General features: G+C 50.8%; 1 protein-coding gene and 2 long non-coding RNA genes across 7 annotated transcripts; 2 read left to right on the top strand and 1 right to left on the bottom strand.

The window, feature by feature from the left end:
* Positions 1-928: 928 nt before the first annotated feature.
* Positions 929-51206, bottom strand: NTNG2 (netrin G2). Of its 4 annotated transcripts, none has more exons than XM_069873369.1 (14): positions 51098-51206; positions 47517-48600; positions 26960-27603; positions 15515-15687; positions 13781-13807; positions 11746-11886; positions 9135-9203; positions 6862-6936; positions 5654-5728; positions 4853-4918; positions 4260-4334; positions 2490-2657; positions 1973-2107; positions 929-1387 (listed from the first exon to the last, which is right to left on the bottom strand). In XM_069873369.1, the coding sequence occupies exons 2-14, from the start codon at positions 47727-47729 to the stop codon at positions 1164-1166; spliced, it is 2085 nt and encodes a 694-aa protein (XP_069729470.1). In that variant the 5' UTR covers positions 47730-48600; positions 51098-51206; the 3' UTR covers positions 929-1163. The 4 variants fall into 4 exon arrangements, with proteins under 4 accessions (XP_069729470.1, XP_069729471.1, XP_069729472.1 ...); XM_069873370.1 differs by having other exon boundaries at positions 4853-4915; XM_069873371.1 differs by lacking the exons at positions 6862-6936; positions 9135-9203; positions 11746-11886.
* On the top strand, positions 9165-13744 carry LOC138729288 (uncharacterized). The gene is made up of 3 exons (XR_011338865.1): positions 9165-9680; positions 11602-11766; positions 12328-13744. It is a non-coding gene; the product is annotated as an uncharacterized lncRNA (long non-coding RNA).
* LOC138729203 (uncharacterized) lies at positions 19508-24249 on the top strand. 2 transcript variants are annotated; one of them, XR_011338849.1, is made up of 4 exons: positions 19508-19637; positions 21698-21766; positions 22004-22189; positions 22552-24249. It is a non-coding gene; the product is annotated as an uncharacterized lncRNA (long non-coding RNA). The 2 variants fall into 2 exon arrangements; XR_011338848.1 differs by having other exon boundaries at positions 21698-22189.
* Positions 51207-53431: the final 2225 nt, after the last annotated feature.

Here is a 53431-nt window from a genome sequence, read left to right as displayed (position 1 = left end):
AAGCTCATTTTAAAACGGCCTTTCCACACAAGACCAGTGCTTAATACATCACTCAGGCTTTGCTCATTGTCTACAGTTAGTAGTCTAACCTAGGTTCAGCAAAGTAATTAGGAGAAATAATTAACAGCTCTCCGTGATGAGGCAAACCTCTCTCTCCCTCCCCTCTCCCTCACCATGCGGTGCACCTTGGTAGCGACTCAGAAAACACAAGAGGACATTAAGAATCAAAAAATAAGTCTTTACCTGTAATTAACTGTGCACACAAAAAAGGAAAACGTGGTGATCAAGCAGCAATTGATAGTTGCTTTACTGGAGGAGGATACACCAGAATCGAATGCTCATGGAGAAATGTCCCTTTCAGTTGTGGTTCTTATAACATTTAATTCAAACAAAAATAAGTCTCTACTTAAAAAAAAAAAAAAGAAGGTAATTGAACCGTACGCTATATGGAAATGTGTGGATAAGACACTGCACTCCTCACGTACCAAATGCCTAATGGCCCCTGTGTCCTCTGTAATTGCAAGAAAACAAATCCCAGCGATGAAAATACAAAATCAATGCAGCAACTAGAGTTGGAGGCAACGGTATGTGGGTGGCCGACCAGGCTGATGGTGGGATGTGGGACTATGCAGCGAGGATGGATCAGAGTCCCCCCATTCCCCCCCTCCCCTCCCCCTGCCTGTTGAGTTACGGGGCTCCGGAGTTGTCAAGAGAGGCTCTTCCGAAACAGGACACTAAAAAAAGGAAAAATAAGAACACCCAGCCTATACCAAAGTAAATAAAGTAATAATAAAAAAAATATCCCTTGGATTGCGGCACTATTTCACCAGGGCCCCCGCTGGCCCCGGCCCCAGGTCGCCCCGTGCGGAAGGAGAGTCGCTGGCTGGAGGTGCCACTCGGGGGCTGCGGGACCCCAGCCTCAACATCTCCCGCTGCAGCCCCCACGCTGCTGCTCGATGGGCTGCCACGATGGGTTCGTGGGCAGGAGTCAGCCCCTGGTTTTCTGCATTACCTCTCTCTGCTTGGAAAGTGGACCAGAAGACGGTTGCGCAAGTCCTAGCGTGAAGGAAGGCGGAGGAGACAGCGGGGAGAGCCACCCGTTACCTTAGTCACCCCAGGTCCCTCAGGTGAAGTGCCAGGGCTGGGCTCCCTGCTCTGCGGCTTCAGAGATCCACCCAGCCTCGCAGCTGGTGGGCGAGCGCTGCCAGGACGATGGCACCGAGGCTGCTGCGGATGCTGGGGGCACCGTCACAGTCCTTCTTGTCGGCTTCGCACCTGGATTGCTGGCACAGGACCCCCTTGAAGCCCACGGGGCAAATGCAGCGCTGGTTCTGGTAGCACGTGCCGCCGTTCTGGCAAAGCAGGAGCTCGTCGTCGCAGACGTTGGCTACAGGGTGATAGGGAGGAAGGACGTGGGTGTTAATCTGGGCTATCATAGAATCACCAGATTGGAAAAGACCCATCGGATCATCGAGTCCAACCATTCCCATCAATCACTAACCCACGTCCCTCAGCACCTCGTCCACCCGTCCCTTAAACCCCTCCAGGGAAGGTGACTCAACCCCCTCCCTGGGCAGCCTCTGCCAGTGCCCAATGACCCTTTCCATGAAAAATTTTAATGTTAAACCCTATGACTGCAGCAGTAATTAGAAGGTTTTGGTTTTCTTCTCTAGAAGAAAACAAGAAGGATGTTGAGGCTCTGGAGCGAGTCCAGAGAAGAGCAACGAAGCTGATGAAGGGGCTGGAGAACAGGCCTTATGAGGAACGGCTGAGAGAGCTGGGGGTGTTTAGCCTGGAGAAGAGGAGGCTGAGGGGAGACCTCATTGCTCTCTGCAACTGCCTGAAAGGAGGTTGTGGAGAGGAGGGAGCTGGGCTCTTCTCCCAGGTGACAGGACGAGAGGGAATGGCCTCAAGCTCCACCAGGGGAGGTTTAGGCTGGATATTATGGGGACGTGACGGTGCGGGTACTTACGGAAGCAGCCCTGTCTCCAGTAGTAGTTGGGCAAGCAGTCATCGCACTTGGGCCCCGTGGCACCTTCTTTGCATTCACAGTAGCCGGTCTCGTTGCAGCGGTCGTGCAGGGAGCCGATCTGGTTGCAGTTACATTCTGGCCAAAGACAGGGCTGTTAGTTAGTGTTTTTCCTGCCTGGAGGCTTTGTACCTGCTGATGCCATGAGGGAGGTGTTGGTCCCTTGGAAAAGGCTGGCTGCATGCTATGGACAGGCTCCAACAGTGCAAAGACCAGCAAAGAGCTGAGCAGCTCCTGGTAGAGCAAGACATCCGAATTGAGTTGGAAAAATATTATTTGGACTTTGTTTTCAGGGAAGAGAAGCCTCGCTGGTCTGCAGAGCCCATAACAGCTTGGGAAACATGCAGGTGGCCACACAACCCTCCAGAGAGGGGCTAAACTGAAGCTCATCCCACAGAGCGATGTCCTGCATGAGCCTTCCTACATCCTAGTGCCGCACCTGGAGGCCTGGAGTGCTCACCTATGCATACATTCTCGTCGTCCAGCTCCGCTGAGCTGTTGCGATAGAAGCCCAGGCGGCAGTGCTGGCAGTGTTGGCCCCTCGTGTTGTGTTTGCAGCTCACGCAGGTCACCACGTTCAAGAAGTCGATGTAGCTGCAGCGGTTGGAGTGTCCGTAGCACTCGCAGTCTGGGGAGAGGAGAAGAGAGCTGGGGAACCGAGCCAGGAGCATCTTCCCTCATGCTGGCTGGAGGAAAGGAGCCACGGGGCTTTGGAGGAAGATTGTGCTCTGGTGAAACGCTGGGGCTGCTGCCTACATAGGGCTAGGAGTCATTGCTTAGAGAGCAGAGCGGGGTCAGGAGGCTCTGTCCCCTTGGGTGAGGACAAGCAGAAGCCAGCCCTAGGCTGACCCAGGACGTGATCTCTTGAGGGAAATGCCTAATCATGGAGCAGGAGGTGGGCTGGGGAGGGGAGTTGGGTGTTAATTAAAGAGCTGCCTCGTTAATGAGCAGAACTCAGCTTGGTGCCTGGGTTTGGCTCTGGAGGGGCTGTAGGACCTGCAGGGGAGCTGTGCTGGGGAGCAGAGCCCCAGGAAAGGCTCTGCCAAAGGCTGAGCTCTGCTGGCTGTGCCAAGGAGGGGACTGGCCCATGGGATGGGGCTGGCAGAGGGTGCAGCGGTGCTCGCTGCCTCCTGGACAAGGCTGAAGTGGAGCTGAAGCTGCTCTGTGCCCAGGTAAAAAACTGCTGCTTCTCTGGGGTTTTCTCCACGTGTCCTTTCTCAGTATCTGCTTTGCTGTCGCACCTCCCAAACCAAAGCTGGTCGAGAAGTACAGCTACTTTTGGATTAAATGCTTAAAATGCACTTGTGTAAAGAAGCGTGGCTGATGTGGGGTCCTTCAAAAGATGGTGTGTGGGTGCATGAGGGTTTGAACCAGGGCTGCCTGGCACAGCACAGGGAGATCTGCAGAGGCTGCTGCTTGGGTGGGAGATGCCACCATCACTTGTCTGCGCACTGTTCCTGGCCCCAGGGCTGATCCCTCTCAGCTGTGGGCATGTGTTGGAAAACAACCAGCTAGGTTTGATTTATAGCCAGAGAAGCTCGATTACTTGCTTCTTGTGTTTGCTTTTTGTTATCACGATGGGATGGTGATGACCTCGCCGTGTTCAATTCGGGCTGCTGGATCTTTCTGGGAGTTTAAAAGCATAATGCAAGTGGAGAAGGAGGGACCCTGTGTCTTGTGGCTCAGCTGTCCTGGTCAGGAGGGGTCCCAGCACAGGCAGGGGTTAATGTGAGCAGAAACAATGTCAGCCTGAGCTTCCCCAGCCTTTGGGGAGGAGGAGGGAGGCTTGGAGCTGGGTTTTGTTCCAAGCTCTAGCATAAAACATTCAAGGATGGCAGAGAGAGGGGAGGGAAGGGTATGGTTTGGCATGCATGTATGATGGGAGGAGGAGACTTGTCTTAATGAAATGATGACCAGGGAAGATGGAGCAAGGCAGAGGTTTCCCCATGGTCCACAGCTGCCTGAGGAGGAGCTGAGAGTCTTTTGTAATCTTGATCCCCTGTGAAACAACTTCTGCCTGTTTGATCAATACCCAAAGAATTTCAGCTCAAATACTTCTACCTGCTGTGATTCCCAAGCGTCGTTTCACCCTAGGGATGCTCTCCTACGTAAAACTCGCCATGACTCGGATCAGTAAGCCCTCCCCCACCTTCTCCATGTCAGAGTCTGCTGGACCACATCACCTGGACAAAGACCAGGAGCCCTGGAGCACCATGCTCCCTCCTCTTACCTTTATATGTTTCAATAGGAGCCACTGGACCAGAGTCTGGTTTGAGCCGGATGAGTTTTGTGCTCTTTGAGGATGCTTAAGAAAAATCAGAGACATGCTTTTTTTTTTTTTCTTTCCCCCACCACTTAGCACCACTCTACGTCTTACCCTACCACGAGCAGCTCTGCTGTGAGAACAATACCAAGCCAAGCCAAGAAGACCTCTCTGGCAGTGCCAGCATCTATTTCTGCACCAGACAGCTGGTAGATGCTAAATTTCTCCTCTTCTTCTCCCGTCCTCAAAGGCTGATGCATATAATACTCAACGCACAGCACTATTGCAACACATATTGCTGGGAGGAGCTGCTCAAACATACCTCCTTTATGCATGTTTAGCGGCATGAACTGGGTTATTCAAGATAAGGATCTACAAGCCTGAACGGCTTAAAAAACCTGTCTACTGGCCATGGCCTCAGTTTGATGGAGGTCACATCAACTGGCACCCTAAAAGCTGCTAGAGGTACAGCTAAGAGGACAAATGCTATGGAGGTGGTAGCTGGCAGGGCTTGCCAAGCACACGCTGCTCTAGCCCAGCTCATCTCCACCAGCACGTACCTGGCTTCTTCCCGTGCCTCTTGCCTGCAGAGTGTGCTGTGCGCCCTGCTTTGCTCTTCGGAGCTGCTACACGAGATGATAAAAACATATCTGAGTGCTGTGACGGGGAGAGGGCTCCCATGGTCAGCCCATTATCTCCCATGGTTGAGATAATTCATCAGGGGAAGGGGCTGCGACTGTGCTGCCAGCCAGACCCCTGTCCCCACGCGGAATGACTGGGGCGCTGGGGGTAAAGGCCACCGCTCCCGAATCAAGCTGATGGGGTTTGGTCCTTCGGGTGTTTTGTGCTTTATTACCCCAGGATGGGGCAAGATTGAGCAGTGTTGGGATCCCACAGGGTGCTTAGGAATGGGTCTCACTGGTTTTTGGGGCGTGCAAGCCCTCGCACGGTGCTGCGGTGCTTGGGGAGGCACTGGGTGGGCATTGCTGGCTCCATTCCCCTAGGGGTGATCGCACCCCTACAGCGTCAGCAATGGAAGGGGGTGCCCATGCTGCTGTGGTACCATGACCTCCTCAAGACAGAGGAGCCTCCTGTTGGGTCAGAGCAGCTGATCAGCCCAATCAATCTTGCTAATTTATCTTGGCCAAGGGCAGGTGTGTGCCCATTGTCCTGAGGCAAAAAACCTCTTCCCAAAGGAGCTGAGGTACCCATGGGCTCTTCTGGGACCCAGGGACACCCTTGCAGCCAGCCCAGACCCAAACACATCTCCAAAAAAATAAGCTGAGGACTAGTGAGTTGTCCTGACCTCTCAGGGAGAGAAACCTGTCCTGACCTGTCCTTGGGAACAGGCAGCGCCTTACCTCGAATGTTCTCAGGAGGGTCTGGTGGCTTCGGCTTGGGTCCAAGTGCTGCTGTGTTTGGCGGGCGCTGAACAGCTTACAGTGGCATCAGTTAGAGAGAACATCAGATTTAACAGAGATCCTCTTGTTTGCTTAAAGAGGTGGCAAAGGGACGCTGGAAGCTCTAGGCAGGTATCTGGGAGGGGTTGGTGGAGCTACATCTGGTTGAGGATGCGTTGAAGCAGGAATAGAGAGACAAAGTCTCCTGGAAATTAGAGCCTTTAAGTGTGAAAAGAGAAAGAAAAATTGCCCCTGAGGGCAGGAGGGTGTGGGAGCTGCTGGAGGAGTGAGTGTTGGCACGTGGTCATTATGTTGCTCAGGTGGGGAGAGAAGCTGAATCTGCAGATCACTGTCAAGACTCAGGAGCCCCTCTTGTTCAGTACAGAGTGTTGGCATCACCTGGCACTGATGCCTTTGTGTAGGGTTATCCCTTGTTACTATATCAGACATAGCTTTGTTTCTCTCTGTGGCCAGAGACAAGCCCAAACCTCCAACAATTCCAAAGAGCATCAATTTTGGCACTTTCTGCCCTCCTAGCTGAGTATTTCCAAACACTGGGTTGTGTCCTGCACTGGAAGGGATGCTAATGTCTACAGCTGGTGTGAGCTACAGGCATCTCAGATGGGAAACAGAAGCTGAGCACCAACAGGCAACTACCAAAGCATCTGTGCTGGTGGAAACTCTGAGGAGGAGAAACTTCAGCCTCAACAGCCTGTGTGAAGCCTCCCAGGGTGCCCACCAGGAGCAGCAGTCACGCAGGAGACCTGAAGCAAGGAAATGCATAAGAAAGCATCTATGCTATAAATGACACAGGCCTATCTATTTACAAAGTTATTCTGCTCTACAAACAGACTCTGGTCTCGGGAGACGACGGGATTTCCATGATCCTCTCCGCTCACCCCAGCAACAAGTTGTGAACAATCTCTTCTACCACTTACCATCCTCATCTTTCATGTATACGACTAAACCCCGAGGCTCAATCCAGCCCCACCGGATTCCCAGCTGCGTGTTGGGCACAGCCCAACCCTGAGCTTTTTCCCCATGCGGGAGAACGAGGAGGAGGAGAGAGAAGCATGGAAAACAGAGATGCAGAACTAGAAACTGAAGCATTTGCTGAGCATCCAGAGCTGGTACTCTGGCAGGACCCAGCTCAGACACGCGTCTCCTACCTTCTGCTCCTGGACCAGCCTGAGCTGGGGGGGAGCCCACTTGCAGTGGGGCAGCAGCGGACAAGCCGGTGTAGTCTTGCAGCAATTAAAGGGGAAAATTGTGTTACTGGGTGTGCTGGGGGGAGCTGGCAACCTACAAGGAGCACTGCAACCAACCCATCCCTGTGTTTTCACGCCTGCTCAGTGCAAACTCTGCCACTGGCAATGGGGAGCTGGCACGTCCTTGGGCATCGGAGGGACCAGGCAGCCCTCGGGATGCAAAGAGCAGGAGATGTGCTGAGCTGCTCGGTCTCAGCAACACCGAATGCACCGTGTTTTGCTCCTGTGTTTGCATAAGGACACAAGAGACTGACCTGCACCTGTCTCTGCTTCAAAATAAGGGAACTAAGAAACAGCACAGATGTCTTAGGATGCAGGCACAGAATCCTCGTTTCTCATCCAAACTTCTAAGCCCTCCTCATCCCTCAGAAGTGTCAGTTAAAGGGGACCTACAGGAAAGCTGGGGAGGGGCTCTATATCAGGGAGTGCAGGGATAGGAAGAGGTGGAACAGTTTTAAGCTGAAAGAGGGGAGATTGAGATGAGATTTTAGGAAGAAATGTTCTCCTGCATGGGTCCTGGCCCAGGTTGCCCAGAGCAGTGGTGGCTGCCCCATCCCTGGAGGGGTTCAAGGCCAGGTTGGATGGGGCTTGGAGCCTCTGATCCAGTGGGAGATGTTGGATCCAGTTCCAGGGCTTGGAACTGGATGGGCTCTAAGGTCCTTTCCATTCTATGATTCTACCACTCTGTGATTCTATGAATTTTCAAGCCACTGCAGGGAAATTAAACCAGCAAGAAATTCATAGATCACTTGTTTGATTTCCCTGCAAGCCCTCACCCCCACTGGCTCCATGCCCCTCCCTGTCTCCTCAGTAGTGGTAACAAGCTTCAGGTTTGCTAGAAAACAAACCAAGGAATAAAATTTTAAAAGCCACATTATTAATTTCAAGCTCCAGTTGGGTAACATAAGGAGGAGGAGGGGAAAAAAAATATCTTTCGATCCTTGCCAAGTTTCAAAGGACAAACCCGAGCAGGAGAGAAATGTGATTTCCCAGCCTCATCAAGGGGATTATAAACAATACAGAATAGAAAAGAAGAAAAAAAGATTATTTTTTTTTAATGACAAGCTCTAGGAGAAGGTGATAGACATTGTCCTTTTCAGCTGGAAAGTGGAAACCAATTGATATTAATATGATGTAAAAGAGAATATGAAAAAAGCCCTGTGCAAATTGGCAAGGGTTTAATTAGAGACACAATAAAAAACAGCCCTGAAGGCATTTTGCTTTTTAGTCATTCACATACACCTCCACTCAATCACATTTACAGGGCCAGGAAAATTATTAATGCTTATTATCCCAAGAACCTTTCCCTTGTAGCTCTGGGACATTAATGGACAGTTCTACATTTTGGGAGGAGGGAGAGACGCGTTTCACCCTCAGACCCAGTTCATACGACTGGGAAACACTGGGCAGCTCTTGCTTTTGGGGCTTGCATCAGCCCTTGCTGGTCTTGGTGGGTTTCTAGGGGAAGAGAATAAATCGAACCCAGAAATCATGCTTCATAGGAAGAACCACTGGGGGAAGAACCTTGAAAAAGTCCTTCTCAAAACATAAACGTGGGGTCCTGATTCTGCAGGACCTCTCTTTCTGCTGGAGCTCTTTGCTACCAACCAGGACTCATCTTGCTTTTGTTTTTCCCAGAGGTGATCTGGCACTGCAGAAACTGCTACAAACCAAGGAGGGTTTTTCTTTTTTTTTTTTCTCCCTTGTTTTGAATGTGGGGGAAAATGTAACAAATGTCAAGGAAAAATTTGACAGGCTTCAAGGAAGGTTTTGAAATAACAGAACTGCAGAAGGCAAATGATAATAGTAGTACTTAATTCATCATCCTGAGGGTAACTCTGCGATTTCCCTTCCTTCGACCCATTTTGGCAGCCTTGCCTGCCTCCAGACCACAGACTGAGCCCATCGAGTCAGTCTTCTCACCCTTCTCACCACAGGCAACCGGGCACAAAAAGCATCCTACGAACACGACCACAGCTCCACCTTGACCACGGAAAACACCACGAGCAGCCAAAGGAAGCAGATGTCTAGCAGATCCACACAACCCAGAGACAACGGAAATCTAATCTACTTCTCTAGCCTACGTGCTACGTTGCTTTCTGCCTTGTCGCTACCCACTAGTGTGCACAGGCACAAAGGAGAAGGGGAAAACACATTGGTCTGGCTTTAAATACCTGTTTTTTTCTGTGTTTCTCTCATGGGCACAGAGGCAGCAAACTCAGAGGCTGGTGTGATGACGCTTGCTTATGGTGGGAAGCAGAAATTCAAAGGGCAGAAGACAGTGTGTAAATCAGAGGGTGAAACAGCACAGGGGTGGGGCAGGACCCTAACAGGACTTTTTTTTAAACATCTGACTGGCTGAGCTGGCTTTAAGGCAAGAAAAAAATCTGTTTAATGCTTCTAAAATTCAGAAGGGAGGTAATGACGGAGGATCTCACTTTGGGACTCTGACCCAGCTTGCGGTTATCGAGTCTCCTGCAAAAAGGCAGCTTGGAGGGTCACCTCTTTAGCAAGGTGTTTCCCCTGGGGTCCAGGCGAGTCAGGTTCACAGCCCCCTGGGAATGCCATGGTATTTAAAGGATTACTTTACATTTTGCAGGACTGGAGAAGAAGGAACATCTCTGATCAAAAGCAGGTGAGAACTTGGCTGCACGTTGCTTCCCTACTGCTGGTCGAACCACACAATGGACCTCTGGCATCAAACCCAGCGTGCCACCCAGGTAAGAAAGTAGGTTCCTGTGGTTCTTCATGGCCCTAACTACCTTCATGTTTGGAGCAGCCCTTCCAGGGACCGTCTCCATCCCCAGAGACACGATGAGGGGTCTAGGAGGCAAGGGGTTGGAGCAAGTTTTGGAGAAAGAACAAACCCTGAGGCGCACGATGTCTCCTAGGTCCCTCATGAGACTCTACCCCCACCACCTCCCAGCCGTACACAGGTGACCTCCTGCCCTCCCGAGGGGTGCGACACAAGCAAGGCAGAGCACTGCAGATCATACACAAGAGAGATGCTGAACACACCACCCACACGTACACAGCACGCGCAAATGATAGACCTAAAACGTCACTACAGGCGAGCATGGATAAAAATCAAGTGACCCCATGAGTGTGGTGTAGATGCTGATGTGATGCCTGGTCACTGCTGGGGCAAGGGTGATGTCGGGAGCTCTGGGCAGGGGTGGTGGATGAACCTGGGCGAGGAGCACTTCTTAACAGAGCAGAGACTGGCACTCTTTTCCTTAGGGTCATTCCAACTCCATGGAAGCTGGAGCTAAACCTTCGGCTTCCTGATTAACTACTCAAGCAGGGTACTTCCATGACTATATCTAGATTTGCATAAACATGCAATCAAGTTTCCTCATCCCTTTGACTGGCTTCTGGCAGCTCCCCCAGACAGACTGTTACTAACATACTGTGGGTGTAAAACGTCCTCCTGGGAAATATCAGCCCCAGAAAGCATGGCAAAGGGAGGAATGCGTGTCTAATTCCCCCATGAGAAGCTTAAAAAAAATGCCCTGCTGTTAAGTTTTATCTGCTCATTTCCAAAAGACAAGTGAATGCTGTTCAGGAGGGGAGGGAAGGAGAAACCCCCAGAAAAAGGACAAAAGTTTTTCTCCACGGGGTGATTTTATAAATTAGGAAGGGGGTGTTTCTGGCGTGTGTATGAGCTCCAGCCCCCCACGCTCCTGCACAGAAGCTGCCTGGGGAATGTTCCAGTGCAGCTCTGCCCTAGGAAAACTGCCCTTGAAGATGCAGCTAGTCTGCATTTTGTCCTTGAGTCTGGACCCAGGGACTTGATGCAGGACTGGGAGAGCCAGAAAGGACAGAGCCAGCTTCTCCCTAGCTAGCCCTTCCTTGGCTTAGCAAAGCCTCTGGGATGCTCTAAGTCTGCTAGTGAGTCATAGGAGGTGACAGCAGCCCTCCCTGGCAGTTTCCCTCATGAGGAAGCTTCTCTGAGCAAGTGTCTGGTGGGGCAGAGCAGCATTCAGCCTTCTCCATCGAGCTCTGGGAGCAGCACCCAGCAAGTTCTCCAGGGGCAACTCTCCTGCCTGCTCCGGTATTAGAGGTCAGGGATAGAACAGGGTGGGGTGCGGTTCCCCTCACTGGGTGTGTGGTTTAATTTTCTAATGGGACAGTAAAGCCTCGTTATGTCCTGCTCTGCATGTGGTGGGAGCTGTACGAGAGCATCTCTTGCCAGCCCTGTGCAGGACAGCATTGCCAAGTGGCCCTAGGAGGGATGGATTTAGAGAACTTTTTACTTCTAGAAACCAAAATTGAGACAAAAAAGGGAAAAACATTTCTTCCTCTGCATCCAGTCCTGCCCTGATGATAACAGAGTGAGATCAGGTGGTGAGTGGGATCAACCCATGGTATTTGATAGGAATGGTTGGACTCGATGATCCGATGGGTCTTTTCCAACCTGGTGATTCTGTGATTCTATGGCATTCGTGTCTTTTGGCTTTGAAATGGACCCATTGTGGCCGGCTCCCTGCTTACAGGGACCATAACATTTGCTCGCAGCCTGAGTTACACATGTCAAAGTGTCTTTCCCTCTATTCAGTCCAAGAGCAAACCAGGACGGCCCAGAGGAGATGTGAAGAGAGTCAGGGTGATTTTTATCCATGTTCCTTTATCATTCTATAGAGCAGATAACAAGGGCCACCAACGCAGCAGTCCCACGCATTCCCCACCATCACCAGAGGAGCCGGGATGGGAGAAGCGGGCAAGAAGAGGAGCCTGGCAGAGGCATCCTGGCCCTCTTAGCAAGGCAGGGACTGTGGCACCCACCTGGTTGGGTGGTGGTGGCAGGTAGGGGTGCGGTGGTGGTGGTTGTGGTGGTGGTGGTGGTTGAGGTTGTGGTGGTTGAGGTGGTAGTCGTTTTTGCGGTGGTGGTTTTTGCAGTGGTGACCCGCTGCGGTCGCTCATACGCTAGCAAGCAAAGAGAAGAGGTGGGAGGCACTTACTGGGGGAGACCGGAGGGTTTCCTTGGCAGCCCGCACGCCTGTGAGGCTGCCGGCACTGAACTGGTGACCCATTTCTCAGCGCGGTTAGAACTGGGGCACCGAGAGGATTAAGGCGATGGTGGCTCGATGACGTCGGAGGTAGCGAGCACGTGCGTGTGTGCAGGGGCTGGAGGCTCTGCCTGTATCGGCTTACTCTGTTGGTGTAGATATTGGCTTAAATGCTCACAGCTCTGTCATACGCTAATTGCCAATTAAGCTGGAAAGGGAAACAAAAGCACGCCTGGCTAGAGATGGGGTGGAGAGCGGGTGGGAGGTGCAGAGGAGCCCCCAGCCCACCCATGCCAGATGGCAGAGCTTACCTACCCCAGCTCCATAAACATCACTACTCCCTTCCACCACCCCCCAGGCAGCCAACGCCCTGGCATCACCCAAACCAACTCGTACCATTGGCATTTATTAATTTCCATGGGCACCCTTCGTTCAGCGGCGCCAATTAATCGATGGCTCAGCATCAGCGAGCCCCACGGAGCCGAGCAGGAGTGATCCCAGGTGCGGTGCCCGCACCGCTGTGCTCGCCACAACAGCCTGAACTAAAATAATACTCAGAACACAAATTCCTACTTATCTTACACCTGCTGCCCTCCTGTCCTGGTTTGTCCCACTGCTTCATGCAGATTATCATGCTTAATTTCGTAATAGCCCTGAGCTAGTTTAAATACTTAATTTAGGTCACTTGTAGTCTCCTATGCAGGCTAAATAATCTCTCCTTAACTGGCCCTGGACACAAATCCCTCCTGTCCACCTCCTGCGTGTTGCTCCCAGCACCCCCCAGCTTCTCCCTAGCAGAATATTTTGATGAGAAACCTTTTGCAGTGAAACAAAGGTATCACTGAGGATGCCAAGCTCTGTTAAGGGGGGGGAAGAGTTATCCAAATGGTTTTGACCAGAAAAGCAAAGAATATTTTTGACTTTTAAAACATTTAATTTTTTCTAATCCTAAATTACCTAAGGGAGACTTATAATTTTTATTTGAAATCTTTAACCGTTTAAATTTAACCACCAAAAATCTAAATGTGGTTCATTTGCCCAGAAAAAAACTGCCCTCCGCTTTTCAATTAGGTGCATTTTTCTTAATTGCATTTGCATTTCTCTGAAACCATCTCTCCTCCAATTCTTCTCGCCTGCCTGCAAACCAAAGAATTCATTACTAATTCAGCTCTCCGATTTGTTTCTTCTGGAGGGTAATTCCGAGCCACAAAATTCAAACCCAGGCTTCTGCTTACCCAAAACTCAAGGCTCTTTGATATCAAACTACCTCCAGCTTTGTTAAATAAGGAGTCCTACCATACCATCAATCTTTTAATAGCAATCCCCGCTGAGCTCTGCTGCCAACAATTCACAGACATATGTTCCTATACGTACACGCGTACGTACAGATGTACACACACTGTATAGATGGGTTTTTATCGATAGCCCAAGGTGACCCAAACTGGATGCTGTGCCAAATAATTCAAACCCAGCTCCTTCTCAGAGCAGAATTCTGCAATACTGGCGGGGAAAGTTCACAGCGAGTATTCGTGGTTTTGAAGAGTCTTTTTTTATTTCCTTTCCGGCTGCCGTTCTAACGAACCTCATGGGGGGAAACCATGCCAGAGGAAGAGGCAAAATGAGGCTACTGAAGTCAAAGGAAGAAAATATAAGACTCTTTGACAGGACTGAAAATGAGGCACAATTAGGGAAGACGTATTGCCTGGAAAATGATAATGGACAGAAAATAACAGTATTTTTTTTTAGTGACATGCACAAGAACCATGCACCGAGGTGTTAAATACCAGCATTTCAGTTATGTTTTTACTTACTGCCAGAGGCTGAGCCTGCAGCTGCACCTGGAAAAAATAAGAAGAAGCCTGGTCACTGGAAACAGGATGCCATCAGCTTGTATACCAGCAGGAGATGAAACAGATGCATAACGTGGGACCAAACAGCAGTAATTGGTGGGGTCTTGCCCATAGCCATATCAGTTTGCCACAATGTCTTTTGTCAGACCACAGAGGTGACCTGATAGTGCTGTCTTGGCACTTCAAGATTTTCACTTGGGGGAGGAGAAGTCTTTCCTGATGGGTTTTTCTGTTAAACATTTCCTTGACCTATCATTAAAGCCCAGCAAAGGACAAGCACATCTTCTGAGATGTTCACTCTGCTAAGTAGGGTCTGAACCTGCTTGTTACTCACTCAACAGGACACTGCAAAGCCACAGGTTTCAAACCTCAAAACAGCCGAGAGCCACCCAAGGACCAGCTTCTGGCTTTCAGCACCTGAGAGACTAACAGCCACGGTCCTCCCTACTGTAACAAGCAGATAAATCATGGCAAATCTCAGCTTTGAATGAATATAAAGCACTGGACCAGTGATGGAAGAGGCAGGACCACCAAGAGGAGAGGGCTTCAAAGAACTGCCTGTGTTGCAGAGGAAGAGGATGGTGTTGATGGGGAGAGGAGGAAGCAACAGAGAGAGTTAGGGTGGGGAAGGGGAAAAGAACTGAGTGACAGATGGGAAGAGAGATGAATGGGAGAAGAAAGAGCAGAGGAGAAAGAGAAATAGGAAGAGACACGAAGAACGGAGGGAGAAAAAGAGAGAGAACAGCATGTCTGCGCCTGTCAACACCAGAAATTCTCCCAGGCTCCTTTGAAGCAATGCAGCCGCTTGGTGGGAGCTGACAAGCTCGCTCCCTTTCAAAGAACCTGCTCATCTACCATCCCTGGCACACAAAACATTCCCGTCACGGCCTTTGGAGCCTGAATTTCAGCTTTGATCATCTTAAAGCACATAAATCTTTCAAAAAATTTGGGGGGAGGAAAGGAAAATATTCTCTTTGGTAATGCTAAAAGCCGCTGCTTGAAAGGCTGGAGCGGCTACTGTGGCTCCATGACATTTAAACAAGTCTGTTAATGTGGACTGGACAGACACCCAGGAGAAACCAGCCCATCTGTGATGTTTCCTGCCCCAATTCCCCTGCTTGAGCGATGGTGGGTTTGCATCCTTCATCTCATCCGCACGCCTCTGCTTCTGTCAGTGCCTTGCTCCAGAGAGCAATTGGATGAGACTGGAGCTGCGCAGAGGGACCGCAGCTCATGGCGCTTGCCTGAAATGCTGACATAAGGGATCCAGAAAGCAATCCAGAAAGCAACCTGCACTCTCATAGCTGAGTAGCGCCGGCGCTGAGCCCGTGGACTACTTGAAAGCCAGTGCTCTACTGTGGTTAAGCAATGTCTTCTTCAAAGGACAGTAATTCACCTTGCCACAAAGCCATGGACCTATGCCTTGGCCCAAGGTCATCCTTCCTATTCTCAGCCATCACCTGGACTCATCATTCACTCCCAATAGCCAACAAATCACCTCTGCATCCACTCAGAACCTCTCTCATTTCTCCATATACCGGGACCCAGGTAAATATCCACTTTCCTTTCCAAAGCTGAGCATCCTGCACTAATTCAAGACAGAGAAGGACAAGATCAGAATCTGCTCCAGCCTGTGGATGTCGTGCAGCCTGACGTGGGAGCGTGGCCAGGGCTGGCTCGCTGCGGGTTACTTACATGCATTGGGGGAACCATTGGGGAGAGGCAGGTAGGATCCTGCTCGCCAAGACCTGGAGCGAAAGTTCTTCTTGCACTTGCCGCAGTCCTGCCCTGTGGTGTTGTGCTCGCACTCACACTGAAGGCTGCCTTCTTTGAAGGTGCACAGGTTAGCGTGGAGGTTGCATTTACACCTGGAAGAGGGAGACAGGAGAACAGCCATCAGGTATTACTTCCAATCCTTGTCCCTGGCGCAGTGTTGTCTGTGTGCATGAAAATGCAGAGGTGAAGCTAGGATGGCTACCCCTTTCCTGCTCCTTCTGCAGTTTTTTTTCACTCAGTTCAGCTGTTTTCCTCAGGTATTTGCTGCTGGGGTTTCAATGTCCACATCCTCATCCAAGTTGGAGCTGCAGTTTCTATTGCAAGACGAAAGCCACTTCACTCCCACCATCCGACTGCAACAGCACAGATCATTTCATGGTAAGTCAACATCTCCAAGTGAGACTCCAGGAAAGAGCCACACACGTTTTTTCCAGAAATCTGAGCGATTAGCTCAGATATAGGGATTTACTTGGAGGCAGAGAGGGCAGTCTCGACCTTTAGATGGAAAAGTATCGATAACACTGGAGGGACTCGGCCCCTTGACCCCTGCGCAGCGTGCTGAAGTCAAGAGGGTTTGTTTCCTTGGCGTGAAGTAGCACGACACGAATGTTTTTCTCTACGTACAGTGCAGCCCCAGCCTGCTGTGACCAAAATAACACAGAGAACTAGTCACCATCAGAATCTGCCTTTAAGTCCCCACCTCATCAGAGTAGGCAAGAACGAAAACCACTATTCAGCAATTTGCAAACATTAACAAACTTTTAATGAGCTGTAGTGCAGTATGCAGGGAATAATTATCTCTGAGCACAATAATTCCTGTTGCTCAGGCTTTGGAGGTGACTTGCGCAGAGCACGGAGGCTGAGCCCATAACTCACATGGTGCTAGTGACTCCCGCGCCCAAGTTGAGGCCATGAGACAGACTTCAGGGACCAACGCCTCTCATTTCATTCCAGAGTGTGGATCCCTAGCACATCCCGTTGTTTTTTCACTGCTTTGTGCAATGATTTATGCTTTCAGAAGCAGAACCATTAGAAAATGGTAATGTTGTGCCTTATGTGACTGTGTAGAGAAGTCTGATGGGGCAACGCTTCGTTTTACAGGGCTAATTGCACAAGAGATGAAGAGCTGAGGAGAATGAACCACTTGCAGAGAAGATAGAGGAAGCATGGCCTGATTCTTCTCCTGTTCTATCTGCACTGGGATAAAGAACCTGGATTAGATTGGGAGCCGTGAACCGGGTCCCTCCCAGCTGCCAGCACGATGTATGCTCACCAGCTCCTGATGCTTCTGCCCCTCTCCCTTGGAGCCCCCAAAGATGCTCCCCAGCTGCCTGCCTGACCCGCTGAGGCCACTTTTGCTGCGCTTCTCACACATGGCTGGATAAGCTGACCTCACGTATGATTTTTTTTTCCTCCTCCTTCCCTCCCTGTCCTTAATTCTAGCAAACCCTGCTCAGAGGCTAAGCATAAGCTGGATGAAAGGTCTCTCTCTCCCCATCTTACAACCCTCTTACGAAGCAGGGGAGGGAATATTGCAGTCTGTAAGGGAGGAAGGAAGAAAACGCAGTCCAATGAGTAGAGACAAAGACACTAAGCATGATCCACTTGTGTGGTAGTGAGAGCCTGAGATGCTGCATCACGGCTGAAAGCGCTAACAGCCTCTGAGCATCAGTGCTCTGGGAGCAAGCCGTGAATCTGAGCATCCGGAAGAAGGAAGTGGCTTTGGCTGGTACCTACACGTGAGCGATGCTGTAATTCAGCTGCTCTCTAACCCCTCTGCCCCCAGCGAGGAAGGATTTTGGCTGCACCATCGCAGCCTTTTGGTAGGGGCCATGCTCAGCCCTGGCGTGCTGCAGAGCCTGACTCTAAATTATTCAGTGTCCACCCAGCACAGCCTCCTTCTCTCACTTCAAAATGAGCAGACAGGAGCAAAGGAGGCAAGATAGTGGGTTAAAGCAGGTCAGAGCCTCCCCACTGCCGCTCTGGGCCCAGGCTGCATCAGAGCAACAGCTTCTGCGAGCCGCAGCTCTCCTCTCTCCTACTGCTGGCAAGAGAGCGGGGATGGAAGCCAGCTCCAGGGCATAACCTTAAAATCCAGCTGGGGTACCCTTTGTACCCCAGGGGTGCAAGGAAGGTGAGGTCTGGAATCCCCCTTGTTTTCCCTGAAGTCTGGGATGATGTGGAGGGTAGCGCTTGGCTCCTGTCCTTGACCTTGCTAGTCTCACAGTGGGGACATCAGCCAGTGGGGACATCACCCTAGGGTGTCCTGCAGCAGCCTTGATCGCCCCTCTCAGCCCGTAGCACATCCTTGCTTCTGGCATCTCCTGCTTCAGGATGCTTCTGCTGGCTCCAAGCTGCTCCCATAGAGGAGGATGAAACCCGCTCGCTATTAATTTGGCTCCAGCTACAAACCCTCCACCAAGCAGTAGGACCCAGCCTTCTCACCACCAGGAGAGCGAGGCGGGGATGCGTGCAGGAGACAGCGAGACATGCCTGCTCGTACACACAAGCTGCTCACTTGCTGCTGAGGAGGGCTGGGAGCTGAGCAGCAGCTCCAGGGACAGCACTCGGCTGCCTCCTGTCCCTGCAAATCCACCTGTATTCTTCCCTTCCAGAGGGATGGGGATGGGTTGGGTGCTCAGGGATGTGCCCTGCACGTAGGGGTGATGAGACACTGTTCTTCCCAGAGAAGAGCACTTCCCAATCAGTGTAAACAAAGAAAATTAAATAATGAGAAAGCAGAGGCAGCCGGACACCCTGCCTCTGCCCTGGTCACTTTATATTTCGCACTGTTCGACCCTTCACCACCGTGCAAAAGTTTTGTTATCCAAAGGATCAATTTTACCGGGGAATTGCTTTCTGAATTCGACCTTTGAGGATCATCAATCTAAGCAGAGAACTATAACCCCAGCAAGCTGACCCCACAACACAGCACTTTTCAGCCCAATCAATCAGGCTGCATTATTTAATAGCGAACAGCCGAGCGCCTTCAGCCAGCCCTGATTGCCAACCCCATTTTGTGCGAAGGTTTCTGCTTCCAGGCCTCCCTGCTGCTCGCGCTTGGCAGCTCGGCTTTAACCCCTTCTTCAGGCTTCTCTGCCTCGTTCTCTGGGCCTCCAGCCCAAGCATGTGTGCTTGCTGACTGTCTGTGTCCAACGTCTTTCCCCAGCCAAGATCCAGCTGGTGGAGACTGGAATAAATGACATTAGCCCAGTCCCCTGGGTGGGAGCTGCTAGTGCTTCTTGCCTTTGCTCATCTTCCTTGCAGGAAAGAGAGGATGGGGAAAGGTTAGGAGCTACTTAGCAAGGAGGCTTAAGTAGCATCAGTGGGGCAGACACCTGCGCTGTGTCCTGCAAAAAGCAGCAGTGGCCCTGCTCCAGTCCCAGAGCAAAATGCTGGTTGCAATATGGTCTCTTTGGCTCTAGAGGTGATCTGAAGAGCTTGAAGCATTTCTCTCTGGCTCACGGGTCAAGGCTGTTTCTCATTGAGCATTCAGAGCTTACAGAGGATGCAGCCGTGATGGGGCACAGCCTGGAGCAGAGCAGCCCCAGCACGCACCCAGCAGGAGCTACAGCCCCCACAGGCACCTTCCGCAGCCAGAGGACACCTAAATCCTGTGCTGAGCTGTCAGTAAGTGCTCACAACTGTGTTTTGCATTAAACAGAAACTGGCTCACACCACGCCCAGCAAAAGTGGCCCAAGGTGTTACCATTTGCACGCTGGGGCATTTCTCAGTTTACTTTAGTGCAGGTCCTTCAGCTGCTGCCTTCCCTCAGAGTGGTGCAGCGGCAGCTGATGCTGCCAATGCCTCCACCAGGGAACACCGTGGAGTTTGGAGTGCCAAGGGAAGCTTACAGGAAAGTGTCCTTTTGTTTTTTCTTTTCTTTTTGTTCAGCCATAAAGAACAGTTTGCCGTCCCTGCGTTTCTCCAAGTCAGCATGCCGGAGGTCACAGTGGCGAGCGGTTGGAGAGGCGTCTGGTTCCAAGCCTGTGTGCAAGAGAGATGCTCGTGTGCAGCCTTAGGAAGGGGGTGCAGGCAGGGGTGAGTACTGCAAACCTGCTGGAGCCGTGCTGGGAGTGGGAAAGCAGCCACTGTCCCTGGGCTTTCATTAATAATGACTTTTGAAATAATTTTAAGAAGCCATGCCAGCCCTTTGCTCTCCTTCCAGGGATCCTTATGTGTTTTACAACCTCTTTTCTGCCCATAATTTCACTTTGCAGAGCAGGGAAGTACGGCAGAGAAAGACAGAGAGCAGCTCTTCATCCCTCTCCCTCCCCAAGGGGCTGAGCCAGCCTTGGGGTGCTGGCACTCCCTGCCCAAGCCTGGTGCTGTGACCCTACTGCTGTGCTGGGTAGGGTTGTTCAGCCTAAACCTCCACCAGGGGAGGTTCAGGCTGAACATTAGGAAAAAAATTTTCACGGAAAAGGTCATTGGGCACTGGCAGAGGCTGCCCAGGGAGGGGGTTGTGTCACCTTCCCTGGAGGGGTTTAAGGGACGGGTGGACAAGGTGCTGAGGGACATGGTTTAGTGTTTGATAGGAATGGTTGGACTCAATGATCCGGTGGGTCTCTTCCAGCCTGGCGATTCTATGATTCTGTGGTTTGCTGGGTGGAGACCCAGAGAGCTGCTCCATCCCCAAGCGCCTCTCACCCAGCTCCCACCGTGGCCCAATCCTGCCTTGCCCCAAGCTCCTTGAAAAAAAGAGCCTAGGTGAGGACGTAGGCCATCACCTCCTTTCCAAGACTTGGCAGTGGTGCCCCCCTGCTCCCCTTTCAGCTCACCCGAGCTGGCGCTGGGGAGAGGCAGCGCACAGCGGAGAGCCGCTAATGACTGCCATCCAAAGGAAGGCTTATGATAGCTTTCCCCTGAATTGTTTGCTCTCACTGTAATTGATGAGCCTTTAATGAGTCTCATGGGATGATGTGTTTGAAGGGAGCTCTTTCCTCTCCATCCCTGAGGAAAACGATGTTTCAACTGATCTCAGCTCTCGGGGAAACGTGAATAACTCTTCTCCATCTCTCTATTGTCATCCAGCCGTTGCTCGCAGCACGCTCCGGCAGCTGCCTGGCCGTGACTTACACACTTTTTACCTGCTCCTTTGCAAGAGTTTTGGCAGCTCAGCAAAACCAGGGAGCAAATCTTTTGGGCAAAGCATAACGGGCGCTGAGCTTGGAATGTTTCTGGCCCATCTGTGCATGCGGAAGCAGGTAAAAATAGCTTCTAATGGCTGGGCCACGGAAGGAGCGTTGCTCCTTTGCGGAGAGCAGTTATATTAGGAATCGCCTTGCTGGGAGGTCGCTCCAGCAGAGGTTTGCTATTGCCAGTGGCTGGAGCGGGGCTGAAAGGGCTGAAGAAGGTGACGGCAACTCATTCATCCCAGGAGCAGGGCTGGGAGTGTAACTGAGCCTGCAGTTCAAGGGCTGAAGGGGGAAGGAAAAGCTATTTTGATGGGTTTTTTCTTTCCACTTAAACCAGGGAGAGAGGCTTCTGGGTTTTGCTGCTTTTTGCAGAGCCAAAAAACTGAAAAACAATCCTGGGTTAGGTCAGAAGGACATGTTGCGTGTGTTCTTTTTCCCTTGCGGGTTTTCACTTTTGGTGGTATGGTAGGGATGGATGAGCCCTCCTGTCAGGGAGGAATCCTCCTCGCTGCCCTTCAAAATGATTTGAGGTTTGGGTTACAAAGAGGAGACAATTTAAAAGATGCCAAAGTGGAGAGCGCGCTATCTGGCTGTTCCCATTCAAGAGGCTATTTATTTTAAATAAGTTGACACTCACCAGCTGTCAAGATCCTGCTGACTGGTAGAACGTTATTTACATTCAAAACCATCTTAAAAAGCACACACAAAACGAAACTTCCCCATTAGGGGGTCGGGCAACAGAAGGGAGGAAGGGTGAAGAGGACATCACAAGATACGTGAACATAAATATTTGCAGAGTAATGTGTATAAATGCTCTTGGTCTTTCTCCTGGAATGCAATAACGCCTGCAATTGAGTTCATTGGCCAAATTGAATTTGGGCTCCTGTAGAAGTCTCTTTATATTAAGTGCTTTAACATACATCACCTTCTCAGTCTATCGATGAAATTCTATTATCCACTGAGGGCCGGACGCAACTCGGCAACAAAATCGGAGGGGAAATAAAAACCTTCACAAACCAAAGCCAGGAGCAGGTAATAGGACCTTGGGCATCCGTCTCCGGCTATTGACAAAGTGTCATGAGCATCTGGGGAGGGTGGAGCTTTCTGCATTTCTCGCTAACTCCCTCCCGTTCAGCAAGTTTCCCCTCTATCTTACTGCAGTGGGAGCAAAACCCTTTCAGAGACTCAAGAAAAGCCAAGCAAAGAGTCACTGCACGTTAACTTAATTTAACTATATGACCAAGGGTAAGATTTTTTCTTGAACTCCAGCTAATTCCAGCCTGGAGGAACGCCAGGGAAATTTAGCCATCCAGCTCTCGGGGACTGCCCAGCACGGAGGCAAGGACGGGCCGAGGAACATGGTACAGACTTGGCCGTCCTTGACACGAGGATGTTCTTACCTCCTGGGACCCAAGGTCTGGCTGCCAGGAGCTGCAGGGGAAGGAGCAGGGACAGGTACAGGCAGTGCTTGCCCTGTTTTTGTGGTCTTCCCAAAGCTGCTGAGTGTGGGTGGAGGCTGGTCGTGGGCTGCAGGGACGTTGGGCTAGTTCTTGGGGGTTGGTTGGCTGAGCTCGTAGCTATTTTGTGGGTGATGCTCTGGCAGCACTCAAGCTTGGCTGCAGAAACCCGCTCTCTCACAGATCATTGACCCCAGTCCCTTACTGTTCCCCTTCTGCAAAGCAGTGGTGGTGCAGCTGGCAGGTCCCATCCTGCTCCTCAAGGAAAGGCACTCAGGTGGGACACCGGGCATTACACAAAACCTGAGACCCTCAACAAGAGGCTCCACAGACCAAACCTTCTTCTTTCCTCCCTTCTAGAAACAGCTTTGTCAGAGAAGTCAAGATTGCAAACTGCTATGGCTGGAGGCTCTCCAACAACTTCATCAACGGAGCCAGAAGGAGGAATGTCCAAGAGGAGCAAAGCAGCGTGAGGGAAGCCAGAACACACTTTGCGCTGGCACCCTGGCTCAAGCTGAGCTCCAACTGCAGGAGAAGCATGCTGAGCTGCCATTGTTGCACTGGCTTGGAAGACAGGAGGCAGGCAGCCAGCAAGCCGAGCAGGAATTGGTTTGTCTTTAACAGCAATACAGCTCCGAGCATCACTGCATCTTGAGAGTCACTGAGGAGGCAGAAAAATTTATCCCTTGCATGTGCATACTGCTAATGAGTAACCTGCCTGATTTACTGCGGGAGGTGCTTTGATGGGGTGGCCTTGATCCTTCAGGTCTGAAGTGCCTGATCCTGGCTCTGGGGCCAGGATAACAGTCTGGGTGAATTTGTTCTGCTCCACTAGTGCAAACTTTCCACCCCAAGTCATGCAGAGAACAAAGCCTCCCAGAGAGCATCCACACTCAGCACTAAAAACCGTACAAAGGGAAAGCAAGAGAGCATGGAGGGCTTTCCCCTTCAGTTCTTTTGTGTGAGCGGAAGAGAGGCCAAGGAAACCCTCCAAAAGGCAATTGGCAATGAGAAGAAAGGAAATGCCATCACAAAACTGGAAATCTCCTCCTCTTGTTGGTGCCTCTTTGGTCTGAGCAAAGGCTGGGATGAGGCACTGTTATGTGGAGCTGCTCAGTGATGAATATTGCTCCTTTCTCCTGCCTTTCTCCAGGGACTGCCCGTCACTGGCAAGATAGACAGGCAGAGTGTGCACGGGGGCAGGGGAGGAAGAAGGAGAGAAATCTTAATAATCAGCCTAAAATTGATTCACTTGTGCTCAATCAGATTTCTCCTAACTGGATCCACATGTTCTGGCCATGGCACATTAACTTCAATTATGGCTTATTAATGTCTCTGTGATGGAGCGTGCCCCACTGAGCACCACGGTGACTGACGTTAGGAAGGGGAAAAAATTACTCCAAAGAGACCTGGTGTGTAATGGAAAGAGAAGCGGCGGCTTTCGTCGCGCCAGCAGCCAGGAAAAGCTCATTCACCCATTCCCGAGAAGATGCCCGAGCTCATTGCTGCGCTGAGGAGAAAACTAAGCAGTGAATAGAGATCTGTGGGGAAAAGTCTTTCCGCTTCCCTTCCCCACCCTGCTTGGCACAAACACAAGCACACAGGCCATGGGTTTGCTTGTGTCTATTCCTGTCTCGACTCCTCTGCATCTCCAGTTACTCTGCAGTGATCAATAGGAACAGGATGGAGGAATTAAGAAAGAAAAGGAGAAGAAAGAGAGTAAAAATAAACGGTCAACCATCAACGGGGAAATGGACCTGGCTGAGGCTGTGGAGGGAGGAGATGCAGATGGAGTGGGCAGAGGAGCCCCAGAAGCACCACTCCACAGCACCAGGAAGGGAGCAGTGACCCTCGGAATTCAACAGACCCTCTGGAGATCCTGGCAGACTTTTAACCACCCCTGTCCAGCGGTCAGAAGAGAGACAAATACAGGAGGCAGAAAACTCCTTTCCTTTCTCCCTATGCTCTTTGCTTCATCTCTTTCTGCTTTTCCCAGAAGTCCTGGGAGATCATAGTGAGGGTTTTCCTTGGTGTAAAGCAGAGGGCTGAAGGATGGACTGTGCCGAGGAGCAGATCTCCTTGAACGTGGGTCAAGGGGATCTGAGAAACCTCTCTGAACCCATCAGCTGTGGCACAAGAAGCCACCCAGGCTCATGGTCTGCTCTGAGGGCAAAGAGCTTTGCTCTTCCCTTGACCATGAATATCAACTGGAAATGTGCTGCCATGTATCTCCTTGTCAGCTGCCTGTCAAAATCCTGGTGCCGTACGGGGGCACAGGCGATGCCGCATTCCCCTGATGCCACACACCACTCCTCCACTCCCCTGTCTGAGATCTTGTGGTTGCTTTTTGCCTTTGAGCCTTCATTTCTCCACTATCATCTTCCCTCCCATTTTCACGACCTCTCTGGTGTCTCCCTAAGAGCACCCCCCATTTTATCTAGGTGATTCCCTCCTGTTCCTTGAACGTGGTTGTCCCCACATCCTAGAAGAGGTGCTGTTCATCCCCAGCCCTGCCCTACCTGCCCCCCCTGCTTCTCCGAGCAGCTCTCCTGTCAGGCTCACATCGATTTCTCCTCTCTTCCTCTCAATAACCCATCCCTTGTTGAGCCATACACAAGATTTAATTTGGTTTTAGACCCTGCACTGTAACTGGCTTTGCTTACAGCTGGAATTAGATTGCTTTCCAGCAAAAAAAAAAAAACCCTGCTTGCTGGGATTGGAATAATCACAGGAGCGGAGCTAATGCACATGAAGCTTCTCTGCCTTGTACATCACTTATCCACAGGTTGTCCTGCCCTGCCCTGCATGCATTGGTGTTTGAAGAGTCATCCTAGGACAAGCATTGACTTATTCCTCAACCATCCATCCAGGATGAGTGTCCCCTTCTCATGGAGACTGGCTTAGGACAGCCAGGGAGAGCCGGAGCAGTGCGAAGCTGGGTCTTGCTGTAGCTCAGGACTTGGAGTTTGGGCTGGAAAAAATAGAGTTTGCTTTGTCCCTGGCCAAGGAAAAGCCTTCTCTTCCCAAGAGACCTTGCTGCATCAGTCAAGCAGCTCTTGGTGAGCAGAGCCAGGAGGGGAGCGGGGCCGCTGCTCTGCAGCAGCCGTGGGCAGCCGTCCACGCAGGCAGCGCGCCAGCTCGGGACGGAGGCCACCAGGATTTAGCCAACAATCCCAAACCCATCTTGTTCTGGCCCCAGCAAAAAAAAAAAAAGCAGCATTGCAGCTTCCACCGGGCATTTGCAGCCCAACTCTCCCTTGCCAGCGCTGTCTCCTGGGTGCAGGTGGCTGTGGACTCTCAGATGTCTCATAGAGGTTGTGCCCCTTCCTCCCCAGGGTGTTCGAAGGGGCTTTCCTCCCCTGCCCCAGTTGCCTTTTTTTCACAGAATCTGTAGGGATTTTGTCTCTTGATACAATCTCTGCTAGTATTAAAAGGTATGAAAAGTAGCCAGTGAGTTCAAAAGCTGTTGAGGGACTGGGGGAAGAAACCTAAAAGCCAACAAGGTCCTGGTTTGTGGAGAATCCCACAAGCACAGCCAGAAGTCAATAGTAATGAAGCAACATATCCTGCCCAAGGCACACGGAAAAGGTACCAGGCTTTGGGGAAGGAGGCGTTCGCAGCACACCAAGAGAGGTTTAACTTATATCTTAGAGCATTAAGTATCCTAAGGCTGCTGTAGATGCAGTAACAAGTCCTTGGTTACCTGCACAGTTATCTCTGTGCTTGCAAACCAAAGGTCATCGCACAAGGGCATCAAACACACCGCCAGCCAAGCCAAGAGCCACAGCTGCTCATCCCAGAGAGGTGACCGTGCCAAGAGAGAGACCAAGCCCTCTGCCTGCTGTGGCCTTCACTGCTGCCTCCTGCCTCCCCCATGGGAGCAAAGGGCTCTCCCATCCCTCACTGCAGATTCTTTCTCCTTGGAGCTCACTCAAAGCCAGCCTTGATGGCACCTGCAAAACATTTTTGCTTGCAAGTCTCAAGCAAACATTTTGGAACCGACACAAACAGCTCCTCTGTCACTGTGGTGATTCTTGTTCGCACGGAGTGGGTGAGGGGGAGATTTTTCCCCTCTCGCCTCTACGTCTCGCACAAGCTGGATGGGAAATTAGCCATCTCGGCATTTTTCCACCTTACTTTGCTTTTTCAGTTGATGTCATAACGTAACATATGGCATCGAACAGAGAAATGAAAAACAGAAACCAGGAGAAACAAACTCCCTTCCACCTTCCCCTGCCCCAGCTCTGTTGGGGGGTTACCCTCACCCCAGACTTGTTCTCCCAGGTCTGAGGTTGCTCTAGGGGTGCAGAACTGACTTGGGATGGCCCATCCTGCTCATAACTGGCAGTGAGCTGGAGTTTAGTGGGGTGAACCTCATTCCTCACCCCCTCAAGATCCACTAGGATCACCCCTGAGATTTTTGGGCAGAGGCTGGCTGTGTTTTTACAGCTGGGGAGGGGGCATCTGAGAGGGAACTCAGACCCTGACTGTTCGTCCATCCAAGCCGCATCCCAGCTCCCCCCTGTGCCACCTCCAGGAGGACACAGCCCTTCTCTCAGACGCAGCCTTGGAGGTGCCCCAGCCATTCCCTCCATGGACACGTCTGTTTTATTACTGATGCTGCTGTGCCTGGGGAGAATGGTTATTAGAGGGAGAAACACTGATAATCTTATTAGTAGACAGAAATGCCACTGGCTTAGTTTTCTAGCAGTAACACTCTTCTCACCCCTCCGAGAAGAGACACCCAAAGCAATAGAGCAGCCTTTACCTGCCAGTGACTTCAATGTTGGAGACGGCGTAGAAGTACTTATACAAATTCTCCCTCTGCACGTAGGTGCCCCCCAGGGCAGGTCTCAGCAGCCTCATCCTCAGGTCGGTCACGGTGAAGAAGTCCTTGAGTCCTTTGGCGCTCTCCAGCCGAGTGTACAAGTTGTCCATGTTCTTGAGCTCAGGGCCAGCAAAGATCGCAAAGCGGTCCCTCACCTCAAACCGGACGGTCTTCTCTTTTTTGGAACCCGCCCAGCGGGAATACTCCTCCGTGCAGAGGACCCTGTTGGCACTGGTGGTGGAGAGGTCCCGGACCCTCCGTGCTGGCATGCTGAAGGCCTCCATGCAGTCATCTGCATAATATTGATACGGATGCCAAGTCCTCCCATTGTCCAGCGACTTCTCCAGCATCATGATGGTGGGTCGGCCATACTCGAAGGTGATCACGATGTCATCTGTCAGCTCGATGCTCTTGTTCCAGGACAGCGTGATGTTGGCCAGCAGCGGCTCTGGGTACCGGCGCCACGTCACGCTTTGCCAGTAGGTGGAGAGCCCATTGTCCTCGCTGTCAAACATGAGCTTTGGCGGGTGGGCCAGGTCTGGGTTGGAGGCATCACACTCATCGCTGCACAAGTACGGGTTCTCCTGGAACAACAACAACGGTCACGAGAGAAGAAGGCAACACCTGGGCGTTGTGTGGGCATTGCAGGCCTGTTCCCAAGCTCACAGAATCATAGAATCACCAGGTTGGAAGAGACCCACTGGATCATCAAGTCCAACCATTCCCATCAATCACTAAACCATGTCCCTCAGCACCTCGTCCACCCGGCCCTTAAACCCCTCCAGGGAAGGTGACTCAACCCCCTCCCTGGGCAGCCTCTGCCAGTGCCCAAGGACCCTTTCAATGAAAAATTTTTTCCTAATGTCCAGCCTAAACCTCCCCTGGTGGAGCTTGAGGCCATTCCCTCTCGTCCTGTCCCCTGTCACTTGGGAGAAGAGCCCAGCTCCCTCCTCTCCACAACCTCCTTTCGGGGAGTTGGAGAGAGCAATGAGGTCTCCCCTCAGCCTCCAAGGTTCACATTGTTAAGGTTCACACCATTACTGGGCCCTGTTTGTAGCTGCTTGTGTCAAACGTTAACTGCTGGGCTCAAGTGGAGCATAACAGGGGTTTGGTTCTGGATGATGCTGGATCTGAGTATGAATTTAAGAGCGAAATACCTAGCTTTGCCTTTGCTATAGGAACAGCTGAGCTGTTTCCTTTGAAAGCCCCTTTGGGAGAGGGCCTTTCAATTTGGCACAGGGGCAATTTTCATAGAAAGCGCGTTCCCCGAGATGGTCTCTGAGAAACTCTGCTTAAGGTTGGCTGAGTTACAAGCCTATGGAAAGCTGCATTCACCCCTGCTCCCTTACAAGAGCCAAAAGGCTGAAATCCCCAAAGCACATCCATGCCTCTGATGGCTTCTGATGCTGAATGGGCTGAGGACACACCATTGCCTCAGCGCCTCTGAGCACGGCTGGAAACCAGATTCTCCAGTTCTGAGTGGGACAGGGCCAGGTGGTGGTGGAGAGAGCAGAGATTTGTGCTCCCAGTGCCTCTGCTGTCTCCAGGACACCATCCTGGCCTCGGGGATGTGCAGGATGAACACGCTCAGCCTGACGTGATGACCATTGCTGGTGACTTCTCAGTTCAACCTACCCAAACCGACCAGTGGCTGAGCAGACAGGAGATTGGGAAGGGAATAGTGCAAGCAGTTCTGTGCCCACCCACCCGTGCCCAGAAAGGACACGGGACTTCTGCAACCCGAACAACATCCCCAGCCACTTGCTGCTTGCCCAGGTGCCCTTAACCCATGGCAAATAGAAGAGAACATCAGTTAACATCTGCCTATCCAGAACCTGACTTTTGCAGCTGCGCCTGGCTGCTCTCCCCAGCTGCAGACAGGAGGTGCGATGGTCTTCCCAGGGACCATCGTGGGAAGGATGGCTTATCCCATCCAGGCAACAACGTCCACTGCTACGTTACTCCTTGCCTGCAGGTCTGGGCAATAGGAGAATAGGTCCAGCCATCCCATTTTGCCCCAAAGTGGCAGCGCACAGCCAAGCTTATATGTTTTTGCAGGGACACACGCACACAAGCACATGTGCTGAACTGCAGTGAGGACATATTGTCAAGGTCACACACCAAATGTTGTAGTTTTGAAGACAGGCATCAGGGTTAGCAGTGCCAATGGGTTTATTGCTAATCCATACGTGTGTTAAAGCTTGTCATTACAAGCTGGGGGTCTCTCTTGTCCTGCAGACCCTGCCTCAGGAAGCTCGTGGGTCAGACCTACCTTGGAGATGACATGGGACTGTGTTATAGTGGGTACTATCTGCAAAAAGACTCTGCAGCACACCGCAAATCTTTTTTTGCTTATGAAGAATCTCTTTGCTGTCGCTTTACTTCCCTCTCTGACTCAAAATCCAGAGGATGAGGAAGGGAGAGAGACTGGTACAAGAAGGGGCTCTGCTGCGGTGGGACCCTCATCAGGGAGGCAGAGCCACCTGGCAGAGGAGGAGGTGATAAAGCAGCTGGAGCAGCTCAGAGCTGATGGCTGGAGGCAAGGAGCCTGCTGGGGTGTGAGGTCCAACCTTCTCGAGCACAGCCGACTTGCAAGGTAAGACCGAGCCGGGTTTTGTGGTTTGGTTTGTGGATGCTTTGCGTGTAGCTGGGGGTCTGTGGGAAGGTGTTGACTGTGTAGAGCAGCATGCTCTTGCCCGGCCTCGGGGACCTCCAGAAGCACTGGGGCTATGCTGGGATTCAGGGAGCTGATGCTGGTAGCTGGAGGCTCAAACAAACGAGGTGCAGGGCTGGGGGCTGTCCTAGGGCTGGGAGAGCCCTGCTGCAAGTGTGGGAAGAGGATGCTCCTGTGCATGTGGCATTGCAGACTGATCTTGCAAAATGTGCTTGCTTTGACCTGGGAAACTGTTGGGGTCTAAGTGCTTCTGACCTGCTTTTAGGGTGTTCTGCATATAACCTGGGCAAAGCAGAGGGGGGATCTGGCTTGAGCAAATGGATGCTCTCGGATGCAAAACGTGTCCGTGCTTTGAATGTGGAAACAACGTGTAACACGAGGGGCTTTGGAAAATCTAGGCTTTGCCACCTCTGGTTGGGCAACCAGAAGTGCTGGGAGCTTCTTAGAGTTTCTCCACTCTGTGTCTGTAAATGGGCCTTTGATGCCTCCCCACAGCTTGGAGACACGCGCTGAATGTGAGCGACTGCACTGTGAGCGGAGGCCACAGCGCTGAGGAGCCTAGAAAAGCTCAGGAGGGCATAAATAATTCTGTCTTCTGAGTAGCATGCTGTAAATAAGGCAGAAGGCTTCTCCACCAGCAGCGTGGATAAAACAATATAGCGAGCAGCTGATCTGTACGTGAGCGTCAGGTTCCTTCGCAGGGGATGCAGCAGCAGCCTTGGGGAGAAAATGGGACTCCTGTAAATAAAGTATGTAATGCTGCGTACGTGTGTATGAAGCTGCCAGGGAAAGCAGCAGAAGCCAGTTGGTAAAATGGGGCAAAACTCATACTGTTTTCAACATCGTCTCGCTCGCAGACAAGCACCTGCCTGGCAGTAAAGCCACGAGTGCTGTGCTGGGATTTGCTCCTCCCGTTGCTGCCTTAACTTTGAACCGTGTGTGGCTTTTGCCGTCTCGCTGTGTGTTGGGAAGCAGGGCTGGAGTCGGAGCTGCTGAGGTCCAGTGCGGTGCTCATCCCCGGAGCAGGGATGCTACCAGATAAGTGCTTTGATGGATGTTTTAAAAGCAAATGGCTATAGTTTTGTTATTTTTCACTTCCTTGCACCGAGTGAGGGAAATCAATGAAGTGCTCAGGCTTGCTTGGGTGAGTCAGGTCAAGAGGTGAGGGCACAGGAGCCCCTCACTCCCTTCCCAAAGAGGGTGAGATGCCCTAAGCAAAGGGAGATGCCGGCCAGGATGCAGGAGGCTCTGAGCTGTGCTGGGGGAGGGTCTTCTCCTGCTGCGACACGGTGTTCTGGAATGGGGATTAAAAAAAACCTAAGATATTGACATATTTAATATGCTCTCCTGACTCGTCACGTTCAGAGGAATTGTTTACCTCTGCTAATGAGACACAGCTTCCTGCTGGGGGTTGTAGCTGCCTCTTAGCGCAGCTTTACAGCAGTGGCTGGTGGAAAAAGAAGAAAAATCCCCATCAGATGAAGCACCGGGGGCTCTGAGTAAGTTTCCTGTGCTGAGGCAACATATTGTGTCGCAGTATGGTCCTACTGCCAATGTGGTCATACAGATGGCTTAATAGGACGGTCCTGAAAAGACCATCTCTGAGGTCCATTTTCCACCTTTTGTCTGATGGAAGGTGCAGCAGAGCAGCATCTTGGTGGGCTTGGGTGGGGAATCAGCTCGAGATGGCACCAGAAAGCTCCCCAATAAACCTGCTTTGCTGCTCCAAGTGGCTCCGTGTAAACAGGAGTCTGCCTGCGTGGAGTTGTCCTGGCAAGAGCATTCTTGCCACGTGGCTTCTTTCCCTTTTGTGCAGTAGCCGTTGGGGCTGCCAAAGCCCTTGAGCTGGTGTAAGATGAAACTCTACTGAGTATTCGCTGCTAGAGCTGTCCCCAGTGCGGCCACCGTGGCCAGCTTCACCTTCAGGGCTATGGATGATGGTCATGTCAAGGCTTTATTTGGAAGCTTCTATAAGCAGTGGCCAAATTACGGACGGGAAGGACTCTGTGACCAAACCACAATAGGAAACCATTACTCAGACCAGTAAAAAGTGGCCAGGATGGGAGGTGGGACAGGTTCCCCAGAAGCAGTGATGTAAGCAACCGAGTCTGACAAGCACAATGCCTCTCCTGGTGACCCGTCTGGAGGGACAGAGCTGGCCTGGCATGTCCCCAGCAGGGTACCTGGCAGGTCAAGAGTGGGAAGAAGCGGAGCCAAAACTCTGCCCATCTCCCATATGCTAGTCTTGGAGTCCAGAAAATCATAGAATCACCAGGTTGGAAAAGACCCATCGGATCATCGAGTCCAACCATTCCTACCAAATACTAAACCATGTCCCTCAGTGCCTCGTCCACCTGTCCCTTAAACCCCTCCAGGGAAGGTAACTCAACCACCTCCCTGGGCAGCCTGTTCCAGTGCCCAATGACCTTTTCCGTGAAAATTTTTTTCCTAATGTCCAGCCTGAACCTTCCCTTGCTCCAGAGCCTCAACATCCTTCTTGTGGTGAGGGGCCCAGAACTGACCCCAGGATTTGAGGAGCGGTCTCACCAGTGCCGAGTCCAGAGGGAGAAGAACCTCCCTGGACCTGCTGGCCACGCCGTTTCTGATCCAAGCCAAGATGCCATTGGCCTTCTTGGCCACCTGGGCCACTGCTGGCTCCTGTTCAGTCGCTGTCAACCAACACCCCCAGGTCCCTCTCCTCAAGGCAGCTTTCCAGCCAGGCTTCTCCTAGTCAGCTGCTCAGGGTTGTTGTGCCCCAAGTGCAGGACCCGGCATTTGGCCTTGTTAAACCTCCTGCCACTGGTCCCAGCCCAGCGGTCCAGCCTGTTCAGATCCCTTTGCAGAGCCTCCCTACCCTCCAGCAGATCCACATGGAGGTGCCGTGTACATCCCAACCTGCAAGTGGGCTCAGGTCAGCAGGCAGCAAGCCCAAAGATGTCTCTAACCACCCTGATGCTCTGGAGCGGCACACTGCTCGAGAGCTGCGTGGTTGTAACAGGGCAAATGCAAATTGAAGCCCTGACAGTGCTGAAAGGTGGGGGAGACCCTCCAAAGCCACCAAGTGAGTCACATCACTACAGCTTCCTCTGCTAAAATGAAGTGTTCCTTTTTGGTTTTAGGTTTATTGAATTGTCCTGCCTGCACGGGATGCTCAATGCATTTTCTGCCGGTGGGGTGGTTTGAAGTCAGCCGGGAGGGCAGTGGGGAGCGGAAACAGATGGCCATACTTTGGCTGCTCCGTTGGTCCTGGTAAGATCAGTTATAGCACTGTTGAAACAATTCCAGGTATTATTTTTGAATCTGGTTTCCTCCTTCAAGCCGTGTGCCCTCCAAAGAATCTGTCCAAAGTCTCAAGATATTTACGTCCTCAATCTAAAAGTCAGAATGCATTAAGCCAGGCAAACTTGGTCTCTGCGAGCTTAAAATAAACCAGTTCGCTTTGAGTCTCACGCTATTAAATCAGTCGTGAGTGTCCTCACAGCAACTAAACGTTGCAGGTTTCCAGCTCTCCAATATGCTCTTCTGGTTGCTCATTTCTTGAGGGCACAACAAAGGGCGCTGTAGCCTTGCTTAGCCCCAGCTCAGCCCACTGGGGTCCCTGAGGACAAACTGTGAAAGCTTCATTGAGGACAAATTGGCTTCACAGCGAGATGGGGCAAATGCTTGGAAATGTGTCCTAGTGACTGCAGACCCAGCTCTTGGATTTCAGCTGCTTTCGGTGCCGCGTGGGGAGTCAGTGCTGGAAAAAACGCTGCAAAAGGGACTTTTTGAAGGTGACAGTGGGGACTTGCTCCTTAGAGGAGGATTTCTGAAGAAACAAGATATCGTTCTGTCAAGGGATGAAGAAAAGAATCCAGGATGCTGCAGTGAAACTGCTCCCCACTTTGCCAGGGAGGGAGAGAACAGGGGAAAAGACTCAGTTTTACAAAGCCCAGCTGGTTTCTAGAGCTCTTAATGAGGGCACAAAGTTGTTTTGCTTTCTTTTTTCCTGGCAGGTAATGCCATTTTTAAAGCTTCATAGCATAAAATTATATATTTTTGTAGGTGAAATTACTTGATTAATCATTAAGCTGTTGAATATTTGAAACAAACTGGACATCTGTTGTGAATGGTGAGAGCTGCACAGAAATAAAACTGCAGCTTTTAGGAGATCTCCATGCCAAAGGGAAGCTGGAAAGCAATTATAACCACTAGTTGCACAATGAAGAAAAAGAATAATAATATTAAAGGCATAATATTATGATATATTAATAATCTTTTTTAAAACCCCAAGATTTAGTGCGCTGGCTTTCTGTCACTTCAAAAAAAAATTCTTCATGGAAAGGGTCATTGGGAACTGGAACAGGCTGCCCAGGGAGGGGGTTGAGTCCCCTTCCCTGGAGGTGTTTAAGGGACGGGTGGACGAGGTGCTAAGGGACATGGTTTAGTGTTTGATAGGAATGGTTGGACTCGATGATCCGGTGGGTCTCTTCCAACCTGGTTATTCTATGATTCTATGATTTGAGCATGGAAACGTAAGTGGATGAGGTGAAAGTTTGTATTTCTTGGTCAAGAATGCTCATCCTAGTTCTCATAACCGGGATTGATTTGTTTAATGGTGTCTTTGCCCAGGGACCCTCCTGGAGTTGTTTTGCTTCCAGGGGTCTCTTCTGCTTGATGAAATTGCTTTGTTTAAGCCAAGGCCTCTCATAAAATCTAGCTCACCCTGGGATCAACTTGTTTTATATTACAATCGGTCTCCTAATAAGAGTAATGGCAAGGTCTCACCAACTTAGAGTAGTTTCAGAAATCCAAGCTTTGTACTGGGGTTGTGTGGAAATCCTCTGGTTTTGTATAGGAAGATTTTGATCAACAGGGAAAAAGTTAAATGTTTATCTTTGGCACGAAGAATGTCTATGCTGTTGTGTAGATTTCTCTTGGGTCTTTTCTCTGTAGAGGGTTTTTTTTCCCCCAAGAACTGGCTCTCAAACCCAACCAGAGAGCTCAGGCCTTGGGCTTTCCTGCAAGTGCTGACTGTAGTTGGGAGCGGGGGCTGTTTGGTCACCCCTTCCACAGCCTAAAGAGCCTGGAGACCCAGGTCTGGCAGGAGGAAAATATTCCTATAGACTCTGAAATGAGAGATCTGCTTAATGACCAGGCTCCTGGAGTTAGGCAGGAGAAGGTTTGGTGGCCACAGAAGGCCACCACTTGCCACCGCTCTGGGTGAGGTGGGTTTGCAAGGCGCTGCCGCTTATCTTTAGGTTTTTCTGAGTGGCATGGGTAATTTGATGGAAAAACATCTCTGGGCACAAGCAGCGTTTTGCTCGCGTGTGAGTCAAGTTGTTGCTGGATTTCAGTGGGGCAGGTAACAGCTCAGAAACCTCCTTCCCTCCTCGGGAGCCCTTGTGGTCGAGAAAACCTCAGTCTGAACCTCCTCCCAGGATGGGACAATCCCCGCCTTAGCACCCACCCTGATCATCCATGATGCTTAAGGAGCTTTTGGGTGCATCCCAAGGCCCTTCTGCTTCTCGTAGGGTATCTGCAACCCTGTCTTCGATTTTCCACTTAAAGGTTAGCTGATGAGGTTCACAAAGTCCCCACGCTGCCTTGCACAGCAACAAAGCCCTTAAATCGGTATCGAATTTCCTCCAGGTTCTGCAAAACATCCACATCGGCAAAATCCTCGGGTGCACCTGATCCCTTCTGTCCTGCTAAGGTCCCTGCCGTGGACTGGTGCCACCATGGGTCTCCTGCAGCCTTTTCTTTCTGAACAACCTGAATAATAAGTCATGAGGAGGACCGATGGCTGTGGGAGATGGGATTCTCCTCTCTGTGGTGGGGAGCAGAGGCAAATTCGCTCCAACTCTGCCTTTCCTGTGGCTGCTCTGGCACGTAATCTCACATAAATTTTATTTTGTACCACCAGCTTCTCCTACTCCCTTCCCTATCCAGCACCAGCTTGGATTTGTTTGCTGAGGAGGCTGCAGGATAAAGCTGTAGCGATTGACTCTGCACGTTTGCTTTCCTGCTTCTTTACGCTCAGCCAGGTTCCCCTGATTCGCGCTGGGCTTGAGCCATGGGACTTTGCTTCACCTTCATCCCCTGCTCCAGCTTTCCTGGCTCTGCAGGGGCTTCACAGGGATCTCCATCCCTGTCTCCATCCCGGTTGGGCTGTGGGTTTGCTCTGGTGCTTGTCAGCACTGGGAAATAACCCACAGGGCAGGGAAGATGCTGTCCCCGACCCAGCTCTAGTGACAAGTGCCTTTATCCTCCCCGCTGATAGAGTTAAATCTGTTTTCTGCAACAAATTTATGACAAGGCCACATTGAGTGATGAGCGTTTGGGGAAACATCCTTGGTTTTTCTTCCAATAACCACTCCAGGGCACGAGGCTTTTTCCCAAACAGAATTGCCTTTACCCAGGAGAAAATGCAGGCTCATCCTAACATCGTTACAGGGTATTTTCACTCTTGCAGCTCCTGACCTGAGGGTTCAGCTGCTCTATCTGGATTATGAAAAGACAAGGTGATTTTATGATCAAAAATAACATTTGTGAGTAATTAAATCTCATGCTTCAGGGCATAAACCATAACCTGCCTGTGGCCAGGATGGGACTTCCAGAGAACTGGAAATACTCTCTGACAATTAATTTTCACTCTATTCATGGGCTGGGAGGGATCAGAGGGGTGAAACAACCGTAATTAATTTACAGCGATTATTTCCAACAGCTGGCAAGTGGCAGAACTCACCAGCAGAGATGGCTGGGAGCATGGAGATAATTGAGGAGAAATACAAGGCTTCTCTTGAGCCAAACAGCCCCGTGCCGGCCCTTCCCCGTGAGCTCGGGTGAAGGTCTGTGTCCTCACTCGATGTCCTGGGGAAGTGGGGGGACACCAGGAGCCACGCAGAGCAGCCTGGCTGGGTTCTGCTCCTCTTGCATCAATTACACCGTGCCCCCCGGTGCCCAAGCGGGTTTTCCCTGCAGCAGAGCTGTAACTTGAACCCAGCAAACCTCTAAGAAAATCTTCGTGCTGGTTTGGGATGCCTGTTGGTGTGCAGGGAAGGGTCCCCATCAGGACCAGTGCTGCCGCTTTGACTGCCAAGGTGCTGGGAGAGCTCCGAATGCCAATTTTCCCTTTTCAAAATGAAATGTTAATAGCTTTTTTCAAGATTATGTTTTCTCCACTTATTTTTTTTTAAAAAAAACCCCACCATTTTGGTCAAGCTCCCTGTATTTTAGATAATGCAGAACCTCTCATAGGGCAGAAGATCATTTTCCCTGGGGCTGTCTGTGTGGCTTCTGCCCGTGAGCCGCTCACCAACGCTCCAGCAATCCCCTTGTCCACAAACCCTGCAGGCATTGCTCTCTCCTTTGAGATAACCATCCAAAGACGTGTCTTTAAGCTTCAGTTCAGGGTTATTTCTCAGCTTCACCTCCACAAGGGAAGGGCAGCTCTGGCTGGGAAGCGTCAGGTTCCAGTGCAAGGAGCTTTGTGGAGACCTGGTTGGGTTGGGATGGGTTGGGTTGGGATGAACAGCTCAGGGAGGGCTGGTGAGGTGGTTTGCTTGCTCGTGCGCCCTTTCTCTCGCCGTCTCTCTCCATCCAGCCATCTGGGGCCCTTATTAGGGCAGACACAGTGAAAGGGGAGAAAACCGTCCTCGCTAACAAGCTGTTTGTTGTTTCTGAGCAGGTAAAGGCAGAGCTGGAATGAATTATTAATTGGGTGGAAATGGGGTCCCTCCACAGATCTGCTGCTAATTCTGGCTCAGCCAAATGTCACTCCCTTTGCCTCCCCCGGGGCTGTGGTTTGGGGGATTGATTGCTCCTCCGCTTCCTTCCCCTTCCTCCCAGATTGGAGGTTGTCTGAGTGCAAGGTCACCCCTCGGCATGGGTGTTAGGACTCGCTTTGCCTGCGTGCGGGATTCAGGAGAGTGTGAGTCAGCAGAAACCGGCACCGCCAACTTCGCAGCACGGCTCATAGCGAGCACACGCCAGGACACACTCAGCGAGACATTTTGCTTTGGTTTTTGCCTCTTCCCTTTGGCCTGATACTCATTCACTGAACAGCGCGCCGCTTGTTCGAGGCTCTCGGGCTCCCTTGGGCCTGTCTCTCTGCCAGAGAAAAGATTCAACCTCTACTTGCGGCTGCTCTTCCCCTTCCCCCTCCAGCCTGCTTCTGAATTCGAGAAGCATCTCGTTCGTATTTCATCCTAGCTCAGCACTATGTCCTTCCCTCCATCAGCCATGAGGAAATATCACAGCACCAGACAGGGTCCTGAGGTGGCAGTGTGGGCTCCTATCTCCAAGTGGGGAAACTGAGGCAAGGAGGGGTTTCAGGAGCAGGTCTGGGCTTTACCAGGAGTGTTGGAGACTCCACTTTTCTGAAGCTTTCCCAGGCATGTGTAGCTGGGCAAATAGTGGCTTCTTCACCTAATCTTGACATGAGGGTCAAGGCAGTCTCTGCTTTCCCCTCATGCTGTCTCTGAAACTCTCCTCGTGGACTGCTTAGGACCTCCAGGAAAAGGGTCTGGATGGATCTTTGCACTGTAGATGGTACAACCTCTGCAGGCGGCTGACATCCAGGCAGGAAGCATCCTCTCCACGAAGGGAGGATCTGGAGGGTGATGCTGCCCATCACGTACAAGGACCAACCCAAGTCACCTGCCACCCTCGCAATGCAGCCGGCACCACTCGTGCATGGACACAAATCCCTTCACGCCCACTCTGGCTAAGCCAGAAACAGAAAATCTGGTGACACGGTAAATTCTAATCTCCAGACTGGAATCAGCCCCATCCACAGGTGACCTCTTCAAGAATGGCCACTGATTGCAGGGTGACCTCGGGTCAACGTTTCCATTTCCAAAGCCCCTGGATGGCCAGGCAGCAGCTCGACTTCTGCTGTTGGATCCTCTACCTGGCACCTTGTCCTGACAAATGCACATGCAGCTGATTTGTGAGCGACATAAGGGTTAAGGCTGCCCGGAAAATTCCACTCCTAAGCAGATAATCTGTGCTGGGCACACACACAGTCGCCTGCAGCCCGACCTCCCGTGGAATAATTTTTGAGCAGCTCTTTCTTTGTGAACTGCTAATCCCCCGGTGATCTGCTCGCCCCATCCCTCCTGGTGCCCTGGGCTCACCTCGTGCCCACCTTCTACCTGGGGCTGCACCCCTGCAACTGCTCCTTCTGCAAGTTTGTGGATTACGGGGTGACCTAGAGCCTGAGATCAGAAGCTGATGAACCAGACGCCCCTCAGCAAGAAATCGTGGGCACATGGTCAAAGACGCAGGCGTTTAATCCCATTGACTGCTTTTTAGCTTGTCTCCAGATCTTGGACTTTCTGTACCCAAAAGCTGCAAGCTTTGCTCTTCCCAGGGCACTTCCCCAAAGCTTGTCTACAAATTAAGCTGCTTGGAGCCTGCCATCCCTCCTCTGCTAGATTTTTAAGCCCTCGCATCTTGCTACAGAGACGTATTGGTGTCCGCAGCCCCTAGCAGCAGGGGCACAACAGCAGCAACCTGTGTGCTGGGCTCCGAGTGCATTATTGATTCAGGACTAAGAAAATGCTTAGGAAGTAGGAGAAGTGTCCTGCTCTCTAAAAGCTTGTGTGCCTTGTAAGCTCAATACATGCAGCCTTTGCAGAGAGGCTCGCTACGCTGCTATTAATATTTTATTCTGTAAGAGAGGCCCTGATAGTTTGAATGGGGGAGGGCAGGACGCGGAGGCTGGGGGTGGGAAAGGGGAAGGAGCAGCGGTTCTGCTGCGCTTACATAGGGCTGCAGCTATTCCTTGATGTTTAGTGGGTGAGCATGGCTGGGTGGTCCCCTGAACCCACCCTCCTGCCTCCAGCTAGGGCTTCTGCATCTGCTGCATCAACCACTCTGCTTTTGCTGTTGCGTGAAAAGTCTGTGGCTGCTTTATGGTCTGTTTTAAGGTTAATGTGCCTGGGATGGTGCTGTGCTCAGCCAGGAACGTGCCCTGGCTGCTGCGCGGGGGCTGTCCCTGAGGGCAGGACTGTGACCCTCTCCTTTAGAGCAGCCTCCAGACCTCCTCGATGGCAGAACCACAGAGCTGAAGTAGCCAGCTCGGCCAGGGGATGAGAGTGGCACTGACACAGAGATGGCAGCAGCCACAAAGAGCTCAGTGGCGAGGGAGAGGAGGACCCGTTGCCCATGCTGGAGCATCCAGGAGAACGGATGCTGGTCCTGGGTTACAGGCACGTGGGTGCTGGAGCCAACCAGTAGCGCTCATGCAGCGACCCTGCAGCCGCTCCAGCACCCGTCACCACACTGCTCTAAACACACACAGGAGCTTGTCTTCCATAGAATCATAGAATCACCAGGTTGGAAGAGACCCACCGGATCATCGAGTCCAACCATTCCCATCAATCACTAAACCATGTCCCTCAGCGCCTCATCCACCCGTCCCTTAAACCCCTCCAGGGAAGGTGACTCAACCCCCTCCCTGGGCAGCCTCTGCCAGTGCCCAGTGACCCTTTCCATGAAAAATATTTTCCTAATGTTCAGCCTGAACCTCCCGTGGTGGATGACTTGTCAGAGGCTGGGGATGGGAGGCTGCCGCGTTAGTGGCTTCTGTACCAATGCAGGCAAGCACGACAGGTGAGAGCCAGCTGGGATGTGACCCAGCCTCCTAGCTCTGCATCATTGCATTCCTGCATCCACAGATCTCTTGGACAAGGAGCCTCAGACAGTCCTTTCTCATGGCTGGAGCCTTCTCAGCGACAGCAGACAATAGGAGAAAAACCCCCACAAGCCATAAGCCAAAAGTTTTCCCTAAGCCTGCCCTCTAGCAGCACAGAGCAGATGGAAATGCCAGTGCCAAACGCTGGAGCAGGGCCAGTGCGGTATCGATGCTGCAACGTGCATCCTCTGTGGGTCCTGGCAACCCAGCCTGAAAGATGGGGGCCTCGTTGGGACCTCACAAGACACCTCTGAGGCTGCAGGCACAGGAGAGGATGCCACATCTGCCTGGAGCGAAGGATGGAAGTCCAACTGTTTTTTGTTGGCAGGTCCTAGACAGCATTTACAGTCACTGGCTTCTCCCTGTAGACTTTTCTGGGATGGACACTAAGCATATACACAGCCCATAGTGAAAAATGCCCCTTCGGAGTTTTCCAGCACAGGAACCAGCGCGCTGCACTGAACAGCCCAAATAATGCCTGGGGCATATTGAGCACTGCAGGCTGAGTGCCTGGGGAGGCAGATGCCTTTGAGAGGACAGCAGCTGTGCTGCTCACACCATCTTGGTGGACAACTCCTGCTAAGCAGGTCAGCAACAGCCCACGTGCATAACAGCTCCAGAAAGTCAGAAATTTGGGCTCTGCTAGCCAAGCATCGCTGAGCTGCTGTTGCTCACGCTTGATGGAGCTCACCATCTAGGTCAGAGGAAGAATTCATTAACCTTGGGACCCCCCAGCCATCACTGTGCTGCTGTAAGCTCTGTACCCACCGAGCGGGGACAGTGTGAGATGGGCATGGAGTGACCGCTGGCTCCTCAACACCCTGTGTCCCTCGCTGGTGGGATGTAGGGGTCTGGCTGCTTCAGCTCGGGAGGAAACAGTGAACCTGAAGGTGCTAGGGCCCGTGGTTCTGGTGGGGGTGGAATCAGCTGCTCATATGTGTTGCAGCCCCTTTGTGACTTGAGGTTAAGGAAAGAAGGTTGATGCAAAAGAAGGGGCTGTGGTGCTTGCGCCGTGGACAGTGGTTTTGGCACCGCTTGAGCTTGTTTCCATTTTGTTTCTCCAAAAGCATGGGGTGAACCAGATGCAGAGCTTGGATGGTTCTTGTCAAGGGCATCAGGATTGCTTGCTCTTTGTTGTGCTGCCCCAGAGCATAACTGTGGGGGGAAAAGATGCCATCCAGTGCCACACATGACTTTGAAATCCTGCTGTTGCTGCAGGCAACGCTGCAGCCGAACACTTTAAAATACTGGACTTTCTCTTAGGAAAACCAGATTGTGGTAGCAGAGCACTCCTTCCCATTGAACAGTGCTGTCTGTAGGGAGAATTCCTTTCGAAGTTCAGTGGGAGATTGTATCTATGCTATAGAATACAATATGGATTAAAAAAAAATAAATAGGAAGGACTTGAATCCCTTCAGCTTCAAAAGTTGCTCATGGAAAAGCAATCCATGGAGCTGGTGCGTGAGTGAGTGCAAGGAAGAGCTGCTGTCTTGGCTCTGGCCACGCTCCCCAGCAAGTCTTCGGTTCTCTCCAGCTTTTCCCATCTGGACGCTGCTCTCTTTGAAAAGCAAAGCTTTTCTTAAAAGCAGTTTATCCTTCACTATCTCTTTCAAAATAAGGGTAAACTTACTGCTCACTGTACCAATTAAATCTACTTGACAGCTTGATTTTTATTGCCGTGTCTTTTCCATCAGCAGGTGGAAATGCTCCTTGTTAGAGGAGCATCATCCCACTTTACAACACGATGAATCCCGAACTGGGCATTTAACGAAATTGCTACGGACTGTGAGGGGAAATCCCGTTTGCTCAGCAGTCTCTAATTTAGAGTTGAATTGTATTCTTTCATTTTCTGCAAACCCTCTGCTTTTACAACACCGAGATCCTGCTGCACTCTGGAGTAGCCTCTGTGGTAGGAGAGGAGTAGCGTGTAATTTGCTGGGCAGCTAAGGGTCTGGCCCCAAGGGCAAGGAGCCGTTGATCTTGACTTCAAATAGCAGTCTCTGCAGCAACTCTGATGCTGAGAAATGATTAATGGTGTGAACAAAACCGAAATGCACCAGCCCTTTCTGCCACACTCAAAAGCAATGCCACAAGGGTACAAGGGGTGGATTAGGGAAACCTTCATCCAGATGGAAACGGCAGCAGTTGCCTTTTCCAGGCTCCCCTCAAAGGAAAGGGGAGTATTTTCCAAGTGTTAATTTAATGTACTGGAGGATTCAAGGGGGAAGGGAGGCTGTTAGCGCTTTGTAGATGTGAAAAGAAAGATGCGACTTTCCATCCCCACAACCCTGCCTGAGGAGCAACTTGATAGCAGAGAGTGGATTCCTTGTGCTGCTGAATTTTAGCCTAAACACAAAGTAATTGTCACCAGTGCCATATAGGTCCCAAAAGGAAGGGAAAAAGGGAGCTCTGTCTCCCACCCAAGGATGAGTTTGCAACCAACAGTGAATCATCTTGACTTATTCAAAAGGGAAAAGAACATGTGCTTTTCTTGGAGAGGATTTTTGACTTGTATATGAGCTCCTCTCAGCCCACAGGCTGCCCTTGAACCCTAGAGCATTTTCAAGGCTGAGGAACACTAGTAATTTGCCCCCCTGGTTCTCCTACCTGAAACAAGGCGCAGGGGTAGCACAGGCACCTCCTGTGGGACGTGTGGGCTGGGGAAGGGCTGCAGGCTTTGTCTTTGCTCAGGGTACCAGAAGGGATGAATCCCCCCTTTAACCACCAGATCATGCTGGCTCTTTAAAAATGCGTTTGGAGGAGCATTTCTGAACCAATTCCATTTTCCTTCTTAATTTAAAAACTCTGACGTTAGTTTTAATCATCCCCAAACCCACAATCCTTTCTTTGCACCAAAACAGGGCTATGAAAACATGGTTGGGTAGAGTTGTGTAAGATGGGCTCAGAATGTAGGGAAAAGCGTTGCTGCACACAGAAGTTTTCCTGCTTTTTCTAATTTCAGCAATTGATCTACTAAGAGAAATAGTTCTTTAGTACAAGCCTTATAACCACATGTCATTCAGAAAGGTTTAGCTAAGAATTCAACTAAATATCAAATTTGGCTGAATGTGTAATGAATAAATAAAGCCCTTTCCTTTCATGTACGCACGCCAAAATCTTCAAGTTCTATTAGCTGATGAAACAATGCTGACGCCAAATAAAAATCCCCCTGACCCATCAATATGGGCTAAGAGCTGCATCAAAGAGCATTGTCTGAGCAAGAAATACTGTCTTGACACCTCAGGGGGATGCTGGGGGGAAGGGCCCCTGTCTTGGTGGTGAACTGGGCTCCTTGTGCCACCAGCTGAGCGCAGGAAGGTCTCACCATGGTGTCAAGGAGCAGCAAAGCCATTACCTGAGGGCTGCTGGCTCGCAGAGGGGCTGCTGGCTCGCAGGGAGCCTGCTCTGGACATCTCTCCTGTGTGCCCCACCTCGCTTGTGCTAGAATGATTTGGGAACCCCTTGAGTTGCAAACCCGTTTGGAGCAGGGACTGTGACTTTGGCATTTCCTTGCTCCCCACCCTGTGTGTAAATCACCCACAAAACCTGTATTATTTTATCATGTACGCAAACTGCCAGCACTTGAAAGTGAAATTCTCAAAGGTCCGTGCTTGGTATCAAAGTGCTTCAGCATCATGGAATATTTCAATCCCTGGGAGCACCCTGCCACCCTTTTCCTCCTTGGCAGAGGGGGAAGGCGAAGTAAAGGCACATCTCCTCTCTGCCCCATGCAACCTGAGCAGCTTCACTGTTCCCAGTCGTGCCAGTCCTGCAAACCATTAGAAATCTGTATTTAGCCACTCTGTGCCATGCCCTGGGCGTGATCCGCACCCTTCCCTCAACATGCTTGGTTAAAAGATCTGTTCCCTATTAGTCTTCAGTCATGCTTTTAGATTCATTCAGACTTTTCTTTACTTATCCATCTGTTTTCCTGCTCCCACCACTCCCCCTGCCCTGCCAGGAGGGAAAATACAATTCATTTTCAGGTGACCCTGCCTGAAAGGCATTGACGTGAATAGGAGAAGGTTCAGAAACTGTGGAAAAAGCAACCCCTACGACTTTAACAGGCAGCAAAACACTTCCCAATCAGAAGGGATCAGCCAGATGTGACTCCAATTGCCGTAAAACAGAAAAGACAATTGTTGAAATAATTCCTGCGGTCCTCCAGGCGCCACTTTCTGCAGAACTGAGTGCTGTGCAAAGTTGTTACAACTGAATTGTTCCATCCTGCAGGCTGTGCAATGCTTCCTCGGCACTGGTGCAGCCTCGTAGGAAACACTCGCTGTCCTACAGGGTCCTGACTTTCACCAGGACTCTCCTCCTCTACCTGCCCACAGTGATGCCTCCCAACGGGGCATCATCCAGCTCCCTCTCGCCCGGCTGCCTTAAGCATGAAGGGATGTTTGCGTGTCTTTAATTTTGATTTCGGTTGTCTGAGCAGAGCAGGCATCCTGCCAGGCTGTGCTTAATTCTGAATAACGCTAGTTTAACTGCATGGAGGGTTACCCTGCTGTTTTGAAAGACACCTAAGAAAGCAATATAGTCACCGCAAGAACTTCTCTGCTGGAAAGCCGTGCTCCTACGATAACCCACCTGTTACATAAATATTATTAAAACCTGAAGAGAAAGGATAACAGGACACCAAAAGGCATCGGAGCAGCTTGGCAGGCAAGGAGCTGGGCAGGGTTCATGAAAGCCACCAATCCTCCCCTCTTGCAGCAAGGGCCAGGGCTCCGAGGTTGTAACGATCGGTGGGCAGCGACATTGATTTTTGTCCAGCGCTTCCTTTGCGCAGGGGTAGCAAAACTCCGCTCGCATCCTCTGCGGGCTCCGCTTGCCTCTCTCCGTGTGTCAATAGGTGTCAAGTCACCGCCCAGGACCGGTGATGGAAAGGGTCATGTCTTGCTGATTCCACTTTCTACTGACCATAAGGAGATGCTCAGCAGTAAATGGCCACATGTCATTTTTTTTTTTTTTTACCTTGATGGCCTCCCAGCACCCCTCACTCAAGTCCTTAGGCTGGATGAGAGCCTGGATCTCTCCCCCAGCCATCTTCTATGCTAAGTGCTGGGTGGGCTCCTTGCTCACCTCAGCAGGGCTGCTCTTCATCTGCTTCATTGTTCAAACTCTTTAACCCTCTGCAGAGGGGGAGAAAGGGCCATGACCACAGTGAGGTTTCATAAATCTCTCCCTGAAGTCTAAAAAAATAACTTGCAATGTATTACTCCTGTTCTTAGCTCGATTCTTCATCGGGGCATTGCTCGGGGACGTTGCTGTGAATGCTGGGCTAGGCTGGGGTGAGGCAGGGACAGGAAGGCAAATCCATGTTTTGCGTTTGTGTAACTCCCATTCACGGCCGTACACGGTGTTTGCAAGTGTTACAGCACATGGCAGGCGTACGCTACGAGGAGATACTGCCGGTGCCCAGAATAGAAAGATTTTTAGCTCAGTATTGACTGAATCAAGAGAAGCAGAGAGCTCATTGCAGTTTGTGTCTTTTACTTCCTCGGAGGTCAGTGGAGCTGAAGGCTGGAGCATCCTTAGCCAGAAAGCGTTTGCAAATAGCTGCAGTGAGTGTAGCAGAAAGCAATCTGCTGTTCACCTCTTAATCCGCCTGCAGCCAGGCAGATAAATGGAAATCCAGACTGACCCCTCAATAGTTAAACGTTTTATTTGCAACCTTTGACTTAAGTCTTTCTTTTCAAATGATCTTTTTAAAAGAAAAGCTACTACTTGTTGGGAATTAGTGAAAATATCTTCCCTGCTACTAATGAGACCCCTTGGGCCGTGGAGAATGGGGTAAATAAGTAACGGTGGCATGCTCCAATGGTCATAAATGTTTGGTGTCCCCTGGTATCAAAGCAGCATTTTTCTCTTGCCTTTTCAAGGGATGCCCTGAGCTGCCTGGGCCCGGGCAATTCTCTATGTGTACGTGGATTTTCTAGGTGGGGAACTGAGGCACAGGGTATCTGCGTCTGGGTAATGCTTGCAATAGAAATTGGGAGTCCTCTCCCCTCTTCCACTGACTTAGAGGGAGGAGAACTCTCCTCATTATGGGTAACTGGCTAGTATACTCCTTGTCCAGTGCTCACCCCAGTGGAAACTCTTTCAGCACATACTAGCTTGGTCGCTGCACCTTAAAAATGTACCTAGACCACTCCTGGAAGACGTTTGGGGGAGGGGGCATTACAGCCACACTGTTTCGCTCTTTACTTTGACCCCTGAACTCTTTTTAACAATGTAAAGCCTTGTGAATTATAAATCAAATGTTCCTGCTGAGCTTTGTGGTGCATGGAATGAAATGCAATGATTAATATTTAAGAGAAAATAAGCTAAAGATTTTAACTACAAGGGCAAGCGGCTGTCCAGAGAGTCTTTTCGTGGGGAGGCTGGAAGAGAGGGAGAGCTGTGTTTTCAGGGATTTCAGTGAAACAAGGGCTGTCGGATCACCACCACCCTGCCCCTCGCTCTAACTCATGCTGAGATGATGCGCCCACCTCTGACAAAACCCTGGCACCAGTGCAGCCTTTTGTGATGGGACTGGAGAACACACCCTACGCGCTTTAACAAGAAGAGGGATGTGCTCAGAGCCGCTCAGGTTGTGCGCTTGCTGGGGGCAGAGCTTCTTCAAAATCCAGACCTTACAACCCAAGACCAGGACTTGCCAAGACCCCTCATGCTTCTCCTTACCCTCCCCTCAGCTCCATCCCTGCTTTAGGACTGACCTTTTTGTCGGCACAGCACCAAGATGGGCAGGATAGAATCATAGAATCACCAGGTTGGAAGAGACCCACCGGATCATTTAGTCCAACTATTCCCATCAATGACTAAACCATGTCCCTCAGCACCTCGTCCACCCGTCCCTTAAACCCCTCCAGGGAAAGTGACTCAACCCCCTCCCTGGGCAGCCTGTTCCAGTGCCCAATGACCCTCTCCGTGAAAAATTTTTTCCTAATGTTCAGCCTGAACCTCCCCTGGTGGAGCTTGAGGCCATTCCCTCTCGTCCCATTTTGCAGATGGGGAGACTGAGAGTTCAAGGCAGCAGCCGCTGTTGCCCCCCCAAACCCAAATTTCCTTATAACCTCTGGCCACCTGCAAGCAGACCCTGTTACAAGACATTAAACAAGGAGGGAAACACTTACATGGGTGCAGAATCTCTCCGGCGGGTCCCCACAAGTGATTCCCGCTGGATCCACTCGCACCGTCACATAATCCTTCATCCGCATGGCCTTGGGCTGACAAGCATAAAACTCCCATGACGGTCCGTCATCTGTGGTCACCCAGGACTTGCAAATGTCATACTGTCCCATGACCAAGGGGAGACAGTGCAAGAGGAGAGCAACCAGGTCGAGCATGGCAGCTGCGGCCAAGCGTGGGATCCCTGGGCGAGGGCAGCGCCGAGAGTCCCGAGGAAGGCAGCTACTGGACTAGGGGTTGCTCTCGGGATCAGCATGGAAACTCCTCATCTAAAAATGATCCAGTTGATAACAGGAATGCACGCTGTACTGGGACGTGGAAAGTTTCTCTTGGCACAGAAGCCAAATCACTTGATTGGGAAAGTTTTGGCTGGAGTTGCTGATCAGTGGTCAAAAGTCTTCCTTAACCTCATTTTTTTCCCCCTTTTTAGTGTATGAAAGGGCTTCCAAATCAGCATGAAAATATCTAGAGGTGACTCCAGTCAATCAATAGAAAGATCAAGTTCTGAGTCGCTGATGGAATTTGATAGGAGTAAATTGGAGAGGCTGTGAGATGGTGCTGGATCAGGTTTTCTCAACCTTCTTGTCTGCCGCAAATGCGTCGCTGTGGAAAGTGCCTTAATCTGTGGTTTGCCTTAAATAATTATTGGGGCTTTTGAACGTTAATACATGAAATAAATGTAGCATTTGAACATCAGTACAACTCTGACAAGAGAGACTCTTTGGAGCTACAATTCCTTTCTCCCAGGGGATGGTTCCACCAGCGTAAATGTGTTGGGTGGCAAGAGCCGCGGTGCTCCAGGATGCTGGGTGGTCAGTGGGTTGACAGGAGCAGCGCTGGTCTTGCTGCTTCTCCCTCTGTGTCTTGCAGCAGTGATGAGGCACGCACAGGTGAGGATTTCTGTCTCACTGCCTTGTAGCAACTGAGCTTCAGGTTCCCCAAGCTTTCAGCTGCAAGCCACACTGCTACCTGAGGTGTCCTCTGTCTTTCATGGTCAGGGCAAAGGGAGAGTTCATTAGCAGGCTGCACCTGCAACAAATTGAAAGATAAATTAGCTGGGAGCAAGCAGGGGGGACAGTTGGAACAACAAGACTTGTAGGAACAGGAATCTCCCAGGAGACAGAGCCCTCAGCTGGGCTTCCCAAGTCACAAGCCAGGTTTTTGTAAAAGGGAGATATACAACTTTAATAAAAGGAAATCCATAGTAAGATGCTTAAGGCTCTTCTGCTGTTTGGGAGATGGGAAAGAGCGCTGCCACATTTAGTGTTATCTGGTTTGTAACAGCAGCCGGACAGCAAGAGCTCTAATGGGTCTTCAAATAATATCAAGAAGCAGCTATAGATCATTAGAAGACAGAGTATATGCAGACACAGAGCAGGGACAGACAGACAAATTGATAGTCCTAAGAAGATAAGCAAATAAATAAGACAGCTGGGGAGACAGACACATTGTCCAGCAGCCCCCACATATGATTTATCTGAACAATAACATTTAATAAAAAACAATTTAAAGTCCTAATAACATTTATGGTTCACCTAAAACAAAGAGCAGTGACCTTCCCAGTATTCATTTCAGGTTAGAGCAACATTTCTGCAATTTTGTTGTCTTTCCAGCAGAGCTATAAAAATCTTCAGTAATTACAAAACAAAATGACAAAGAACTAGAAAAAAAAGTCCAACCCTGTCTCAGTATTAGACCCAGGAGGGAGATCTCATAAGAGAAGGTGGGAGGCATGTACCCAGAGCACAAATTTAGCTCTGAATAATTCACTTTATATTTGATTCCCCAACTTTTCTTCCACAATTTAGGGATGTTTGCTTCAGCAGAATGTTTAGTATTTGCTTTTTCATAAAGCTCAGTTACTAAAGCTCAGAAACTCCAGGTTAACGGATGCATTGATCCATGCTTGGGGGCTTCACATCGCTGTGCTATCATCTCCCTTTCCCCCCTTTTTGCTTGAAGGATTGCTGATGGAGATGAATGAGTACAGAAAAAGAGAAGCTGCCTCTCATGCTTCATCACCAGCTCTCAAAGAAGAATCTATTGTAGCTGTGTTGGACTTGAATAAACTCCCGAAGAAAGAATAGACGGGCTGCTATTTTTACATTATGAGTAAACGTAGCACAAATAATAAACCGGCGTGACACAGTGTTTGTAAGTCCCGCTGGCATCAGAGCTGTCTTTTCAGTTATAATAAATCAGTTCCTAATTATTACATCAAACTGGTCACAGCCAAGTGCTGAATAACAGCGGAGAGCGTGAGACTCCAGTGTTGTAGAGAAAACAAGCCAGGTAGTTTTAATGAGGACTTTGGTGCTGTTAAGTTTATGGATCTATTTTCATAGCCTTAACAATTCTATTTTGCACTTGAATGGCAGTCAGGAGGGAAAGTTAAAAAAAACCCAGGAAGAAAGGATCTGTAATGTCTATTGGCTTCTTGTTATGCTAGTTAAATATCATAGATGCCCAGGGAAATAAGAATTTGCTGGGAAAACGTATATATTGTCAGTCAATCAGCCAGGCGTGCGGGTTCCCTGCGAAGTCTGCGATGCAACACTTCGCTCTTGCAGCCCCTCTGCACAGAGAGTTGCACAATTTTGCTCTAAAACCAGCCAGCAGACTGTAAATGGGGAGCAGGACTCTCCGAATTACAAGTTTTGCCTTGCTCGATTCGGTTTGGTCCTTCAGAAAATAATTCTTCCCCTGCTACTATTAAAGAAACTGCAGCTCCTGGGAACAAATGGAATCGATGCTCTTTGTTTTCTTTGAAAAGTGCTCAGCAGTCGCTGGGGACTGATAGCCACAGTATTAAAAACACGCAATTAGATCGTGTCTTGACTTAGCCGGATTCTTCTTTAATTATTATTATTATTATTGGATGAACACCCTATTGAAATAAAGAGGCAACGCTGAGCAACAACTGAGAATCAAGTCCAGAAAGTGAACTCGAGGAGGGAGTTTTCCATTTCCTTACAGAAGCGCTGCCTTCAGAGCAAACCCCAACCGCTCTCCCTCCCTCCACTGGTCAAGAAGGAGTTTTTTCTCCTCTTTTCCACGCCGATCACCCCTTGCCTTGAAAAGCAAAGTCCGGGGGTGCCGGCTCCGCACCCTCCGGGCAGCATCGCTGGGTTCCCAGCGGGCAAGCGCATCCCTCGCTTCTCCTCCAGGCACCACCCGGTGCTTCTCCCTCCCCAGCCCCGGGTTGTTTTACCCCAAAAAGGAGTTCGGGGGAAGGCGAGGGATGTGCTCAAAGTGAGCATCGCGGGAGCCGTCCCGCTGCGGCTGCCCAACTCCGGAGAGAGGGGGAAAAACCGAATCCCTGCGGGTGCAGAGAAGGAGAAAACATAAATCCCACCCCGGTGCCGCTCCTGGAATGAAGGAGGGAGCCTCGGAGCGACTCCCGGGGCGAGGGAAGCGGGGGGGGGGGGGGGAACCCGCTAGGAGATGGGGACGGAGGGAGGATGCTGGCAGCGGTCCCCCAGCCACCCCCCAGCCTCTCCCGGGGCTCGGCGCTGCGGGTCCTTACCGGGAGCGAGCTCTGCGGTGCGGGGCTCCCGGCGGAGCAGAGAACTTCGGGGCGGGGGGGATCCCCTCCTATATCCCCCCCTGTCCCCCCCCCCCCCTTCCCCAGCCCTTCGGCAGCCGCTGCGCCGCCGGCCCCCAAGGGCAGATGGCCGGGGGAGCTTTGTGCAATCCCCGGCTCCCCTCGCAAGTTAATGCCGAGGCTGAAATCCCTTTTGCTCTCACTTTCAATCACAATCGGAGCTTTTATCTCCGTGCCTGATCCCGGCTGCGTAACTTCCTCTGTGCCGCTTTAGCACACACCATCCCACCAGCGAGCAATGTGCTTCTTAAAGGTGCAGGGAGGATATACGCGAGCGGGGAGGGAGGGGGAAGGGAGAGGAGGAGGGAGGGAAACCACCCGAGGAAGAGGAGGCAGCGAGCGGGGAGCCTTCAGCCTCGGCGGCTCCGCGGGTACCGGAGCATCCCCGGGTACCAGAGCATCCCCGGGTACCAGAGCATCCCTGGGTACCAGAGCACCCCGAGTACCAGAGCATCCGTGGGTACTAGAGCATCCCCAGGTACCAGAGCATCCGTGGGTACCAGAGCATCCCCGGGTACCAGAGCATCCGCGCTGTCCGGCTGCCTGCGGTGGGATAACAGCAGGCTGGGTGTGCCACTCCCTTGGGGCTTTTTCCTTCTCTTTTTTTTCTTTCCTTTAAGAGCTTAAAAAAAAAAAAAAATATCATGAGATCATGTTTGCTCGAAGGGGAAAAAAAAAACCAAAACCACCCTCCAGTCACGAGGGTTTCCCCGCACGTGTAAGTTCTCGGTGGTGTGTCCTGAATATTTTGGGGAGGCTTCTGCTGGGGAAGATGCTGTAAATGAGGCTTGCGTGCGTGTGTGCTGGGGGAAGAGGGGGTGGTTGGAATTAATAGGATAAACAAAGGAGGAACTCAGAGATGGGGAAATCAGATGGCTGGGAAATGCTTTGATAACGGTGGGAATGTGTTTTGGGATTTAACCAAACTGTGTTTTTCTTTAGTAAGGCAGGGGATTAACATGCAGGGCTGGATGGTGTCATAACACCTTCCAGTACAGAGATGCAGGAGATAGAAGTGTTGCTTAAATCAACTCTCCTGAGGAGCAGGAGAGGCTCCAACTATTGACAGGGTGGATGAAACAGCGGCGGGTGAAGGTCCAGGTATGCCCTGCAGCAGTTTGGTGCTGGAGACAGAATCATTCCTAAGCAGCGACAGGTTTTTTACATGCTCATGGATAAATGATAATCCATTTACAGGGAGGAAAACCAAAGAATTCCCACTACCCTCTATGCACACAACCACCAAAAAAAAGGCTGTTCCTTCCTAACTGAGAATTCAATGATTTCTAAGCCAGAAAGTGCACTGTCCAGCTTGTGTGTGGTTTACAATCTCATCGACTTGGTATTTTGTCATATGATTTCCTTTGGCCCACTGCTCTGAGGTTTTAATATGGCTTTTCCCATCTAAAAGTCCCTGGAAAAAAAAGCACGATCCATCCTGTGACCAGGCAGAAGTGATTTAGAGCTCTTCTGGGAAACGTTTCCCATATACTGGAGTGTAAGTGAGATTTATGAAATGCCAGCGTGTATCTTGACTGTGGCCCAGCCTAAATGTTATGCTGAGGAGGCACAGGGTGGTCTTTACCTGCAAGGTTGTCTTTGATTCTGGCTCCACCTCCACTCAGGGCACAGACCGGTACTTTCCACATGGTAATTTTTTCTGTAAACACTTATTTTATGGCAGCGTTATTACTTGAGTGAGAAGCACTGGCTAGGAATTCAGGGCTGGCTAATATCCCTGGATTTCACTTTGTGCCTTTAGGTCTTCTCTGTAGTAATGACTCCCCTGGAAATTCCCCGTGTCTCACTTATTACTCCTTTATTAGTTATTATGATACTGTAACAGGATAAAAAGGAGTTGGTATTTCATTTTCATTCCCTCTAATAGCCACGGCAAAGACCAAGTGGTGTGCTGATTATTGACATCAGAGTTAAGTGATATGCACGCATCATTAGGTTTCAATTGGAAAGAATAACAGCACAGTATGAGTTGTCACACTTCTAAACTACATGGCATTTAAAGAAAAACCAAAGTCGTTTTTCTCAGCCAGTGCAGGCTCAGAAGATCAGAAGCTAGCAATAATACGTGTATAGACACAGGTAAAAGGCTCTAGCTCCAGGCAAATCATGAGAATTAACTAATCAGTGTAATACCCCAGAGAGGCTGGCAGCAGCTGCCTGGCTTGTCCAAGGTTACGCAGCAAATTCAGAAGATCCAAGAATGGGCTCGGAGGATGGGAAATCGCGTTGTTCCAG

The sequence above is a fragment of the Phaenicophaeus curvirostris genome, chromosome 20 (assembly GCF_032191515.1).
Source record: "Phaenicophaeus curvirostris isolate KB17595 chromosome 20, BPBGC_Pcur_1.0, whole genome shotgun sequence".
Taxonomy (NCBI): Eukaryota; Metazoa; Chordata; class Aves; order Cuculiformes; family Cuculidae; genus Phaenicophaeus; species Phaenicophaeus curvirostris.
The sequence above is the reverse complement of the archived record's forward strand: the minus strand, read 5'-3'. Positions and strand labels throughout refer to the sequence as shown.

What these genes read in the sequence shown, in the direction of transcription:
- NTNG2 (XM_069873369.1), bottom strand. Translation starts at nt 47,729, where the DNA reads ATGCTCGACCTGGTTGCTCTCCTCTTGCACTGTCTCCCCTTGGTCATG. An exon ending in TGCAGGCTCAGCCTCTGGCA is followed by an intron (nt 11,887 to 13,780) that starts GTAAGTAAAAAC and finishes TTTGCTTGCTAG; the next exon opens with CGTATGAGCGACCGCAGCGG. An exon ending in AGAAACACAGAAAAAAACAG is followed by an intron (nt 6,937 to 9,134) that starts GTATTTAAAGCC and finishes AATTGCTGCAAG; the next exon opens with ACTACACCGGCTTGTCCGCT.